At 44.9% G+C, this 72089-nt stretch overlaps 1 protein-coding gene across 1 annotated transcript; it reads left to right on the top strand.

Annotated features, from left to right (window-relative positions):
* Positions 1-14714: 14714 nt before the first annotated feature.
* On the top strand, positions 14715-71779 carry LOC311240898 (envoplakin-like). Its single transcript, XM_084329507.1, has 22 exons — positions 14715-14824; positions 21375-21474; positions 21611-21765; positions 23238-23361; positions 26110-26241; positions 37490-37531; positions 40578-40739; positions 42838-42945; positions 44075-44170; positions 47676-47786; positions 49945-50091; positions 50422-50576; positions 51236-51333; positions 51958-52130; positions 54598-54776; positions 56137-56275; positions 58451-58644; positions 61082-61232; positions 63250-63333; positions 63475-63624; positions 66579-66671; positions 67989-71779. The coding sequence occupies exons 1-22, from the start codon at positions 14757-14759 to the stop codon at positions 71427-71429; spliced, it is 6102 nt and encodes a 2033-aa protein (XP_084185633.1). The 5' UTR covers positions 14715-14756; the 3' UTR covers positions 71430-71779.
* The last annotated feature ends 310 nt before the right edge of the window (positions 71780-72089 follow it).

Genomic DNA, 72089 nt, shown 5'->3' with positions numbered 1-72089 from the left:
ATACAAAGAGGCAAATGTCTTTGGCTTTGTTCTTTCGAATGGGTGATTTCAGGTTCAGGTGCTGGTCACTATCTGGAGGTTCACACAAACGTTTGTCCACAAACATGTTCAGTTGTGCCTGTCCAAGGTGTTCTGTGCCAAGTATGGATTCTTGAATCTCCGGTGTGACTACGTCCTTGTTGATGTATGTAAGAAAACTTACAAAAGCACATTTAATTCAGGTTTGTACCTTGTGTAGTCACACTTAACTCATTAAGCACCACCATTTATTTTTTGAAAATTTGCCTAAAACAGCATGCTTACATTAAAATGCTTATATATCCAGATTTATAAGAGCTACTTGCATAAACTTGGTACCTGAAGAAAGCCAAGACTTGGGGGATTCTAATGTTGGTGTCCAACACTGTACAGTTATTACCAAATTGCTGTAGTATTCCTGCAAACACTGAAGAAATGTCATTTTTTGTATCCTCACCTATACAAAGATTACAGTTAGACAGTCAAAAACACCCTGTTACTCATGGTTGCACCCCAGCTATATTCATACTTTCTTCCTCCATAGGTGCAGATGTTCTGTGCAAACGTTCATGTCAGTAGAATAAAAACTGTGGGTTTAGCACCTGTTTTTGTGGAGAGAGGGCCTGGTGCTGGCGGCCATGTTGGATTTCTCAATTTTGAGGCCTTATTTGACATTTTTGAGCTTGGTATACAGCAGATTTGGATTCAGCACCCTTAATACCCCTAGAAATGTTGTGTACCAAAAATAAACACAAAATGCCTTCAGCACTTTATACAAGCACATTTTCTGAAATTCTGCCTAGTCTAATAGATGTAGTAAGCATATATGTGAATATAATAGATACATGTAGTATGTGAATAGAATAGAAGTACATAACCAAGCAATGAACTCAACTTCTTTTTCTCCCATTTTTTCTATTTTTCTCCCATCCCAATTTCGTATCGTCCAATTCTACCCTCCCCTGTCTCGAACGTTGTTAGGCCATGCCTCCCACAAGCCGGCTGCAATGTGGACTAAGCCTTACATCACGTGTCCCCTCCGGTACTCGAGGAAGCAGCAGTCGCATCTTTTCACCTGCACAGCGCGATCTCTCAGTGTCGGGGGTCTGCGTTTGGAGGGCACGCCGCCCCCGTCGCTTCCTGATTCTGCTGCGCAGGCGCACCAACCGACCTGTAGGAGTCGCTGTCCACAACGTCCGATCCCCACCCATCAGCTTCCCACCCCCTAATACTGCCAATTGTATTAGTATGAACGACCAGCCAAGCTGATCAGCCAATGCGTCTCCTGCATTGGTGGTGAGAGCCTTGCCCACTGCACCACCTAGCTGCCTATGAACTCAACTTCTAAACCACAGGCATGGTTTAGACGTTGTAGGTTGGACAGAAGACGGTATGAAGCTGATCCATGACCTCAATGGTGCACATAACCAATGTGGGGGTAGAACAGTCACTGCAATCTTGGCCAACAGCCCGAGACATCCACCACCTTGGTCAACACTACGAGACAACCACTCGGAGAGATGGGGACAGGGGTTAGAGAGTTCCCATGTTTGTAGTGGGCGGAGTTGGAGCAATAAATACATGTAGTGAGTATGCATACATGGTGACAGTAGAATCAAAGTATAAGAACATTATGAAATTAAGTAATAGATAGAACTAACAACTACTGCAAACGTATGTATACAGGATGAGATACAAGATGATGACTCAGGGCCATATGCCCCGGGGGGCAGGAGAAACCACTCAGAATAGGTCAGGGCAGAGCAGGTAAGGTTCAACGCTGCAGGCCAGACAGAAGACGGTATGAAGCTGTTCCATGGGACCGGTTGGTGCTCATGTCCAGTATGAGGTAGAAGGTCACTGGAATGTCTATATTGATAAATTCACTCAGAGACAGAGACAGGGGTTAAAAAATCTCAGCAGACAGATATCCTAACTAAACTAGACAGATTAATCTAAGGGTCAGTCCCGACCAGGTGAGTACCAGGGTAGGTTGAAGGAGAGAGAGAAAAGATGGGTCTTAAGCAAGGATTTAAAAGCTTCGGCAGAGCAGGTGTCCCTGATGACGGCAGGTAATTTATTCCACAGGTAGGGAGGGCGGTAGACAAAGGCTCTGTGGCCAACGGATTTCTTTTTAACCCTAGGAATCGATAGAAGCCCCGCATTTTGTGAGGGCAGAGCACGAGCTGGCGAGTATTGTGAGATGAGATCGGATAGATAGAGCGGTGCGAGCCCATTTCAAATTTTGTAAGTGAGGGGCGGCTAAATGGCGCAGTGGGCAAGGCGCTCGCCACTAATGCAGGAGATTCTGGGTTCGAGCCCAGCTCTCGGCATTGCTACCAGCTTGGCTGGTCGTTCATACTAACACAATTGGCAGTGTTAGGGGTGGGAAGCTGGTGGGGTGGGGATCGGACGTTGTGGACAGCGACTCCTACAGGTCGGTTGGTGCGCCTGCGCAGTAGAATCAGGAAGCAATGGGGGCGGCGTGTCCCTCCCACGCAGACCCTTGCCGCTGAGAGATTGCGCTGTGCAGGTGAAAAGATGCGAAGGCTGCCTCCTCGAGTACCGGAGGGGACACGTGATGCAAGGCTTCGTCCACATTGCAGCCGACTTGTGGGAGGCATGGCCAAACAGCGTTCGAGACAGGGGAGGGTAGAATTGGACAATATGAAATTGGGATGGGAGAAAAATAGAAAAATGGGAGAAAAAGTAGATAACATTTTTTTTTGTAAGTGAGGAGTAGCACTTTAAAGTCAGATCTGGCTTGAATAGGTGCGGCTAAGTGGCGCAGTGGGCAAGGCGCTTGCCAGTAACACAGGAGATGCTGGGTTCGAGCCCAGCTCTCTGCGTTGCGTCCGGCTTGGCTGGTCGTTCATACTAATACAATTGGCAGTATTAGAGGGTGGGAAAGCCGGTGGGTGGGGATCGGACATTGTGGACAGCGACTCCTACAGGTCGGTTGGTGCGCCTGTACAGCAGAATCAGGAAGTAGCGCGGGCAGCGTGAGCCTCCCACGTGTTACTCCTCGGCACTGAGAGATTGCGCTGTGCAGGTGAAAAGATGCGACGGCTGCCTCATCGTGTACCGGAGGGGACACGTGATGCAAGGCTTCGTCCACATTGCACAGACTAGTGAGAGGCATGGTCTAACAACGTTCGAGACAGGGGAGGGTAGAATTGTATAATACGAAATTGGGATGGGAGAAAAATAGAAAATGGGGAGAAAAAATTAGATAAAAAAAAGATCTGGCTTGAATAGGAAGCCAGTGTAAGGAGGACAAAACTGGTGCGATGTGATCAAATGTTCTAGTGTTAGTCAGTATCCGTGCAGCCGCATTTGCACGAGTTGAAGATTCTTGATGCTTGAATTAGGTAGGCCTGAAAAAAGTGCATTACAGTAGTCTAGACGTGATGAGACAAATGCATGAATTAGCGTTTCAGCATCAGCCAGAGTTAAAATGGGGCGAATATTTGCGATATTACGAAGATGGAAGAAGGCAATTTTGGTGAAATTTTGTGCTTTTTTTTAACTTTCTTTTTTTAGCGTTTATCGCTTTTCTGGTCAAGCATGACCGACAGAAACAGGTTGACATGGGATGTAGAGCAGGGGAAGACATTCTGAGAAATGACGGCGGGTCCGGGAATCGAACTCGTGTCCCCCAGATCCGTGACGATACCTGTATGTCCCTATGCCATAAATGTCATGTATGTTGTGTATGTCATAAATGTCAATATGAATTGAAAATGGGGGACCCTGATGTAAACAAGACAAACGACTTTCTCTGGTCTGCATCCCCTTAACAATTGTGTGTATTGAGCCGTACTGTATTGTACCCATTCTGCAATCTGTTAAATAAAGTTTTCATTCATTCATTCATTCATTCATTCATTCATTCATTCATTCATTCATTCATTCATTCATTCATTCATTCATTCATTCATACTTCAGGATAGAGTACAAGGTCTCCCTCCTCACCCATCAGTGCATCCACAGCAACGCCCCCTCCTATCTAAAAGAACTCATTGCTCCCCCGACCTCCACCCGCTCCCTCCACTCTGGATACTCAAACACACTCAAACCCATACACAGGACACACCTTCGCACCATGGGCGACCGGGCCTTCTGCTCCGCTGCTCCTCGGCTGTGGAATGCCAGTACTGTATGTCATGTATGTCAGAAATGTCATGATATATATCTGTATGTTGCGTATGTCATTAATGTCATGATGAATTGAAAATGGGGGACCCTGATGTAAACAAGACGAAAGTCTTTCTCTGGTCTGCATCCCCTTAACAATTGTGTGTATTGAGCCGTACTGTACTGTACCCATTCTGCAATCTGTTAATAAAGTTTTCAATCAATCAATCAAAACTCCCCGGCCATCTAAGAGCACCACAGTCCGTTGAGGCTTTTTAAAGGGGACTAAAAACATTTCTTTTTAACAAGGCATTTGCCCAAATAGACCGACCGATGCCTTGTGTGTTTTAAAAAAATTATTTAATTTGTTTTTATTTTGATCTGAATGTTTCTTCCATTTTCATTGGTTGTTTTATTCATTTTAATTGTTTTATTTTATGTACTACCTGTACTACCTGAACTGTCACTTATATCGCTTCCATGCTCTGTTTGATCTCAGTTAGCTTGCTCCTCCTCTCTCTCTCTCTCTCTCTCTCTCTCTCTCTCTCTCTCTCTCTCTCTCTCTCTCTCTCTCTCTCTCTCATACAAGTATGTGGGTGTTGTTCTAAGGAGTAGCCGACCTGGGCGGGTGCCAGACACACCTACAGCAAGCATGAGACGGGGCGACATGCCGAACACATTTCCACGCGCCGGAGCGCAGATGATTCACATTGTTGAGACGTTATTGCCAGAACAACTCTGGCCCCTCACCTCCAGGATTTAAACTCCCAGCAACCCAGGTTTACCCAGTTATATAGCTGTTGCATTCTTCCCCCTTACACACACACACACACACACACACACACACACACACACACACACACACACACACACACACACACACACGCACACACACACACACACACACACACGCACACACACACACACACACACACACACACACACACACACACACACACACACACACCACACGCACGCACGCACACACAAATATGTGTCTACCATGCTTGTGTACTATCAGCACCCACTTTAACCACTTAACACACTTTTTTTTTTGTATCCACTTTTTCTCCCATTTTCTATATTTTCTCCCATCCCAATTTCGTATCATCCAATTCAACCCTCCCCTGTCACGAACGCTGTTTCTTGCCTCCCACAAGCCGGCTGCAATGTGGACTAAGTCATACATAGCACAAGTCCCCTCCGGTACTTGAGGTAACAGCAGTCGCATCTTTTCACCTGCGCAGCTCGATCTCTCAGTGGCGAGGAGTAACGCGTGGGAGGCTCACGCTGCCCCCGACACTTCCTGATTCTACTGCGCAGGCGCACCAACCGACCTGTAGGAGTCGCTGTCCACAACGCCCGATCCCCACCCATCAGTTTCCCACCCCCTAATACGGCCAATGTGTATTAGTACGGACGACCAGCTAAACTGAAAGCAATGTGGAGCGCTGGGCTCGAACAGGCGAGCCCAGCGTCTCCGCATTCGTGGCGAGCGCCTTGCCCACTACGCCACGTAGCCGCCACACTTAACACACTTTATATTTATTGGTAAAGAATTTGCACTACAACCCATACCTCATTACACCTTACTGTAAATTGTACCTAAATTGAACCTCATCCCATTTCTGCATTGTACTGTATATTGTATTGTAACTCAATTACTTTTCTATTCTGCATTGAATATTGTATATATTATGTACATTGAACACTTTTGTCTACGTACTTGACTTCTATTTTATACTTATTATACTTATTTTATACTTATCTATTTTTATCTAGCACAATCTCTGGAGCAAAACAGAAAGAAGCATTTTATATAAAAGTACTCTGTATTTTTGTATGACAACTAATAAAGAAACTTGAAACTTGAACCTACTATCAGCTGAGGACCCAGCCCTTCTCTTGGCACTATGTGACACATTCCTCGTCGTAGACCTTGACTCTTCACATCCCATAGAGGTAGTTTCACAGGGTGTGTGTGTGTGTGTGTGTGTGTGTGTGTGTGTGTGTGTGTGTGTGTGTCTGAGTGTCTGATAACCGCTCACACACCGACCCACCTGGAAGAACTCACTGGACTCTGTCAACACACACACACACACACACACACACACACACACACACACACACACACACACACACACACACACACACACACTTAGACATTTAGAAACGCCGCTAAGTTCAAGTTTCAAGTTTTGTTTTATTTGTCACATGTAAGGTACAGGTACATTACAGTGGCTGTAGTGGCTCGGGAGGTAGAGCAGTCGTCTTGCAATCCGGAGGTTCCAAGTTCGATTCCCGCTCCTCCCGGGCAGATGTGTCCTTGAGAAAGACACTTAACCCCTCATTTGTCCCGATGAGCAGGTTGGCACCTTGCATGGTCGCCTCCGCTGTCGATGTGTGAACGGGTAAAATGTGAGGAACAAAATTGTAAAGAGCTTTGGATAAAAGCGCTATATAAATGCAGCCATTCGTTTACTCTTTATATTTTACAGTGAAATGCTTGGTTCTGTATGAGTCCCCTGAGAATGTGTTTCATACAGTAAAAAAGTTATAATAATAATAATAATAAAGACCAAACACTGTACAATTGATACAATATATAACTAAAATGAGTTAGGCATGTAGTGCAAATCTTTTAGTAATAATAAATAGATACAATATGGTGTAGTGTTGATTGATTGATTGATTGATTGACAATTTTATTAACAGATTGCAGAATGGGTACAATACAGTACAGCTCAATACACACAATTGTTAAGGGGATGCAGACCAGAGAAAGACCTTCGTCTTGTGGTGTTCTTGTTTTGTTCTTGACTTATTGTGATGTTTCTTCTTGACTTGTTTAAAGAAGAAGTGTACGGCCCATGGGGACATTAACGTGTGTTGTCGGGCCTTACAAATAAATTTGATTTGATTTGATTTGATTTACATCAGGGTCCCCTGTACATTGGAGGTTGTGGGGTGGGGGGGGGGGGGGGGGTAACTGTACATTGGATTATCGACTAAACCTTACTTGGTCCCAAGAAGAGGGTCTTGTGTATTATTGGGTTTAATAGGACATTTATTGTACATTGGAGGGGGTTGCGTTAGGACATTTACAGGGGCCAGTTTCGAAGTTAAAAAGTGTTTAAAGTGTCTAAAGTGAATGTTAAAGGTGAGTGTTTAAAGTGAGTGTGTGAATGCAGAATGGATGGGTTAGTGTTGCGTAGAGTCATTGAGCATCCTGATGGCCTGGGGATAGAAGCTCCTCTTGAGTCTCTCTGTACCAGCCATGAGACTCCGGTAGCGCTTGCCTGACCACAGCAGTGCAAAGAGGCAGTTGTTTGGGTGGCTAAAGTGATGCTTTGGCTTGCAGTATTATCCAAACCTTTGAATGTGTCGAACGTTATCGTATAGAATACAAGACGGCCATGTTATTGTCTGCGCATAGGTTGCTTTGAGTGGGACGCTGTGACTTATCCTATGACCATTAAAGGTGCTGTAAGTGGTATTGTTTTTCTTAAAGTAAGTGGTCTACATGCTAAAATAATAACTCTACATTCCGACAGCCATCACTGGTATCGAGTGTTTGGTCAGCAACATGGGTTGCCAATCTGTTACTGTGACTAATAACAGTGATATCCATGGTACACAGAAACCACAATTAAAGGAGCTGTAAGTGGTTTTAGTTTTAGTTGAAATAAGTGTTAAATAGCTCTACATTCCGACAGCCATCACTGATGTACAGTAGAGTGTTTGGTCAGTAACACGAGTCTGCCAGTCCCTCCGCTCTGCAGTAAACAGAAAGTGCTACAAGTTCTGGTATCCCGTTCCCACTTTATCCAATCAGGAGAGAGAACTCCACAGTGCAAAAATGGTCTGACAAACAATAAGAAATCTAGCTTTAAAGGGACAGTTTATTGCTTTTGAGTTTTTCAAATGTATTTATTTTTGAGCGCCACAAACAGAGTGTCATTCGGCTCAAGAGACAAGCAGATATCTCTACAGCAGATATCTCCAAAACAAGGCGAATCACACCGGAACGATCAGGATGGACTCCGTACAATATTATATTCTATATGTATATTGACTGAACACTTTTTTTTAAAACATACTTTTGACTTTTTCGATTTTATACTTCTTATGTATTTTTTTTTTATCTATAGCACACTTCCAGGAGCTCATAGAGAAAAAAGCATTTCATGATAAAGTATTCTGTATTTTACTATGACAATTAATAAACAAACTTGAAACAATATGTTTTTGTTTTTATTTTGGGGTGAACTGCCCCTTTAAGCCAGTGGTGGATAGACAACGTAAAACAGAACACACTCGAACCAACATTTGTTTTGTAATTCCACTGACTGCCTAATAGCACTGGGTTAGGATTAACATTATGGTTAGGAATCGGATTAGGAAAACATTCCAACACATAATTTTACTTGTTGACTTTCAGGTTGGGTGAACACTTTATTCCATCGGGTGTCATCTGCACAGCGGAGCGCGAGGGTGAGAATGGAATATCAGGAAGAATGTTTCATGCCCCAAAAAGCCGTGCTACACAGAAACCACAATGGACCTGTCTCAAAACCCTGCCCCTTTTCTTGATCCTCCAATCACAACTGTCGCTTACCTCGGACAAACCAAGTTTGTCCGAGGTAAGCGACAGTTGTGATTGGAGGATCAAGAAAAGAGGGCAGGGTTTGAGACAGGTCTATTAAAGGTGCTGTAAGTGGTATTTTTCTTTGTTAAAATAAGTGTTAAATAGCTCTACATTCCGACAGCCACCAAGTTTTGTTTTATTTGTCACATTTAAGGTACATGTACATTACAGTGAAATGCTTGGTTCCGTACGAGCCTCCTGAGATTGTGCTTCATACAAAAATAAAAATAAAGACCAAACACTATGCAAAATATACAATATACAAAACTAAAGTACAAAATGCAAACATGAGGTAGAGATGTAATGCAAATCTTTTAGTAATAAATAAATAAAATATGGTGTAGTGTCTAGGTGTGAAGTAAAGTACATTTCCTGGTATCCCGTTCCCACTTTATCCAATCAGGAGAGAGAACCCTAGATATTTTTATTAATTTCAAGAAATCCTGCAACGACAAATTAGTTTACTGCACTGGCAGATTATTTTACTTGTTTCAAGCACATATTATTTCAGGTATCCTGTTCCTTGTGGTCAACTTGTCTAACATATTTAGGTCTTTATGTGATAAGACTTGTCATAATTATAATAAGTGCCTACTAAGCCTACTAAACCGAGGACATTTACTTATTATGTTCGAATGAACGAGGAAACAAACTATTAATAACGACCGCCACCACTGAATGCTGCTAAGTGACCCTGCAGCATTCCACCACCTGGCGTCTTTACAGAGTGTCTGACATGAATTCAACTTGTGTGTTCCATTGATTGATTGATTGAAAACTTTATTAACAGATTAAGGAATGGGTACAATACAGTACGGCTCAATACAAAACAACTGCTAAGAGGATGCAGACCAGAAAAAGACTTTAGTCTTGTTTACATCGGGGTCCCCCATTTTCAATTCATCAGAACATTTATGACATACAAGACATACAGATATACAGAACTGTGTAGTAAAAAGAGTTCATAAAAAATATATACATCCGAAGGGAAAGAAACTGTACAGTGGTGGGGGGGGGTTGGACATTTACAGGGGCCAGTTTCTAATTGCAGCCACCCGTAGGTGCTCTTTGAGAGCGGTTTTGAAGGAGGGTAGGGATTCACATTCCTTCACGGTTTTGGGTAGGGCGTTCCACATTATTGTGGCATAATTGCAAAACGTGTTTAGTCCCTTGTTTGAGCCGAATCTGGGTTGAATCTGTCAGGGGTGTAAAAAGTACCCAGAAATTATACTTAACACTTTGAGTGCCAGCAGGGGGGCCAGAAATAGCGCTTGAGTGCCAGCGCTGTAGTCAATGGGAGGGCCATCACATTTTCGAACGCATAAACTATATCTTAAATTATGGCTATGTGTCTAATACGCCCATCGCTTATCAATGACTTGTTTCCAGTCAACATTGTTGAAACGGATTGTTTTTTAATCGGTTAATTTCCGTTTTATACCATTTTGAAAACGCTCGTTTTTTTAAACGTCCAGAAAAAAAAGATTCTCAGGAATCGCGCTTTACTGGAATACACAAAACACGTTGTCAATTTTCTCCCTATTTATGAATCGTTTTCAAATAAACGCTAGATTAACGATAGTATATGTGTACTTATGCACGCTAGAGAAGCGTTGAGATATAGGTGAAAAGAGCTCTGATTATCCCAAGACTGGTCAAATAGATTCCTTACCTCAGATCAGATTACCGCAGGATTAATAACGTTAGCGTTAGTTCGGCCAGATTAACAAATATACTAATTAAAATGGTTGGACCTGTGAGATTTGTACTTTATTTTTTTTTAAATGTGGCCCAATATCAGATTCCAGTGTGAACTGGTTCCACGCTCCTGAACTGACCAGCATGCACTTAATGAACAATAATGAAGGTGGATGTACAGTAAACATGGAGGACACTGAAGTCACGGTTTATGGTTTAATTTATAAGTTGATGTGCAGTCGAGGCTAATTGGTGAGCAGATGATAATGGTGGCGAGGAGGTGAAAGAGACATTTCTTCTTTCAATATGCTTTCAAACAATATTATACGTCCCCTCAAGTCTTGCTTGCACACAAGTATCACCTCAAATACTTGTAAGGTAAACACCTCCATGTCTGTATCCACTGACCACCTCCATCACAGCTGTCTTCCATGTCTGTATCCACTGACCACCTCCATCACTGCTGTCTTCATGTCTGTATCCACTGACCACCTCCATCACAGCTGTCTTCATGTCTGTATCCACTGACCACCTCCATCACAGTTGTCTTCATGTCTGTATCCACTGACCACCTCCATCACAGCTGTCTTCATGTCTGTATCCACTGACCACCTCCATCACAGCTGTCTTCATGTCTGTATCCACTAACCACCTCCATCACAGCTGTCTTCCATGTCTGTATCCACTGACCACCTCCATCACAGCTGTCTTCCATGTCTGTATCCACTGACCACCTCCATCACAGCTGTCTTCCATGTCTGTATCCACTGACCACCTCCATCACAGCTGTCCTCCATGTCTGTATCCACTGACCACCTCCATCACAGCTGTCTTCATGTCTGTATCCACTGACCACCTCCATCACAGTTGTCCTCTATGTCTGTATCCACTGACCACCTCCATCACAGCTGTCTTCATGTCTGTATCCACTGACCACCTCCATCACAGCTGTCTTCATGTCTGTATCCACTGACCACCTCCATCACAGCTGTCTTCATGTCTGTATCCACTGACCACCTCCATCACAGCTGTCTTCCATGTCTGTATCCACTGACCACCTCCATCACTGCTGTCTTCATGTCTGTATCCACTGACCACCTCCATCACAGCTGTCCTCCATGTCTGTATCCACTGACCACCTCCATCACAGCTGTCTTCATGTCTGTATCCACTGACCACCTCCATCACAGCTGTCTTCCATGTCTGTATCCACTGACCACCTCCATCACAGCTGTCTTCCATGTCTGTATCCACTGACCACCTCCATCACAGCTGTCTTCCATGCAGGGGTGTAAAGTACTTGAGTAATTGTACTTCGTTACAATACTTAAGTACTGGTTTGGGGGATTTGTACTTTACTTGAGTATTATTAGGTTTGTATACTTTGTACTTTTACTCCATTACATTTCAGAGAAAAAAAACATACTTTTTAGTTTACTCCTTACATTTAAAATGCAGACCTACAAAGTACAAAGTACAAATCTCACAGGTCCAACCATTTTAATTTGTATATTTTAATTGTTTATCTGGCCGAACTAACGTAAACGTTATTAATCCTGCGACCGCAGGTAAACAGCCAATCAAATCTCCATCAATGGAAAATGAACCCGCCCATACCCCTGCTGATTGGTCCTTGTGCAACACTAGAAAGCAGGGATCTTTGATTAAACACCTGCTATCAGAAGAAGAGACAATCAGATCCGTTAATTATGCTGTGGTTAATATTGTGATATTAATATTCAGGGTACTCCAGTATTCTTTCTTTAATATTGTGATATTATTCAGGGTACTCCAGTATTCTGTCTTTAATATTGTGATATTATTCAGGGTACTCCAGTATTCTGTCTTTAATATTGTGATATTATTCAGGGTACTCCAGTATTCTGCCTTTAATATTGTGATATTATTCAGGATAATCCAGTATGCTGTGGTTAATATTGTGATATTATTCAGGATACACCATTCTGTTTTTAATATTGTGATATTATTCATGCTGTGATGTGAATGCCGTCCATGTTAGTTTACCTTCAATGGAGAAGTGCATTAAATAATTTTAATGCAAAAAAAGTGTCCTCTGTTCTTTCATTTCAGCATTGTCTATCGCAGAACACATTCCATTGTGGGCAGAGTGTATGCTTGGTTTCATTCCAGCCTTGCCTAAACACCAGCTGATGATTTCACTAATTGGCTCACCTCTTCAACTAACTCACCTGGTGCAATGTATAGTTAAAATGAAAACTTGGCCCACGATGGAATGAGTTTGATGTATCCCTATAAAACAAATTTTACTTTTACTTTTTAGTACTTAAGTACATTTAAAAGTAGGACTTTTTGACTTTTACTGAAGTGTGTTTTTAGCCAGATACTTTGACTTTGACTTGAGTCAGATTTTGAGACGGTACCCATACTTTCACTTAAGTATAATTTCTGGGTACTTTTTACACCCCTGCTTCCATGTCTGTATCCACTGACCACCTCCATCACAGCTGTCTTCATGTCTGTATCCACTGACCACCTCCATCACAGCTGTCCTCCATGTCTGTATCCACTGACCACCTCCATCACAGCTGTCCTCCATGTCTGTATCCACTGACCACCTCCACCATGTCTGTATCCACTGACCACCTCCATCACAGCTGTCTTCCATGTCTGTATTCACAGAGTGACTCCCGCCACAGAATTGTGATGAACGTCAATCTAGAGTGACAAATCTGAATTCTAGAGTGATGAATCTGTCGCATGAATTCTGATATGACTGTTCAAACTGAGGTCGCATTGCAAATAATCAGACCTGTATCTGATTCAGGACCACATGTGAAAGTGTCCCCAAATCAGTATTGAAAAGATCAGAGTCCATGTGATGTGTGCTGCTCACACTGTCATGAGATCAGATCCCATGTGATTGGTGCTGCTCACACTGTCATGAGATCAGATCCCATGTGATGTGTGCTGCTCACACTGTCATGAGATCAGATCCCATGTGATTGGTGCTGCTCACACTGTCATGAGATCAGATCCCATGTGATGTGTGCTGCTCACACTGTCATGAGATCAGATCCCATGTGATTGGTGCTGCTCACACTGTCATGAGATCAGATCCCATGTGATGTGTGCTGCTCACACTGTCATGAGATCAGATCCCATGTGATTGGTGCTGCTCACACTGTCATGAGATCAGATCCCATGTGATGTGTGCTGCTCACACTGTCATGAGATCAGATCCCATGTGATTGGTGCTGCTCACACTGTCATGAGATCAGATCCCATGTGATTGGTGCTGCTCACACTGTCATGAGATCAGATCCCATGTGATGTGTGCTGCTCACACTGTCATGAGATCAGATCCCATGTGATGTGTGCTGCTCACACTGTCATGAGATCAGACTCCATGTGATTGGTGCTGCTCACACTGTCATGAGATCAGATCCCATGTGATGTGTGCTGCTCACACTGTCATGAGATCAGACTCCATGTGATTGGTGCTGCTCACACTGTCATGAGATCAGATCCCATGTGATTGGTGCTGCTCACACTGTCATGAGATCAGATCCCATGTGATTGGTGCTGCTCACACTGTCATGAGATCAGATCCCATGTGATTGGTGCTGCTCACACTGTCATGAGATCAGATCCCATGTGATTGGTGCTGCTCACACTGTCATGAGATCAGATCCCATGTGATTGGTGCTGCTCACACTGTCATGAGATCAGACTCCATGTGATGTGTGCTGCTCACACTGTCATGAGATCAGATCCCATGTGATGTGTGCTGCTCACACTGTCATGAGATCAGATCCCATGTGATTGGTGCTGCTCACACTGTTTGGGACACTTTCGCCCGCAGTCTGAATGTAGCTTGACTTGAGATCCATTAAAAACTCAACTTCAACCTTCCAAAATAATTACACAAATATTAACAATCTGCATTTACAGGCTGGGTGAGAGAGAGCAGGTCTGGTGAAAGTACTGAGACAGATGAGGCGTGTAGAAGATCTCCCGGCATGTTGAAGACAGTGAGAATGAGCCAGTGAGTGGCAGGCTGCTATGGTGGCGGGCGGGAGGGCAGGAGGGCAGGAGGGCAGGCAGGAGGGGGGAACAGGTCCGTCCGGTCCGCGTGCTCCTCAGTGATGACACACCTGTACGCCTGGGAGGAGGAGGAGCTGCGGCAGGTGTACCGGTCTTTAACTGAGGCGAGACTCAGTTAGAGAGAGAGAGAGAGAGAGAGAGAGGAGGATCACACTGGGACGTAAACTACATGCACACCGTCTCTCCCAGCATGTTTAAGAAGAAGGAATACAGCCCTGGATCAACAAAGATCACCAAGTGAGTTTGACCGACCACCACTGTCTCTTGGTATATTCCTCTCTTTTTATTTATTTTCTATTTCAAAAAGAAATAGAGGGCTGACCTGACATGTGGTTTCACTGCGGTGCACACAGTGTCATCTGTGTGTCCTGGCTGCCCTCTTCATGCCAGTGTGGGACAGGGTGGGTTTGATCGCCCCGAGAGGTTTGATTGATTGAAAACTTTATTAACAGATTGCAGAATGGGTACAGTACAGTACAGCTCAATACACACAATTGTTAAGGGGATGCAGACCAGAGAAAGACTTTCGTCTTGTTTACATCAGGGTCCCACATTTTCAATTCATCATAACATAATATGACATACATGATAGACAGTACTGTTACATCTATACATTTATGACATACCAGATTTGCAAATACAGTACTGTTTGTGATACAAAAAGTGTCCAGAAAAGAGTGTATACATTTGACGTAGAAACTGTACATTGGAGGAGGTTGGGTAGGTGGGGGGGGGGGTTGGGTGTGTGAATGTGTGAATGTGATGAACAAAATGATCAAGCGCTTTGGATAAAAGTGTTATAATAAACGCACCATTTACCATTCACATTTTATGTGCGTTAACCTGCTGTAGTGTGGCAGTGAAAGGGTTAACCTGCTGTTGTGTGGCAGTGAAAGGGTTAACCGTTTGGTAGTGCGGCAGTGAAAGGGTTAACCTGCTGTCGTGTGGCAGTGAAAGGGTTAACCGTTTGGTAGTGCGGCAGTGAAAGGGTTAACCGTTTGGTAGTGTGGCAGTGAAAGGGTTAACCTGATGTTGTGTGGCAGTGAAAGGGTTAACCGTTTGGTAGTGCGGCAGTGAACGGGTTAAATAGCGTAATCACTCACGCTCAGTGGAAACGGTGCACGTGCGAAACTCTCTGATGAATGAACACTCCCTGGTATAATAATAATAATAATAATAATAATAATAACTTTATTTGTATAGCACTTTTCATACAGAAATTGCAGTTCAAAGTATAGCCTGTGTAACGCCTCATAATCTTATCTCCCACATGGTTCGATGATAACGTCAGAACGTACCAGATGAGTTTCACAATCCGCTTGACAGTTTTACGAGGCGAATGGAATGAATTTATTAGCACAACCTCCTCTGTAATCACTGTAATCACAACAGTTGTGTTTGTATATTTGTCAATGGGGTGTGTGACGTCTAAGTCACATCGATCCAGTTTAGCCATCGCTGGCGGCATTCCATTCAGGGACCAATTAGAGCAACAATGTGCTTTATTAGACGGTTGTGTGTGTATAGTAACACTCAGGCATGCCAAAGGTAGGGTCCACACGGGTCAAAGGTCACCATCTCTCTCTCTCTCTCTCTCTCTCTCTCTGGGTCTTCCAAATGGTTCCTGAGAGTGGTCAGATATTCCCTTTTTTTTTGTAACTTACATTTTTATTAACAATTAAAATCATACAACATTGAAACAAAAAACTCAAACTAAAACACAGTTGTGAGCTTTTCTTCCATTTCTACATGTTCTGGCAGACATTCCCTTTTTTTTAACTTTATTTTTTAGCGTTTATCGCTTTTCTGGTCAAGCATGACCGACAGAAACAGGTTGAAATGGGATGTAGAGCAGGGGAAGACATTCTGAGAAATGACGGCGGGTCCGGGAATCGAACTCGTGTCCCCCAGATCCGTGACGAGCACGGTTTTCCCCGACGCAGAAATAGCGCCGAGATATGCGGTGAGCTACGGGAGCTCCCCCAGACATTCCCTTTTATGGTCTGTTCTCATTCAATGTCGGTTGTCAAGACCGAGGCGAGGCATCATACAGATCAGCTCGGAAGAAGAAGACGCCTTCAGCCGGATGAAAGACACAAACGCGCATTCAGTATTTTACAACACCGTGAAGATTCCAAACATACAGGACAGTTCCCAGCTCCATCCAGGAGGCTTATCAGCGACATTCCCCGGGATTCTGATCTCAAGTTGATGAAAGAGTCAGTAGATCAGTACTAGCCTGGAGCGGCGTTTTCTACCCTTTCATGTCACGTCGTTAACTTATAAATGAGATGGGGTGACTTCTCGTTTCCATAGATCGGCACTCTGATACTGACACTGTGACACAGCCGGCCCCCCTGGGAATCTAACTGTAATAATAATAATAATAATAATAAATTGGATTTGAAGAGAGAAGCGCCTTTCTCAGACTCAATGACACAGGAGAGAGATATAAAAGAATTGTAGATAAAAATACATAGTAACAACAGGAAAAATCAAATAAGATAAAAAAAAAAGGAAGCAAGGTGCTGTCCAATTGGATGAAGTGGTAACAAGAAATGGGATGGTTTATGGAGTGTATGGCCAATCCATCTCCAACGCCGTTGGATAATCTCTTTCTCTGCTGGCTGTGCCTATGTTGTAACCCGTATACACACACACACACACACACACACATACACACACACACACACACACACACACACACACACACACACACACACACACACACACACACACACACACACACACACACACACACACACACACACACACACACACACACACACACACACACACACAGTTTCAGTTGATTGTTTGATTACTTCAGCTAAGGCACACCTGACACTCAATGTTTTAGCGGCACACACAGTGGTTAGTTTTTAACACACACACACCGGAACACACACGCATGCATTGTCTTTAGGATCGCCGATGCGATACTCCTCTGCGCTTAACCCATCCCGTCGTCCTTCCCCCCCAAGGGCAGCCGGGAGCAGACGAGGGCTGTGGCGTGAGCCACGCCCGGGGACCATCCAAGTGCTCCTGCCCGTCTTCGTCACGGACGCGACAGCGTTAGCGATCTGTTGTTGTGCATGTTTTTCCATTGGGTTTCTCTTATCGGGGGGGGGGGGGGGGGGGACCCTTGCGAGCACGGGGAGAACATGCAAACTCCACACAGAAAGGCCTGGGAGATACCCCACCTGGGTACCTGGCATCGCGGATCGAACACTGGACCTTCTTGCTGTGAGGCGTGTGCATGTGTGTGTGTGTGCGTGTGTGTGTGTGTGTGTGTGTGTGTGTGTGTGTGTGTGTGTGTGTGTGTGTGTGTGTGTGTGTGTGTGTGTGTGTGTGTGTGTGTGTGTGTGTGTGTGTGTGTGTGTGTGTGTGTGTGTGTGTGTGTGTGTGTGTGTGTGTGTGTGTGTGTGGAATATTGTTTTCTTTGGTTGACTTTCACCAGCTGACACCCAGGAGAGAAGCTCTGCCGTGTTTAAAAAGTGAGATATTGTTGGGCGCTGTTACGGCGGTCTTGAAATTGGGCAATGTTGATCTTTTGCCTTTTAAGGTGGGGAGTTCACTCGATTAATCAATATTTGGAGTCACCGTCTCGGTCACTCCATGTCATTATTACCTCTACGCCCAGGAGGACCCGTGAATCAACACTCCAACGCAACAGGGGTGTGCCACAGGGCTGAGATTGTGACAGAGAGAGAGAGGGAGAGAGAGAGAGAGAGAGAGAGAGAGAGAGAGAGAGAGAGATAGAGGGCAGGGAGAGTAGTAGTAGGCCTGTATTCCCGTCTGTTTTGTTTATGTAATCTGTTCTCTGACACTTGTGATCCATGTCCATCAACTCTCCACTTGTGTTTCACGACTGTCGACTCTTTAGTCTCGAACACACAGTATACATTAGACTCTTTTGCCTTGTCATGCGTTCTCCACTATGCATTCTGATCACTTCCCATTATGTGACTGAGTGAGTTTATGGCTTCGCCAAACAGGTAATTGGACAGGTATTTCAAGAGTAACATAGGCTACAGTAGTGTGTGTGTGTGTGTGTGTGTGTGTGTGTGTGTGTGTGTGTGCTATACAAATAAAATTTATTATTATTATTATTATTATTATTATTATTATTATTATTATTATTATTATTATTATTATTATTATTATTATTATTATTATTATTATTATTATTATTATTATTATTATAATATGAGCGCTGTCTTTTGGACTTTGTATAAGCAGCTACGATAAGACTGAGCTTGTCTAATTGTGTCGCAACAACGAGGTACAGTATGCACTAGCCTCTCTCTCCGTCCACGAGACTGCACTCCATTGTTCTTTAATTACACACCCGTCAGTTGAGGAAGGGATTCATGGAATGTAACTTTCGGCGCAGCAGAGCTTTCTCTGTATCACAACATTCCTGACCGACAGCGGAGGTGTGAGCTGGGCGCCCCATAGAACAATTCATCACCTTGGTTTTCCTCTCGGGTGTGTCAGCTTCTAAAACAATCGCAGAGGAGGAGTGACAGCACAATAGCCAAGCGAACGGGTGCAGGACTGGAAGAGGTGATGATTATTCCCCCCCCCCCCCCCCCCCCCCCCCACTGCGCATGACTGACATACCGCTGTAGAATTATTTTAGCGACATTCCACTTGATTCTTTGTCCTTTGAGCGGGTGTCGTGTTCACAACAAGCCATCGGTGCTGAATCTAGATCAGTTGTGGTTTGTGCTTCTTACTCAAGTTGCCAGTTTTCCAAGTTCTGTCGGCACCGCAGAGATCCGACTGCTGATGATTAGGGCCGGGCAATTAATCGAGTTTCAATTTCAAACGAGGATGCTGTCTCAGTTACAGTGGGTGACAATGTTGTCACAAGGAAAGATGAAATTACATACCTGGGTTCCATCCTAGAGGCAAATCTTTCCTGTGACAAAATGGCATCCAATGTAATCAAAAAGGTCAACCAACGAACTCGATTCTTGTACCGGATCGCCTCTCTGGTAAACAAGAATACCCTGAAGACTCTGGCAGCAGCACTCATTCAAGGGTACTACAACTATGCTTGCACCAAAGCAGCTCAAAGGCACTAAAAACAAGATTACAAACATCACAAAACAAACTGGTCAGACTACTGCTTGACCTTGACTCCTAGAACCCACCTCACCCCTGCCCACTTTGCCAACCTAGGATGGCTTAGAGTAGACGACAGAGTACAGCAACTTGCAATGGGCCTGGTCTACAAGATACACTACACCACTAAGGTACCATGTACATGTCAAAATACTTCCCAAAGGTCAGTGAATACCACGACCACAACACCAGAGGGAGCTCAACAAATCATGTAAAACCCAGATTCGGCTCAAACAAGGCACTAAACACGTTTCGCAAATTATGCCACATCAATGTGGAACGCCCTACCCAAAGCTGTAAAGGAATGTGAATCACTACCCACTTTCAAAACCACTCTCAAAGAGCACCTACGGGAGACTGCAATTCGAAACTGGCCCCTGTAAATGTCTTAACCCAACCCCCTCCAATGTACAGTTCCCCCCCCCCCACCCACCCCCCCCCCCCACTCCACCCACCCAACCACCTCCAATGTACAGTTTCCCACCCCACCTACCCGCCCCCCCCCCCCCCCCCCCACCTACCCAACACGCCCACCCCACCTCCCCCTTATATATACTCTCTTTTCAGACTCCTTTTGTACACATAAACAGTACTGTATATTTGTAGATCTGGTATGTCATAAATGTCTAGATGCAACAGTACTGTCTACCTGTATGTCATGTATGTCATATATGTTATGATTAATTGAAACTGGGGGACCCTGATGTAAACAAGACGAAAGACTTTCTCTGGTTTGCATCCCCTTAACAATTGTGTGTATTGAGCTGTACTGTATTGTACCCATTCTGCAATCTGTTAATACAATTTTCAATCAATCAATCAATCAGTCTTACCACGACCATGAAAACAACACAATCGAGATAACTTGTAGAAAATGACAGAAAGGCAGCCTTTGGTCGAGAAGAAAGATAATAAATTCAGTCATTGCCATATGATGTTCTCAAATCAATTAGTAATCATAATAGTATCTGTCTGTAGTGTGTATGACATAGGTATAGAGTTAGCCCCTTTCGTGACTGTGATGCACGCCAACAGGGTTTGGACGAGTGAATCCACAGTCCCTTATTCCTCCATTGGAAAATCCCATAATTAACTCTGAAGAACTGGTCCTCTGCGAAACGCTCGTTGTACAAGTATCGCAGAGAAATTTCAAAGGTACTCACAGTTGCACGAGGGTTTCGGACAGAGAAACGCAATGGGTTGAAAGCTCGGCGTTGCTAATAAACATTTTTAATAATTTTTATAAACTGGTCAACACTGCTCAAAACGGCTTTAGCTGCCTGATGCCGGAAATAAAGCTGTGTTGAGCAGTGTTCAAACGTGGAATTAAGGAATATCAAAATAAAAGCACACATTGTTGAACTTGATCATGCATATTTATTAGATCATTTTATTACAGCACTATGTTATCAATACACATTTATAAAACGAGGCATAGCCAAAATATGTTGCCAGAACATAAAAAAAATATGTGAATTATTATAAAAAAGAAATTACAATCTTTTTTTACTTGCCAATGCGCGACCCCACTGTCACCTACCCACAACCCCAATTTGGGTCGCGACCCGTAGTTTGAGAACCAATGATTATAGGTATAGTAGCTGTGTATAATATAGGTATAGTAGCTGTAACCACGACCCGCTCTGTGTTCCAGGACTCAGGCTAGTGACCTGGCCGCGCTGGTCGCTCGCATGCAGAAGAATGCAGACCAGGTAGAGAAGAACGTACTGCGGGGAGAAGAGCTGCTGGCCTTGGTAAGTAGTCTATAAATACACACACACACACACACACACACACACACACACACACACACACACACACACACACACACACACACACACACACACGCACGCACGCACACTCAGTGAGGGCTCTCTCCCTGACCCGCAGGACGCGGAGCGTGAGAAGCAGGAGCAGGCTCTGGTCCACCAGAAGGCCTGTGCAGACAACTTCGCGGAGGCCGAGGGGCTTCTGAAGGACCTGTTCCTGGATGTGGACCGGTCCAAGAGGCTGCAGCACCCACAGTCAGGAGAGATCGAGAAGGAGTGAGTACACACACACACACACGCCGCGGGCGACATCGCAGACCACTATACCAAGAGGTGAACGTGTCTGCATGCCCTTTATGGGTGGATGAGTTTACTTGCAGTACCGCTACGTGCCACATGAGTCACTTCCCAACACTTGAAGTCCATCGTGACTGTGGATATACTCGCGGTACCTCCGTTACACATGGTCGCCTCCGACATCAGTGTGTGAGTGTGTGAGTGAACGGGTGAATGTGAGGCACAAGTTGTGAAGCACTTTGGATCAAAACTGAAATGGGAGACAGAGCGGGGGAAGACATTCGGCAAAGGACGCCGGGTCCGGCTTCAAACGCGGGTCGCCTAAATATTAAAGGCAACCAACTTGTGTCTAGCCACGCCCAACTTGCGTCTAGCCACACCCCCGCGGCGACGCGGCAGCAGCAGAGTGGAGCTCTGCCGCGGAGCTCTGTCGCGGCAGCATTATGTAGCAGTAATCCCCCCTCTTTTAACATTGACAACTAGCTCAACTGGTAGCACCGTCTTGCTGTGGATCCTGCGGTCCGTTGGTGACAAGTTCGATTCCCTTTGATTTTTTTGATTTTTTTTTTAACATGTATTCTTTCGCCGGTTAAGTTTAGGCATGTTAACTTTAAGCATTGTTTCGGAGTTGGTTAAGGTTAAGGTTAGGCATTGTTTCGGAGTTGGTTAAGGTTAGAAGGGTTAAGTTTAGGCGCTGTTAAGGAGCTGGTTATGGTTAGAGTTTGTCTTAGAGAATGGCAATATTCTTTCGGAGTTGGTTAAGGTTTAAGGTTAAGGTTAGGCATTGTTTCGGAGTTGGTTAAGGTTAAGGTTAAGGTTAGGCATTGTTTCGGAGTTGGTTAAGGTTAGAAGGGTTAAGTTTAGGCGCTGTTAAGGAGCTGGTTAAGGTTAGAGTTTGTCTTAGAGAATGGCAATAGACAACCTATTTCCGCGCTGCAGCTCTCTCGCGCTGCCGCGGTCACATGGGCGTAGTGGCCAATCAGAGAAACGCTAAACACAAGTTGGTTGCCTAAAATATTCACGCACCCGGGTCGGCCGTTTCGCGACGCAGCGCGTTACATGGTGTGCTACTAGAGCGCCCCTCCATTTCCATTTATAATAATAATAATACTTGCTGATGATGGAACATTTATTCACTCGGTTGGATAATAAAATCTTTTCATGACAAAGGTTTTTCAGTAATTGAATTTGAAAGAAAAGCCTGACTTCCTGACTCCTGAGGTCGTTGAATAGAAAGTGAATTGATTCCAACCCTCACTCAACCCTCACCATCAACACTTCCTCTCCCCTGTCTGTTCATCTGCACCCCTGGTCTGTTGTTCATGTCTTCCTCCTGCTGTCTGTCTGTCTGTCTGTCTGTCTGTCTGTCTGTCTGTCTGTCTGTCTGTCTGTCTGTCTGTCTGTCTGTCTGTCTGTCTGTCTGTCTGTCTGTCTGTCTGTCTGTCTCTCAGTGTGAGTAACCTTCATGACCGCTGGGTCAAGGACTGCGTTCTGTACCGAGACCTGTACGACCAGATGCAGGAAGTAGCGCCATCTCGCCGGATCGACTGGGCCCTGGTGCTGGACGAGAAACAGGTCAGTCTGGTGTCTATAGTAGGGAGGTCAAAGGTTACGCCGTAATGTACTTCCTGTAGTAGGGAGGTCAAAGGTTCCGCCATTATGTAATAAAATGGGAGCTCCGCCCACAATGGTATTCAGAACGCAGCCCTTTCGTTTTCGGGGCAACTTCCCTCACAAAGAGCTAAAGTCCCAGACGATACTTTCAATTGGTCAAACAGACCGCAGCTAAAATTGTAGCCAACCCTTGTGCGCACACGATGGTGTTGGTTGGTTGATGATTGGTTGGAAAAATGCCTGTCAAAATGGCGTCTGCGTTTTTCATTCAAATGGCTCCTCCCCTTAAATAGGAGCCAACAATGAGGTTTTTGTATCCAAATATTGCCCCAAGTCTCGACTACAACCGTGTGAAATCGGATTATTCTTTCCGTTTGGGACTTTTGAGTTTTTAACCAAAAGGCAATGGGTGCGCCGTCACCTATTAGGAATTCAATGCGGCTAAAGCAGTGCGAGCTATTTACAATCCTGTCGTTCTCTCTGCTATTTACAATCACCTCACATTGCTATTTACAATCCTGTCGTTCTCTCTGCTATTTACAATCACCTCACATTGCTATTTACAATCCTGTCGTTCTCTCTGCTATTTACAATCATCTCTGAGGCTCAAAAGGTCGTTTTCCAGGATCGATTTATAATGCATTATAGTAGGTCAAGTGATTACAGGAAGTTGTCATAACAAAATTATAATTTCTTTATTTTGCTACTAAAAACCAAAGTTTGGATTTATTTTATGTTGTATGTAGACAATCTCACAAAGGTGGAATATGTTATTTAAATAAATATTGGCTCTACCACCGATTAAAAAATATATATTATTGGTAACTGCAGAAAAACACCAAATAAAAAAACAACAAAAAACAAACAATGACCAATGATGATGTTGATCAGTCTTTCTCAGTCCTTTCTCAGCACAATCCATGCTGTCCCTCATGCTAGCTCCTGTCCCTCATGCTAGCTCCTGTCCCTCATGCTAGCTCCTGTCCCTCATGCTAGCTCCTGTCCCGCATGCTAGCTCCTGTCCCTCATGCTAGCTCCTGTCCCGCATGCTAGCTCCTGTCCCTCATGCTAGCTCCTGTCCCTCATGCTAGCTCCTGTCCCTCATGCTAGCTCCTGTCCCTCATGCTAGCTCCTGTCCCTCATGCTAGCTCCTGTCCCGCATGCTAGCTCCTGTCACTCATGTTAGCTCCTGTCCCTCATGCTAGCTCCTGTCCCTCATGCTAGCTCCTGTGCCTCATGCTAGCTCCTGTCACTCATGTTAGCTCCTGTCCCTCATGCTAGCTCCTGTCCCTCATGCTAGCTCCTGTCCCTCATGCTAGCTCCTGTCCCTCATGCTAGCTCCTGTCCCTCATGCTAGCTCCTGTCCTTCATGCTAGCTCCTGTCCTTCATGCTAGCTCCTGTCCCTCATGATAGCTCCTGTCCCTCATGCTAGCTCCTGTCCCTCATGCTAACTCCCGTCCCTCATGCTAGCTCCTGTCCCTCATGCTAGCTCCTGTCCCTCATGCTAGCTCCTGTCCCTCATGTTAGCTCCTGTCCCTCATGCTAGCTCCTGTCCCTCATGCTAGCTCCTGTCCTTCATGCTAGCTCCTGTCCCTCATGCTAGCTCCTGTCCCTCATGCTAGCTCCTGTCCCTCATGCTAGCTCCTGTCCCTGATTGATTGATTGATTGATTGATTGAAAACTTTATTAACAGATTGCATGGGTACAATACAGTACGGCTCAATACAAACAATTGTTAAGGGGATGCAGACCAGAAAAATACTTTTGTCTTGTTTACATCAGGGTCCCCCATTTTCAATTCATCAAGATGAAAGGTTCCAGCCACAAACCAATGCAAAGTCGATGGGGTCGAGCTCCCGTCTGCACAAGCTGATTGAAGACAACTGAAATCTACTCCACAGTGCAACACAAATAATATTTCAGTTGTCTTCAGTCAGCTTGACCTCATTGAATTTGCATTCCTTTGTGGCTAACTAGCCAGAGCTAGTATGAGGAACAGCATTGATTGTGCTGAGAAAGGACTATACCGATCAACATCATTATCTAGGAAATATGACTAAATCTGAACTATTCCTTTAAACATACTCCAGTTTCAGAGATTAGTGTAACATGTTAAAGCACTCATACTAGGTTACTCATGCTAGGTTACTCATGCTAGGTTACTCATGCTAGGTTACTCATGCTAGGTTACTCTTATTTGGTCTAACTGTAGACAGTATGATCTGCTTTAGGGGTTTCCTAACATGTCCATAATAAACAGACTCAGAACACATAGGCAACAGCAAGATAATGACAACGGGAGCATGTCTATGTTCCCCGGGTCTTATGTTCCCCGGTAGCGATAGATAGTCAGACCACCAGCCCTGATTCCAAACTCTAACCTTAACCAACTTCGAAAGAGGGCCTAAGCTTAACCAGTTCAAAACAAGGCGGACATTAATAATTAATACAATTATAGAAATTTCAATCAATTAATCAATCAATCGGGGAACATAGGACCCGGGGAACATAGGGATGATCCCATGACAACAACTACTAAACTACTGTGACGTAGATGTCTGTACTTTGGTTGGATTAAACCCAGGTCTTCCACTGATGCTCTTTAATTGCGATATTCATTTAAATACACTGTGGCCTCACTATCTCTACCAAGCTACTGTATATAGAAGGGTAACCATTGTGTCTGTTATGTTGTGTGTACTGTGTAGAGGCAACTGAAGGCAGAGAAGTACGGGCCGAACCTGTCTGATGTGGAGAAGCAGATTGCTGCCCAGAACATCCTGCACCAGGAGATAGAGGCGTACAGCACCCAGCTGGACCCGGGCAGCACCAGCTCAAAGGTCACTACGCTACACTACATTATACAACGGCATGCAAATTTCTCGATTCTGATTGGCTGAAACAGTCCATTTACACGTATGTATAGGGCACATTCCACGCTCCTGGTCCCAGGACCCGCCCACAACCGAATCACATCACTCAGCCGGATCACTCCGTCGGAGAAAACAAGATGGCGGACAATAATCTTTAACAAATGGATATGTTGATAGCGTCATAACGACTAAATATAAAGCGATTCTGTCACGGCGAATGTCTTAGTCCTTTAAACAATGTTGGATGATGTAATTGATGGGTCATGAGTCATTGTAGAACAAAAGAAAAATCGCGCGAATTGATTGATTGATTAATTTGCAATTTTTTTCCCCCTCCCCCTCATCTCTCACACAATGTCTTTGATTAATTGCAATTTTTAATTTTTTTTATTTTTACCTACTTTCAATAGAAGCATTTAAGAATGAAGTTCTATAGAAAGTAGGTCTGCATCCCCTTAACAATTGTGTGTATTGAGCCGTACTGTATTGTACCCATTCTGCATCTGGTAATACAATTTTCAATCAATCAATCATTCATTCCAATAACCACTAACTTCATAATTCATAATCATAAATCATAAAAAACGAAAGAAAAGTTGGATGTGTTAGTTGGTTGGATGCCTTAGTTGAAAGGCAGTTGGATGTGTTAGTTTGTTGGATCCGTTGGATGCACTTGAACATTTTATTACCAGATGCAGAATGGGTACAATACAGTACGGCTCAATACACACAATTGTTAAGGGGATGCAGACCTACTTTCTATAGAACTTCATTCTTAGATGCTTCTATAGAAAGTAGGTAAAACAAATTAAAAAGTTTTCTTTGCCCTATAGGAAAAAAAAGTTTTCTTCGCCCTATTTTTTTATTTATTTTTTTAGCCTAAACTTAACCAGTTGGAAACCAGGCGTACAGTAATAAAATTAGCAATCAACCAATCAATCAATTCAATAGACCATGCTCACTTAAAACAGCGCAGCACTCAGCTGCTCCTCTCAGTCTGACTTTCCCCCGCTGTTGCAGACAGGAGTGTGTGTGTGTGTGTGTGTGTGTGTGTGTGTGTGTGTGTGGGGGTGTGTGGTGGTGGGTGGAGACTAGAGCCATCGCTGAAGTCAGAGGCAAGGAAAAAGAAATTGAAAAAAAAATCGCAAATTAATCAATCCGCGATTTTTCTTTTGTTCTGTATTGACTCATGAACCAACAATTACATCATCCAACATTGCCTTGTGCACCCCTGGGGTCTTTTTCTACTTTTTTGAAATATTTTGAGTGTGTGTGTGAGCACAGCGGTGTCTGTGTTTATTATTATTTCATGAAATTGGGTAAATATCTTAATTTTACATATATGTTCATTGTGTGAAAAGCTTATAACATGAAACACTCTAGAAAAATAGTTACAGATTTAGTGACTCGTTCACCCCTAGTCCCTTTTTCTACTCCCATCCACTTCAACGTTAAAACGGCATTTTTAAGCATTTTTAAATCTGCTCTTATTCGTTCAATTCTCGATATATCTTGCCTCCCTTTGCATATTCCACGAGATAAGGACCTTGTAATTGCCGGGATGTGCTGTTACCGATGTAAAACTCATGGTGGCGTCATCGCTCCACAGATAACTTTGCCAAAATTCAGGGGGAGGTGATTAGGCTGTGGCGGGCTGCCGGTCATTGAAACTCCGGACACAGGTTTTGTGGTGGTGGGGGGGGGGAGCGAGTGGATTTTCAAGACAGAACCAGAGGCGAACCGGACCGCGCAGTCCACAGCGCGCCACACGCCGAAAAACAAGACCCCCATAGCCGGCGCGCGCCAACGAGGAAGTGTCCTGGACGGATCAGGTCTGGTTCTCGTCCCACCAGCGAGGCGAGCCCAAGATCCCTGCCGCAGCAACACATGGAAGCGCCCGCAGCATATTTAGGTCAGTTGCGCACTTAGTAACGTTTCGCCTCAACGCCGTTTCTGGCCGAACTAGTCATCGAATCTTTAATATTTTTTTTGATTCGTATTCAGAGGTAATTCGTCGAGATATTTCTAATTGGTATTTATCAAAAAACAATATGGGAAATATGGTCAAAAACAACATTTATCCGTTTTTTTCGAACCGCCCGCAGTCAGTTGAGCACTTACTAACGTTTCGCCTCAACGCCGTTTCTGGCCGAACTAGTCATCGAATCTTTAATATTTTTTTTGATTCGTATTCAGAGGTAATTCGTCGAGATATTTCTAATTGGTATTTATCAAAAGAAAATATGGGAAATATGGTAAAAAACAACATTTATCCGTTTCTTTCGATGAAAAAACACGTTCTATCAAACAAACACAGGTTTGAGTGGTTATAATTCATAAATATGAGTAATATGTTGAGAGATATATTGAGATTATACTATTACTTTTAATCATGGGTAGAATTTTTTTTTTAAATAGTAAACAGGTAAAATTATATGGCTTTAAACATGATGTATCAAAACTGACACCAATCCCCAGGGGTTTCCCCCATTGTTAGGCATGCACAAGGTAAAGGACTAACACATTCGCCGTGACAGAATCGCTTCATATTTAGTCGTTATGGCGCTATCAACATATCCATTTTGTCATCTTGCTTTCTCCCAGAGTGAGCCGGGCAGCCGGCGGAGTGATGTGATTCGGTTGTGGGCGGGTCCTGAGCCCAGGACCGTAGATTGTTCCCAATAAAGACGTGTAAATGGACTGTTTCAGCCAATCAGAATCGAGAAATTTGCATGCACGTTGTATAAACTACACTACACAATGCAACACAACACAACACAACACAACGCAACACAATACCACACCATGCAACACAACACAACACTACACAACACAACACAACGCAACACAATACCACACCATGCAACACAACACAACACTACACAACACAACACAACACTACACAACACAACACAACACAACGCAACACAATACGACACCATGCAACACAACACAACGCAACACAACGCAACACAATACGACACCATGCAACACAACACAACACTACACAACACAATGCAACACTACACAACACAATGCAACACAACACAACACAATGCAACACAATATGACACAATGCAACACAATGCAACACAATATGACACAATGCAACACAATGCAACACAATACGACACCATGCAACACAACACAACGCAACACAACACAACACTACACTACACTACACTACATTACACTACATTACACTACACTACATTACACTACACTACCACACTACAGAAGGTTAACACTTTCACTACCACACTACAGAAGGTTAACCCTTTCACTACCACACTACAGAAGGTTAACACTTTCACTACCACACTACAGAAGGTTAACCCTTTCACTACCACACTACAGAAGGTTAACACTTTCACTACCACACTACAGAAGGTTAACACTTTCACTACCACACTACAGAAGGTTAACGCTTTTCACTACCACACTACAGAAGGTTAACCCTTTCACTACCACACTACAAAGGGTTAACCCTTTCACTACCACACTACAAAGGGGTAACCTTTCATTAGTGAAAGGGTTAACGTAAGATTATGTATATAACCAAGTTATGTGAATGCTAGTGACGCTCAGCATCATAATGCATATATCTCGCTTCAGTGGATATGCACTGAATAAATTTCAAAATGTACCTTTACATACCAACATCCGTCTGACAACACCCCCATCTGCTGCCTACATAAGCAGGGGTGGGGCCACACATTCATCTCCTTCCCAACTAATTTCACCACAATGAAAGATCAAGGGCCGCAGTGGCGTCTAGATGCTGAGCGTCACTAGCATTCACAGAACTTGGTTATATACATAACCTTACGTTCTGTTTCATGCTAGCTTCCGCTCAGCATCATAATGCATAGCAGGAGCTGAGCGGGAGCTAGAAGCTCGACAAATGTACCCCACTGAGGCCCCCCACAACCATCAGAACCGGGGAGGACCAAGCCCCCCCGACCCTCCCTAATGGAGGGATACCCTCCCTATTGGAGGATGGGAGGGAGACGGATCCGACCGTGCGAAGAGGAACTCAAGCAACTCAACGCACAGGGTGAGCAGGCCGTGGCTTGACCCCACGACTACGCACACGCACAACCCGCATGCCACCAGGGAACGAACGGAAGGAACAACCCTCGTTACTGCCCCCAAAATCACAGGGTCAAGAGCAAACTCAACCCCGTGGCAAGGCCGTAGCAGCGGAGCGCGAAGGAAGACCCAGACCCACTGAAGGGACTGGATCCCCTGGAAAAAGGGGGCCCGGAGAGGTCAATGACGCCAGGCATCAAGACCCCACCAGGCGGTCACTTAGTGACACCGCCCCCCACATCACCAGCGTATTCGGATAGGGCCCCTCCAAGAGCGGGCCCTTTCCCCCCAATAGTACACCGCCTGGCACACTGACCCTGCAAAACAGGCAGTCAGCATGGCCGTAAAGCACTCAAAAAGGTTAACCAACGGAAGCAGGCAGCGCACCGGGGAAACCAGGCAGCAGGCTGTAGACCTGAGCCTGGAGCACTGCGGACGAGACAGGCGCCAAAGGGGTCAACTGAAAACAGCCCCCCCGGCAGAAGGGGCGTATGCTGGCGTTGTTGAGCACCATGACAAAGCCTCCATAAAAAAAAACCCACCCAGAGGGGTCGAGGCAGAGAAGGCTGACACGATTGGCAGATGTCATGAACGTGCAGGGGCACACTCAACCGGGTAACCCGGGAGTTGACTCTGCTCCAACACACCAGGGAATCAACCACCCTCTCAGTACACAGACGGTGGTTGTTCCCATAACCCCTCAAGAAAAAACTCCAAAACACACCTGCGGATATACACCAGCTATACCGCAGTACAAGTATTTCAGTTTCCAAAAAAGGGTTATCCCAGGCCTACGGTTTCAACGAAACATTACTTCGGACCGGGCCCGGCGGCTCGGGAAGCACACAGGGTTACCAGAGGAGGTCCAGAAGACCACCCCAACAGCCCCCTCTTCGCCATGCGTGAGAGAGGAGCGAAAAACAGGAGAACCAGTCCCTTAGGATAGTGCCAGGTACAACGTGTACCCAACAAAGGGTCTCCATAACGCCTAACCCTGTGACACCCGGGCCGACCCGGCATTTTTCCCCCCGAAAAAAGCACAAGTCCCTCAGGGTACCAGAACAGCAGATCTGCATCCCCGGCGGACAACGGGTTAACTGACCTGGACCAGCGCGACCAGAACCAGTCCCGTGCCCTAACCATGCCGACATGCCCACTCCAGAAGAGGGGGTAGGTATGCGTGTCAATCTAAAACATGAAAAGAGGGCGCCACCCAGACGGTCCCATTTGTACCGCGCTCAGTGGCCCACCCCAAGGGCGTGAGACCCCTCTACCTATGTTCTGATCTATTCCGTTAACATCCCCCAGATATGAACGAGAATTCATCGAGACAACCTAGTAAACTGGCGCTCAGAAGAGACAAACTCCATCCCAGTTGCCCTATAAAAACGCTGTTTTAATAACGAGCAACCAAGGCGCACTTAGCCCCCTGCGTGATTCTTAACGGAAACACCCCGAGCCAGCACTATGTACGCGTCGAGACCCAAACACATCAATGGATAGTCTAGCAAGACACCAGACATTGTTCCTCCAAGTCGCCTGGGAGAACGACACGGAGCCGTCGTGCTTCATGTTCCTTCCTCTTTTTATTTAAAAAAGAAAGAACACAGACTGACATGAATCCCACGTGACGCAGCTGAGGGTAATTTTTTTTTACATTTTTACATCCCGCCACCCTTGCCACAGGGAGGAGACGGAAATCCCCAGAGAGACTTCCCATGCGAGCTGTATAGATTGAAAATAATATATTGCAACATTGAGCTATGTAACACTTGGGTTAGGGCTCTCCGAGGAGGAGGCACGGAACCAATACACACTCAATAATCGAATTGAATCGAATACACACACAATAGAGCAGAACTCCTTTTTTGAAGTTCTACTCACCTTGACAATCTGAGGAGGAGGCTCTGAACTCTGAGGAGGCTCCTTCACTGGGAAGGAGAGTCCGAACTCACAGAAGGCACTTCTTTCTGAGGAGGAGCTTCGTGAGGAGGAGCTCTGACAACTCCCTGAAACAGATCCATAACATGGACCTGAACAACCCACGGAAGTCTTACCACTAGAGACACGCTCAGTGACATACTCTATGGCGGGGGAATTTCCGCGGTGCACACGCCCAATCTTCCAGGAAACTCCCCCCCCCCCCCCTCTTACCCTGTCACGTGCCGAACAGCAACGTGACAGGAACCTTGAAGGACAGGAGGTTTTAACCCCTGACCAATCAGAAAAGGGGAGGAAAGGATTACCAGTTCACCCCTTTATGACCCCTCACCCATGATACGATGTAATGACAAGTAGAGCATGACACAGTCATAGCCTGCTACATGAAGCATCGAACAGCCTCACATAGCTCATGTGATAACCTGCTACCTGAGTTTTACTAAGGAAAAACACAGAACAGAGAGGGCCCCTTTAAGAGCCCCGGTCCAGACTTACACATGTGCTTCTGTGGGCCAACCCTAACCCAGTTGTAGATCACAAAGACACACACAACCCTTCATCACAACAAAAAATGGCACAGTACACTCCTACTACAGAGGAACGCCGTTTTTCATAACGAGAGAAGACAGAAGTCCTCGATTATGTATTGGCCACAGGCCTTGCTAAGCACACATGACCAAACAACCTTTTCTTTAGGAAAAAATTGTTTCTCAAGCGGAAAGCACAACCCCAGCAATTAAGCTGAGGGTTACATCGTATCCCCACAAACACAGTGACACAATATATTGTAACCAAACATGTCTGAGAGGAGGGGGGGAAGCCCCAGGGAAACCGGGGGGTCACCCCTCCTATCTTACCCTTGATACGACCAAGGCGAACAGACACCTCTGTTAATGTGTGAACATACTGTTCATTGTCATCACAGGCTGAGAAAAAGATTCATTCCTCAATCACATGTCACTAAGCATAGCTTTACAGGTTTAATTAACCCTCTTAGTTGTGAGTTCACCCACGGTACAACGTTACATGAACACACATGTTCTCATCACAACCAAACCAGTTCATTTTTACACACGTAAAAAACCAGTTCATTTTTACACACGTAAAAAACAACGCCGATTTACTACAGAGAGAAGCTATACCAGTGACAAGACAATTCACACACAACACGCGTCGTATCCTCAATGTATTGCAGCAACACATGTTTTGGAAACATCGTTATTACAAAACATTTAGAAGGGAAGAAAAGAAGAAGTGTTTAAAGTCCGGAGGACTCCTACCTTCACCCAGAACGCAGGCCGAGAGAACCGCAACACTGGTTAACGGGACACCGAGTTGAACCCAGCATCTCCTGCGCCGGTGACGAGGGTATGTCCGCAACGCCACCCAGCCGCCGTTCTCCATGTTGACAAAGTCCTCGCTGGCACTGGTACCCGGGTGTAGGGTCGACTAACATCCTCTGTCAAAGATGACGTCGTAGTCAGAGTGTTTAAGGCATGTTAAAGTCACAGTAACGTTTCAACAGTGTAGCATTAAGCTAACAGCCGTCCGACTGATAGCAACAAGCTAACGTTCACTAGCCTGGTGAACACAATGAGCTAGCGCCGCAGCTAACAGCTGACTGGCTAACAACAGTAGGCCACAAACTAGCACGCCAGCTAAGCAGCTATCACCTGAACTGTACACAACGACATAACAAGCCACACTTCAGACAGGCCGCTGTCCAAGTCCCTCCCCATCCTAAGAGGAAAGAGAAAAATAAATGTCAAACACAGGGGCGGCTACGTGGCGTAGTGGGCAAGGCGCTCGCCACGAATACTGGAGACGCTGGGCTTGCCTGTTCGAGCCCAGCGCTCCACATTGCTTTCAGTTTAGCTGGTCGTCCGTACTAATACACATTGGCCGTATTAGGGGGTGGGAAACTGATGGGTGGGGATCGGGCGTTGTGGACAGCGACTCCTACAGGTCGGTTGGTGCGCCTGCGCAGTAGAATCAGGAAGTGTCGGGGGCAGCGTGAGCCTCCCACGCGTTACTCCTCGCCACTGAGAGATCGCGCTGTGCAGGTGAAAAGATGCGACTGCTGTTACCTCAAGTACCGGAGGGGACTTGTGCTATGTATGACTTAGTCCACATTGCAGCCGGCTTGTGGGAGGCAAGAAACAGCGTTTGTGACAGGGGAGGGTTGAATTGGATGATACGAAATTGGGATGGGAGAAAAAATAGAAAAATTAGAGAAAAAGTGGATAAAAAAAAAGAAATGTCAAACACAGTTTTCAACTGTGATTTCCAGACATACAGCGGAGCCAGCCCAATTCCCATCCGGGCTGCAGCCGACTTTGAGCATGGAACTCCCGATAAAGAAGATCCTATGCCCACATTTCCTCGTTAGGGTGTACTTCCACATTTATGTGAAAGATGGGGCCTGCACGGGACAGAGAAGCATCCGCTCGTCCAGAGAATCCTGGGTTGATTGATTGATTGATTGATTGAAAACTTTATTAACAGATTGCAGAATGGGTACAATACAGTACAGCTCAATACACACAATTGTTAAGGGGATGCAGACCAGAGAAAGACTTTCGTCTTGTTTCCACCAGGGTCCCCCATTTTCAATTCATCAGGACATATATGACATACATGACATACAGATAGTCAGTACTGCTACATCTATACATTTATGACATACCAGATTTGCAAATACAGTACTGTTTGTGATACAGAAGGAGTCAAGAAAAGGGAGTATATACATTTGACGTAGAAACTGTACATTGGAGGAGGTTGGGTGGGGGGGGTTGGGTACACTGGGATATTGACAACCATACTGGGTAATTTACATTGGAGGTGGTTGGGGGGGGGGGGGGGGGGCACACTGTATAAACAAGCAAAACTGTACATTGAGGGGGGGGAGACTCTGTACAAACAAACAAAATTGTACATTGGACTATTGACAAAACCATACTAGGTAAATGACATTGGAGGGGGTTGGGTTAGGATATTTACAGGGGCCAGTGTTGAATTGCAGTCTCCCGTAGGTGTCTCTTGAGAGAGGTTTTGAAAGTGGGTAGTGATCCACATTCCTTTACAGCTTTGGGTAGGGCGTTCCACATTGATGTGGCATAATTGCGAAACGTGTTTAGTCCCTTATTTGAGCCGAATCTGGGTTTAACATGATTTGTGGAGCTCCCTCTGGTGTTGTGATCGTGGTATTCACTGACCTTTGGGAAGTATTTTGCCATGTACATGGGTACCTTGGTCGTGTAGTGTATCTTGTAGACCAGGCCCATTGCAAGTTGCTGTACTCTGTCATCTACTCTAAGCCATCCTAGGTTGTCAAAGTGGGCAGGGGTGAGGTGGGTTCTAGGAGTAAGGTCAAGCAGTAGTCTGACCAGTTTGTTTTGAGATGTTTGTAATTTTGTTTTTAGCGCCTTTGAGGTGCTTTGGTACCATGAGGTGCAAGCATAGTCGTAGTACCCCTGAATGAGTGCTCCTGCCAGAGTCTTCAGGGTATTCTTGTTTACCAGAGAGGAGATCCGGTACAAGAATCGAGTTCGTTGGTTGACTTTTTTTATTACATTGGATGCCATTTTGTCACAGGAGAGATTAGCCTCTAGGATGGAACCCAGGTAGGTAATTTCATCTTTCCTTGTGACAATATTGTCACCCACTGTAACTGAGAAGCCGTCGGTCTTGCTGAGTTTGTTATTTGAACCGAAGAGAATGGACTCTGTTTTGCCCATGTGTAATGATAGTTTGTTATCAGCGAGCCATATGCAGATTCTGCCTAGTTCCGAGCTGAGGGTTTTTTCAACCTGTAACTTGTTCTTGTCAGAGACCAGCAGGGCTGAGTCGTCCGCAAACAGGAACAAGTTGCAGTCACAAGCTGACGACATGTCATTTGCATAAATTAGGAACAGTAGCGGTCCTAGTATGCTTCCTTGTGGAACACCACAGCTCACTGTGAGAGGGGGGGATAGGGTACCGTTTACCTGCACCATCTGTTCCCTCCCCTCAAGGTAGGATTGCATCCAGCTCACTGATAGACTATCAAAACCAATTGCTTTTAGCTTGTCAATCAGAATGGAGTGATTGACCGTGTCAAAGGCCTTTTGTAGGTCCAGCATGACCATGCCGCAGTATTTGCCTGCGTCCACCTCTTGTTTGATGTGGTCATTCAAATAGAGAAGGCATGTGTCAGTGGAGTGGGATGTTCTGAAGCCAGATTGGAATTCGTAGATTAGATTTTTTTCCGCTAGGTACTTTTCGACCTGTTCGTAGACTATTTTTTCCATGACTTTCGAGATGGAGGTGAGAATAGAAACAGGGCGGTAGTTGCCTGGGTCTAATTTGCTGCCCTTTTTGTGCAGAGGGGTCACCCTCGCAATTTTGAAGTCCTTGGGGACGGTTCACCAGGTCCTGGTCGCGGCCCACTAGGCTGACCGTCATGGGCGTCAGACCAAGATCCTCCGTCCGCCGCTTAAGAAGCCGAGCAGAGGACCCCAGTCCGGGGTCGGTGTTCGTAAAATTGTCAGCTAACCCCCATAGCATAAGCAGACAACCAGTGCTCTCAAGCAAAACAGTACTTACCCCACCCTGGAAGCAACCGCTTTCTCACAACAGCTGGTGCTTCCCACAGTCCAGCTGTATGGCCGGAGGGTCAAACCCATCCAGCCGCAGCAAGGAGGACTGCAGTTGGGGAGCATGTCAGCGGCGCGAGCCCCTAATACGAAAAAGCCGGTGGAGGTCAGAATGACCATCATCTTCCAGACACTCCAGTGACGAAGACAATATCGCCGTATTTTCTCGAAAATAGTGAGAGAGAAAATAAAGATATAATGTCAACGTATCTCCTTGTTCTTCTGTTTTCCTTTCTCCAGCTAATACTTTCTTCCTCGCCAAGTGATTGGTATACAGGCACTATATTGTGGATAAAATTTGAGAAGGAGATGAGTGTGTGGCCCCACCCCTGCTTATGTAGGCAGCAGATGGGGGTGTGGTCAGACGGATGTTGGTATGTAAAGGTACATTTTGAAATGTATTCAGTGCATATCCACTGAAGCGAGATATATGCATTATGATGCTGAGCGGAAGCTAGCATGAAACAGAACCCTCTATAGTGTGGTAGTGAAAGGGTTTATATGGCTAAATAAATGAACTAAACACAGTCCTGCTTCTTCATCTGCAGGAGGAGTACGGTCTCATCAAGGACAAATACGCCAGACTGTTGGTGAGTAGGTGTGTCTGTAGGAACATGGTGGCAGGGGGGGCGTCAGAGTCGATTGTTGTTGACCGTATTCACATGGCTGGCCATTATGCTCTCATGTCACCCTGGGTGGAAAAGGAATCCCAACCTGAGCGTGACATAAGGACAAAATGTCCACCGTGTGAATATGATCAATAGACCCTTGTGTCATGTCTCCTCTCCAGATTATGACGGCTCTGTGTTGACTGTCCTACGCCTGGCATGTGTATCTGTGTGTGTGTATTTGCTCATACATGTGCATGTGTATCTGTGTGTGTATTTGCTCATACATGTGCGTGTGTATCTGTGTGTGTATTTGCTCATACATGTGCGTGTGTATCTGTGTGTGTATTTGCTCATACATGTGCGTGTGTATCTGTGTGTGTATCTGTGTGTGTATTTGCTCATACATGTGCGTGTGTATCTGTGTGTGTATTTGCTCATACATGTGTGTGTGTATCTGTGTGTGTATTTGCTCATACATGTACGTGTGTATCTGTGTGTGTATTTGCTCATACATGTGTGTGTGTATCTGTGTCTGTATTTGCTCATACATGTGCGTGTGTATCTGTGTGTGTATCTGTGTGTGTATTTGCTGATACACGTGTGTGTGTATCTGTGTGTGTATCTGTGTGTGTATCTGCTCATACATGTGTTTGTGTCTCTGTGTGTGTATCTGTGTGTGTATCTGCTCATACATGTGTGTGTGTATCTGTGTGTGTATCTGCTCATACATGTGTGTGTATCTGTGTGTGTATCTGTGTGTGTATTTGCTCATACATGTGTCATACATGTGTCTGTGCATCTGTGTGTGTGTATCTGTGTGTGTATCTGTGTGTGTATCTGTGTGTGCATCTGTGTGTGTATCTGCTCCTACCTGTGTGTCTCTGTGTGTCTCTGTGTGTGTATCTGCTCCTACATGTGTGTCTCTGTGTGTCTCTGTGTGTGTATCTGCTCCTACATGTGTGTCTCTGTGTGTCTCTGTGTGTGTATCTGCTCCTACATGTGTGTCTCTGTGTGTCTCTGTGTGTGTATCTGCTCCTACATGTGTGTCTCTGTGTGTCTCTGTGTGTGTATCTGCTCCTACATGTGTGTCTCTGTGTGTGTATCTGCTCCTACATGTGTGTCTCTGTGTGTGTATCTGCTCCTACATGTGTGTCTCTGTGTGTGTATCGGCTCCTACATGTGTGTCTCTGTGTGTGTATCGGCTCCTACATGTGTGTCTCTGTGTGTGTATCTGCTCCTACATGTGTGTCTCTGTGTGTCTCTGTGTGTGTATCTGCTCCTACATGTGTGTCTCTGTGTGTCTCTGTGTGTGTATCTGCTCCTACATGTGTGTCTCTGTGTGTGTATCGGCTCCTACATGTGTGTCTCTGTGTGTCTCTGTGTGTGTATCTGCTCCTACATGTGTGTCTCTGTGTGTGTATCGGCTCCTACATGTGTGTCTCTGTGTGTCTCTGTGTGTGTATCTGCTCCTACATGTGTGTCTCTGTGTGTGTATCTGCTCCTACATGTGTGTCTCTGTGTGTGTATCGGCTCCTACATGTGTGTCTCTGTGTGTGTATCTGCTCCTACATGTGTGTCTCTGTGTGTGTATCTGCTCCTACATGTGTGTCTCTGTGTGTGTATCTGCTCCTACATGTGTGTCTCTGTGTGTGTATCTGCTCCTACATGTGTGTCTCTGTGTGTGTATCGGCTCCTACATGTGTGTCTCTGTGTGTGTATCGGCTCCTACATGTGTGTCTCTGTGTGTGTATCTGCTCCTACATGTGTGTCTCTGTGTGTGTATCTGCTCCTACATGTGTGTCTCTGTGTGTGTATCTGCTCCTACATGTGTGTCTCTGTGTGTGTATCGGCTCCTACATGTGTGTCTCTGTGTGTCTCTGTGTGTATCGGCTCCTACATGTGTGTCTCTGTGTGTCTCTGTGTGTATCGGCTCCTACATGTGTGTCTCTGTGTGTCTCTGTGTGTATCGGCTCCTACATGTGTGTCTCTGTGTGTGTATCGGCTCCTACATGTGTGTCTCTGTGTGTGTATCTGCTCCTACATGTGTGTCTCTGTGTGTATCGGCTCCTACATGTGTGTCTCTGTGTGTGTATCTGCTCCTACATGTGTGTCTCTGTGTGTGTATCTGCTCCTACATGTGTGTCTCTGTGTGTGTATCTGCTCCTACATGTGTGTCTCTGTGTGTGTATCTGCTCCTACATGTGTGTCTCTGTGTGTGTATCGGCTCCTACATGTGTGTCTCTGTGTGTCTCTGTGTGTGTATCTGCTCCTACATGTGTGTCTCTGTGTGTGTATCGGCTCCTACATGTGTGTCTCTGTGTGTCTCTGTGTGTATCGGCTCCTACATGTGTGTCTCTGTGTGTCTCTGTGTGTGTATCGGCTCCTACATGTGTGTCTCTGTGTGTCTCTGTGTGTGTATCGGCTCCTACATGTGTGTCTCTGTGTGTGTATCTGCTCCTACATGTGTGTCTCTGTGTGTGTATCTGCTCCTACATGTGTGTCTCTGTGTGTGTATCGGCTCCTACATGTGTGTCTCTGTGTGTGTATCTGCTCCTACATGTGTGTCTCTGTGTGTGTATCTGCTCCTACATGTGTGTCTCTGTGTGTCTCTGTGTGTGTATCTGCTCCTACATGTGTGTCTCTGTGTGTCTCTGTGTGTGTATCGGCTCCTACATGTGTGTCTCTGTGTGTGTATCGGCTCCTACATGTGTGTCTCTGTGTGTGTATCGGCTCCTACATGTGTGTCTCTGTGTGTGTATCGGCTCCTACATGTGTGTCTCTGTGTGTGTATCTGCTCCTACATGTGTGTCTCTGTGTGTGTATCTGCTCCTACATGTGTGTCTCTGTGTGTGTATCTGCTCCTACATGTGTGTCTCTGTGTGTCTCTGTGTGTGTATCTGCTCCTACATGTGTGTCTCTGTGTGTGTATCTGCTCCTACATGTGTGTCTCTGTGTGTGTATCGGCTCCTACATGTGTGTCTCTGTGTGTGTATCGGCTCCTACATGTGTGTCTCTGCTCCTGCAGGACGGCTCTGAGAGGAGGGGGGAGCACCTGGCCTCCCTGTATGAATACATGCAGAGCTGCAACAAGGAGCTGGTCTACATGTCGGAACACCAGGACCGGGTCCTGAGGAGGGACTGGAGCGACCGCATGTCCGACCCCCCGTCCGTCCGCATGGAGTACGAGGCAAGTGTTCCTCAAGTTCAAGTTTCAAGTTTCAAGTTTCTTTAATAGTTGTCATACAGAAGTACAGAATACTTTTATACAAAATGCTTCTTACTGTTACGCTCCAGAGACTGTGCAAGACAAGATAAGTATGAATAAAATAACATAGTATAGCATGTAAATTAGAAGTAAAAAAAATGAGGTCACAGTGTTCAGTATAGACATATGTACAATGTTCGATGCAGAATAGACGTAACTGAGTTACCATATAATATACAATACTGTGCAGTGTACTAATACAATACTATATAGTGCAAGGCAGAAATGGGATGAGGTGCAATTTAGGTACAATTTACAGTGGGTGTACGAGTTGTAGTGCAAATCCTTTATCAATAAATATAAAGTGTGTTTGTGTGGTTTAAGTGAGTGTGTGCGTGTGGGTGTGTGTGCTGTGTGCATTTGATGGTTGTTGCATAGTGTTTATTGTTCGTTTAGCAGCCTGATGGCCTGGGGATAGAAGCTTCTTCTGAGTCTTTCTGTGCTCGCCTTAAGACTCCGGTATCGCTTGCCTGACCGCAGCAGTTCAAAGAGGCAGTTGTTCGGGTGGCTCGAGTCCTTAATAATTCTCTTAGCCTTCCCCCTGCACCGCTTGTTGTAAATGTTCTGGAGGGTGGGAAGCCCCCCTCCAATTGTGCGTTCGGCTGAACGTGTCACTCTTTGTAGTCTGCTACGGTCTTGTGCAGTGCTATTCCCAAACCAGGAGGTGATGTTGCCAGTCAGGATGCTCTCTATTGTACATGAGTAGAAGTTCCTAAGGATCTTCTGACTGACTTGGAACTTCCTTAGGCGCCTGAGGAAGTAGAGGCGTTGTCGTGCCTTCTTCACAACACTGTCAATGTGTGTGGTCCATGTCAAGTCCTCGGATATGTGGGCTCCGAGGTACTTGAAACTGTTCACTCTCTCAACCGGTGCCCCGTCGATGCTGAGGGGGCTGTAGTCCTTGACCCCCGACCTCCTGAAGTCCACAATCATCTCTTTTGTTTTGCTGACATTCAGGGAGAGGCAGTTCTCTTGACACCACTGTGACAGATTCTCTACCTCTTCCAGGTAGGCCCTCTCGTCGTTGGCAGAGATCAGGCCCACCACTACTGTGTCATCAGCAAATTTGATGATTGTGTTGTTGTTCCGCTGTGCCACGCAGTCATGTGTGTACAGGGAGTAGAGGAGGGGGCTCAGAACACAGCCCTGGGGGGCCCCTATGTTGAGCGTGATGGATGAGGAGGTGCAGTTGCCTGCTCTTACCACCTGGGGTCTGCCCGTCAGGAAGTCCAGGACCCACTGGCAGAGGTCATAGTTCAAGCCCAGGTCCCTGAGCTTGGCTATGAGTTTGGAGGGGACTATGGTATTGAATGCTGAGCTGTAGTCGATGAACAGCATTCTCACATAGTTCCCCTGCCTCTTGTCCAGGTGTGATGCTGCTGTGTGCAGCACATGGGCTATGGCGTCCTCCGTGGACCTGTTGGGGGGATATGCAAATTGCAGGGGGTCCTCACAGGGTTCTAATGGATACAAACAGGGTTCCTAATGGATAGAAACAGGGTTCCTAATGGATAGAAACAGGGTTCCTAATGGATAGAAATAGGGTTCCTAATGGATAGAAACAGGGTTCCTAATGGATAGAAACAGGGTTCCTAATGGATAGAAAGGGCTTTTTTTCTAGTGTCATACAGTATCATTTCCGTCGGGGGCACCGAAGCGTGTTTAAGCTTCGCAGTCTCAGGTCCACATCCAAGAGAACACTGGACACTGATCTCTCCACACACACACACAAGCACACATGCACACACACACACACGAACACACACTTTAAAAAACATAACTGTATGTTTTTGTATAGTATAGTTAGTATAGTATAGTTATATAATAGCATAACTGTATATTGTATAGTATATTGTATTGAAATTGAATTGAATTGAATCAATTCGTAAGCTTAGCATTGTATTGTATTTTTATCTTAGTACTTTTTATCATGTCTATTTTATTATCTATTCTATTATTATTTGTATTTTTGCACAATCGTGACCCTCGTTCGCCCTCGTTCTTCGTCCCCCCCGTGCAGAAGTTCAAGAACAACGGACTGCTGTCACACGAGGGCGAGACCACCAAGCTTCAGGAGGACGGAGACCGTCTCGTTCAGATGAGACACCCTGCTACCGCCACCATACAGGTACACACCTCACTACTGACCAGGCAAGACACCCTGCTACCACCACCACACAGGTACACACCTCACTACTGACCAGGCAAGACACCCTGCTACCACCACCATACAGGTACACACCTCACTGCTGACCAGGCAAGACACCCTGCTACCACCACCACACAGGTACACACCTCACTACTGACCAGGCAAGACACCCTGCTACCACCACCACCACACAGGTACACACCTCACTACTGACCAGGCAAGAGACCCTGCTACCACCACCATACAGGTACACACCTCACTGCTGACCAGGCAAGAGACACACACATCTATTGTACCGTAGCTACATTAGACGCTAAACTAAGCTAAACTAAATTAAGCTAAACTAAACTAAACTAAGCTAAACTGAGCTAAGCTGAGCTAAACTAAGCTAAACTGAATTGAACTGAACTTAAAATTGATTTAATATAATTTAATGTCATTGGATATGTAAGTATGTAGAGTATATATGTATGTATTATGTATCCTCTTCGTCTAGTAGTCCTTTGCCGCCGAACGTTCTTGTCAGAACAGTCATGTCTATCAGCAACCTTTTATTCCTTTTGTCTTTTTTTGTTTGTCAGTTTCTTTGTTATAAATAGATTTGGGGGGAAATTAAAACGAATATAACACGTCGTACATGTAAATGTGAAAATATGGTAAACGAACAGTTTGTCATACTAACTCAATTGGCAGAGTTAGTGGGTGGAAGTCGATGGGTGGTAATCTGGACGTTGTGGACAGCGACTCCTACAGGTCGGTTGGAGACGCCTGCACAGCAGAGACAGGAAATTGCGGGGGTAGTGTGAGCCTCCCACACGTTACACCTCGCCAAAATGAGAGTCCGCGCTGGCAGGTGAAAAGATGTGACAGGCTGCCTCCTCGTGTACCGGAGGGGACACGTGATGCAAGGCTTCTATCCTCCTCCCTACAACCGGCCAGTGGGGGGCATATGCGAGCAACGTTCAAGACAGGGGAGGGAAGAATTGGCAGGGTGGAATTGGGATGGGAGAAAAATTGAAAAAGAGGAGAAAAAGTGGATACAAAATATTTAATCAAAATAAGTCATTATTTCCCTTGACATTGTGACCTTGTACTTGGTGACCCGCAGGCCCACAGAGAAGCGGTGCAGGCGGAGTGGCAGAGCTTCCTCAACCTGTGCATCGCCCAGGAGACACACCTGGACAACATCGAGGACTACAGGAAGGTCAGCACGTCCTCCAACCTGCACTTGAACCCGTTCACTACTTTTGTGTGTTCCATGTGATCTGGGCGTGGTGGAGGATGAATATCATTTTGTTTTTTATTACCCTCTGTACACCGCTTTGAGGAGGGCTTTATTTGAGAAAATTCAAATTGTAAATCCGGATTTGTTTTGGCATTCTGAGACTGAGAGTTGTATATGTTGAGTTGTTTTTTTGTGGAGGACATCTTCAGTTTTGCAGGATTTCTGGAGAACGCATGGCACTTGAGACAACACACACTATATCCTATATAATTGTACATGAATTCCTCTTGTTTCTTTGTTTACATACATTGCTTACAGCTTGTGTTATATTACGTTTTATTGTATTTTCTTTTTCTTGTGGCCATCTTGGTCTATATGTCATTTGTCAAGTAATTTGTCAAGTATACTATTTTATACTTATTTGTCTTGTAAGCCCATATGGGCTGGGCATAAACCTGTATGTAAGACACGAAAATAAAAAACATCAAATCAAATCAAATCAAAAACCACACTACAGAAGGTTAACCTTTCTGTACTCACTCAATTCATCCAAAGGGACCTAAACATCTACTGTGCATACATCTAATTAGCACCACACTCAGTAGTACTACTTTATATATTTTATACCCAGTTTAATCACCTGTACATTGTATATTACTGTTGCACTTTACTGTTACATTTGCACTCTGGTTGGATGCCCAACTTCTTTTCGTTGTACTGTATTTGGGCTGTATAATCTAATAAGAATTATTTTATACATTATAATTTGTGATAGACAACTACTGTTTGTACCCTAACCCTAACGCCAAAGTATGTAGCCTAGACTGGAGTCTGTGATATAGGGAACCTGATAAATCAATCATAACTTTATATTGTGTTTATTGTGTAAACTATCTAATCTAATCTAATCATATATAATCTAATCTAATCTAATAGTGTTAGATTATCGTGTTTCAGCCTTCTCGTTGATTGTTATCAGGCCCCACCTGCTGTTCCGTGAAGTCTCTGCGTTGTGTTTATTTATTTATTGTTGAGGCAATCGTTCGGTGTAATTCTGTCCTCCCACGCGCTTACTGGCTGAAACACTGTTTCACTGTCCCCGTTAATGCATCCGGACAAAAATGTACTGGAGTCGTCGTCTCATATCAGAAAGGAGGATGTTTATTTGCATAAACCAAGGTTCTCGTACAGAATGAAACGAATTGAAAGTCTTTAGAGGTATAAGAAAGCTAAAGTTCCATCTCTCTCTTCATAGGTGTTATCTCTCCTATAGCTTCCCGCTTGCGGCCTATCTCCTCGTGGCTTCCCTCTCCCCCTCTCTGCTTGATGTCGGTCCGTCTCGCTCGCTTTCCAAACTCTTCTGCCCTGCTCGCTTTCTAGTTTCTACCACTGTCTACTGACAGGTTCGTTATCTCGCTTTCATTACCTAGGCGGTAACGGCTCTCTCTCCTACTCTCGCTCTCGCGTTACTAGCACTCTGCCCCCATCACGCCCAAGTCATGGGCAGACTGTGCCATCTCCAGAACGCCGATCCTGAGCTCTGTGCCTTGCTCGCCTTATCTATTGTTATGATATGATTGATGATTGTAATTGTTATTGTTATGGTTTCGATATCTCTCACAGGCCCTGCTTCTACAGAGACTGGAGTGAAATGTCTGTCATATATTTGAACACACACCCGCCATAGCCACCTTGCCTTAATTAAAAGGTGTTTTAGCACTATATTTATATAGTACCTAATCCTAATCTGTCCTAATCAATGAAAAACACCCAAATCAATAGCATGTAGCCGCCGTGGAAGTCCTGCGTTTATAACGCAGCGCTGTTGCTCCAAGCAGAGGGGAACTGTTTGCCTTGTATTTTCTGCAGTTATAAAACTGTGACATCGAGGCTCTTAGCTCTGTCCCTTTACAGAAAGCCTCTGCAGTGATAATGTAAGACTGACGCGTGATGGGAGACCTCTACGATAGTTACAGATGTCACGATGAATCATTCTGATTCTGATTAGAAAATGTTTGATTAGGGGGCGGTCAGGTGGCGTAGCGGAGATTGCATTTGTCACCAACCGCCGGAGACGCTGGATTCGCCTGTTCGAATCCAGCTCACAGCTCCGGCGTTGTCACCAACTTGGCTGGCCGTTCACACTAATACAATTGGCTGTATTAGAGGGTGGGAAAGCTGGCGGGGTGGGTCCGGGTCGTTGTAAACAGCGACTCCTGGGGGGTAAGTGCGCAGCGACCAGGAAGGGGATTGGGAATTGGCATAACGACTAACATTGGGATGGGAGAAAATCGGAGGAAAAAGGAGGGGGAAAAAGCTAAAAAAAAAAAAAAAAAAAGTTTGATTAGATTAGATAGAAAATGTATTGTGATTATACAGCACAAGTACAGTACAACGAAAAGAAGTTTGGCATCCAACCTGGGCTCAAATATCCGCTCCTCTGTCAGAAACCTTTGAGTAATCTTCGACAGTACTTTTAAATTCGACAAACCGGTTAGCTCCTGGCTAAGACCAAAGCATACCTCTCTCAGAAGGATCTGGAGAGGGTAATCCATGCCTTCATTTCAACACGGCTAGATTACTGTAATGCGCTGTATGTTGGCATTGACCAGTCACTGCTCCGTCGCCTACAATTGGCCCAAAATGCGGCTGCCCGTCTTCTCACTGGTACCAAAAAACGTGACCACATTACACCAGTCCTGGCTTCACTCCACTGGCTCCCCGTCCGTTTCCGCATTGATTTTAAATGACTGCTGACTGTTTTTAAAGCACTACATGGGCTGGCTCCATTGTACCTGGCTGAGCTCCTGCGCCACCACACCCCAGAGACCCAAGGTCTGCTGACCAGCTGCTGCTGGAGGTGCCCAGGACCAGGCTCAAAACCAGGGGAGAGCTGCCCCTCGGCTCTGGAACAGCCCCCCCCCCCACATAAGATCTGCCCAGAGCCTAGAGGCTTTTAAATCGCTGCTTAAAACGCACCTCTTTTCCCCCTGGCCTTTGACCAGAGTTAGCCTGCCACCTGTACACTACGTTTGCTGTTACTCTGGACTTTTTTATCTATTTTCTTGTCTCTTTTATATTGCACCTTGCTCTTGTTTTCTTAGTGTCTTCTTCTTCTCCTTCTTTCGGCTCTTCCCGTCAGGGGTCGCCACAGCGGATCATCCGTTTCCATCTGTTCCTGTCACATCTACGTCGTCCTCCGTCACTCCCACTGCCCGCATGTCCTCCTTCACTGTGTCCATAAACCTCCTCTTGGGCCTTCCCCTCCTCCTCTCTCCTTCTTGTTTTCTTAGTGTACTATATCTTTTTCTGTAATTCCAGTGTATTTTATTTGTTACTGCATTGTATGTTTTTTTTCTTATCATGTCCTACCTGTGAAGCACTTTGGTTTGGCTTTTAGTCATTTTGTAAATGTGCTATATAAATAAATCTGACTCGACTTGATTTGACAACCAGAGTACTGTTCGTGTTTCTTCCAATACAGTTCCAGTTGGACGCAGAGACTTTATCGGAGTCCCTGAAGAGACTCAACTCCAATCTGGACCCCAAGTCTCTGGCCAACAAGAGCAACCCTGAGATCCTGATCGATCTGGAGGTAAGCCCAGGTTCTCACGCTCTATTCACCAACAGATTTACATCAAATCCTCCTCCGGATTCCTGAACGAGTGAAACGGTCTGCGTAAATGGGGGGGGGGGGGGCGACGTTCGCAGCTGTGCTCTGCTGAATGAAATACGTCATTCATTCTTAAACTGAAATGCGCGTTCTCGTTCATTTCATTTGCATACAGACACGCCCCGCCAGCTCCTTATAAGGCGAATGAGGCGTGTGCAAAACAACAGAGGTTTGGCCCTCCACAAATGCTGATCCATTCTACACGGAAGCGATTGCGACTGATCTCAAAATGAGTTTAGATTCAAATGTATTGTTATTATACAGCACAAGTACAATACACCATCCAACCAGAGTGGATAAATAAATGCTCCATTGTGTAGCATCCAGTGAGGCAGCCTCAGCGCGCGAGCACACACACGCGCACACACACACGCACACGCACACGCGCACGCACACACACGCACACGCGCGCACACACACACACACACACACACACACACACACACGCACACGCGCACACGCGCACACGCGCACACACACACACACACACACACACACACACACACACACACACACACAGGGCCGGACTGGGGAAATAATTCATACCGGGAGATATAGCGCGAAATATAGCCCCAATCAGGCCACTTTTTAAGCGGGGGGTCTGGGGGGGGGGGGGTCCCCCACCAGGATATTTTTTGTTACAAAGACTTACTTTCCTGCATTCTGGTGAATTTTAGTGCATGTGAATCACAAACTAATGAGCCAACAATTGCTTAGTACAATGTACTGTTATGGACCTCAAATAAAACTGTTGTGGCACTAGCAATGCTACTCTCTCCACCTTCAAAAAGAAAAAAGCAAGAGCACAACATATTTTTCTATTTACTATTATAATACAGTTAACCACTCTCTCCTGTAAGGGCCTTTCTTTTTCTTTGTTTTATCCCTCTCTCCTCCACCCTTTCTCTTTCTTCCACTGTCCATCTTGACATCAACGTTAATTGACTTTCGCTCTACTGTATCTCTCCCGAGTCCCTCACTACCTGGCTCACTGCCTGGCTGTTATTCTGCATCCGAGTGCCATCTGCCATTCCATTCGCCGCCTCCGCTGTCAATCAGTTGTATCGCCTGGTCCCGCCTCCACCAATCACAAGCGGCAGCATGGCTCCATTGTGTGTGTGTGATCCGCGTGAGGGAGAGAGTCAGATAGTTCTCCAACTCTGTCGCAGACAGTGAAATCCTGGTTGTTCCCCACCCACCTAGGTTATCTAACTATCGCGCCGCGCCGCCGCCACAACTAGAAACAATGGCCTGGCAAAAAAAAAAAAATTTTTTTTTTTTTTTTTTTTTTTATATACTTTTTTTTTTTTATCTGTGCAGGCCAGGCCACCGGGAGAACTCCCGGTGCTCCCGATGGCCAGTCCGGGCCTCACACACACACACACCTTCCACTGCGCGATTGGCTTTTGCCAAGCGTATAGAATAAAATAGAATAGAATAGAATAGAATAGAAATAGAATAGAAATACTTTAATCATCCCGAGGGAAATTTGGCACTACAAATCGCTCACAGTAAACATTTAGGTAGACAAACAAATTACGAATAAGAATAACAAAAGATTGCCTATGAATAAAGAATAAAATAAGCCTAAGAATAAAATAATAATAATAAGATACAAATTTAATACGGTCCGGGATTCACATTCCTATGTCATATATGTACATTCTAATATAAATATACAGTAGAAAATACAGAGATCTACAGTACTGTAAGTGTAATATTGACAATGTTGTTTTAAAAGTAAAAGTAAAAGTCCAGGAAGATGGTAACTGTCACTCTGTGCTCAGTGATGCATTGTAAAGTCATCAAGTACAGTATCTTCACTAAGCCGCCTGTTCATTAACAATGCAGCAGCTGATACTGTACACACACACACACACACACACACACGCGCGCGCGCACGCACGCACGCACGCACGCACGCACGCACGCACACACACACACACACACACATGTGCGCTCCATAGCGCGACACCGATTTGTGACTCCGACTTGCGACTCCGACTGCAAACTGGAAATGTTTCTCAAATCACGTTTGTGTGACTGGGACGTCTTCATCACAATAACGTCTCCTCTCCAGGGAGACGACCCGGCGATGGAGAGGAACGAGCAGCGCCTGTCGGCCCTGAGGGACCTGAGCAGCTCCATCTGCCCCCTGAAGCTGCGCCGCACGGACCCCCCCCAGCCCACCACCGCTGTGGCCCTGTGTGACTGGACCGACGACGACGTAGGAGACCACACACACACACACACACACACACACACACACACACACACACACAGACACAGACACACACACACACACACACACACACACACACACACACACACACACACACATACACGCACACACACACACACACACACACACACACACACACACACACACACACACACACACACACACACACACACACACACACACACACACACACACACACACACACACACACACACACACACACACACACACACACACACACACACACACACACACACACAGACACGCCGTGGATGTAGAGAGCCGATGAGGAGAGCAGCTTGTGTCTCTCTCCAGGACTCGGTGGCTCGTGGAGAAAAGCTGAGCCTGAAGTCCAACTCCGACAACAGGGACTGGAAGCTGCAGACCAGCCGCGGGAAGGTCAAGACCCTGCCGGGGGCCTGCTTCCTGATCCCCCCGCCGGACACAGAGGCCCTGGACACGGTGGACAGGTACACACAGGGAGCCTCCGCCACGGGGGGGGGGGGGGGGGTGGGGGGGGGGCTGGGGAGATGCTGGGTGATGATTGAAAACGTGATTGATTGATGATTGAAGCTATATACAGTATCAACTGTTAGAGCAGCATACCATATCACAACTGGGGCTACAACTGTAAACTTTTAGTTTTCATATTTGGAAGCCTGGGTCATGTTCACAAGTTGGGTGTTAGAGGCCTTCAGATGGCCGGTCTTCCGAAGGGAAGAGCCAAACAGTTAGCAAGATATTGCTCAGTGTCAGCTATTATTGGCAGCCACGCAATTTTGGAGAAGACGGCGACGCTGCTATCTGTATCCATGAGCTGTGTGCTACTTGTCTGGTTCATCATCCTATGTGTGTGTGTGTGTGTAACTTTGGTTGCCATTGCCAATTTGGGCACGAATGCAACAGAATAACCCACAGTGTCCAATTGCACTGATAATGTTTGTATCCTTTAGACATTGTAGTTATGTGGACATAAATACAGATTCTAAATGTGTGTGTGTGTGTGTGTGCGTGTGTGTGTGTGTGTGTGCGTGTGTGTGTGCGTGTGTGTGTGTGTGTGTGTGTGTGTGTGTGTGTGTGTGTGTGTGTGTGTGTGTGTGTGTGTGTGTGTGTGTGTGTGTGTGTGTAGTCTGGACAGAGAGCTGTCAGACCTGAAGAGGAGGAGGGCAGCCCTGAAGGCCTCAGCCCGGGCGCCCAGTGAGGAGGCGATCCGTCCAAAGAGAGCAGGTGAAAGAAAGATCAACACTTTACTTTACGTAACCAGACACCACTCCATTTCCTCTCACAGTAAAGTATTAAAAAAAGAGGATTGTTTTGATGTCCTACTCAGCACAACCCATGCTGTTCCTCATTTATGGTTCTGATCAATATACTTTCTATAGTGATTGTTACATTTATGGTTCTGATCAATATACTTCCTAATATAAGTACTTAAGTACATTTCAAAGTAGAAACTTTTTAACTTTTACTCAAGTGTGTTTTTAGCCAGATACTCTGACTTTTACTTGAGTAAGGTTTTGAGACGGTACCCATACTTTCACTTAAGTATCATTTCTGGGTACTTTTTACACCCCTGTATATATGGTTCTGATCAATATACTTCCTATAGGGATTGTTACAGTTATGGTTCTGATCTATATATACTTCCTATAGGGATTGTTACAGTTATGGTTCTGATCAATATACTTCCTATAGGGATTGTTACAGTTATGGTTCTGATCAATATGAAGCAAAATAGGAGCCATTCTGGAAAGACGTCCCTGCTCTGTGACATTGGACCGTTCGTTAACATACTTCCTGTTCCTAGGTACTTGACCTTTAACCTCTAACTTGCCCCTGCTCTCCCACCAGTCGCCGTAGCCAGTGCTCCAGAAGACCCCGAGGCCGCGGTGCTGAACAAGGAGCTGGACAAGATCCTCGGAGACCTGGAGCAGAGCGAACGAGAGCTCCGGACCAGAGTGACGGCCCCCCTGGACCGCCGGGACCCCACCAGAGACCTGGAGGACCGGCTGAGAGAGCAGGAGGTAAAACTACACCACCATGTGGTCACTGTATAAACTACACCACCATGTGAATACAGTCACTATATAAACTACACCATGTGAATACAGTCACTGTATAAACTACACCACCATGTGAATACAGTCACTATATAAACTACACCATGTGGATACAGTCACTATATAAACTACACCATGTGAATACAGTCACTATATAAACTACACCACCATGTGGATACAGTCACTGTATAAACTACACCATGTGGATACAGTCACTGTATAAACTACACCATGTGAATACAGTCACTGTATAAACTACACCATGTGAATACAGTCACTATATAAACTACACCATGTGGATACAGTCACTATATAAACTACACCACCATGTGGATACAGTCACTGTATAAACTACACCACCATGTGAATACAGTCACTGTATAAACTACACCATGTGGATACAGTCACTGTATAAACTACACCACCATGTGGATACAGTCACTATATAAACTACACCATGTGAATACAGTCACTATATAAACTACACCACCATGTGGATACAGTCACTGTATAAACTACACCATGTGGATACAGTCACTATATAAACTACACCATGTGAATACAGTCACTATATAAACTACACCACCATGTGGATACAGTCACTATATAAACTACACCATGTGAATACAGTCACTATATAAACTACACCACCATGTGAATACAGTCACTATATAAACTACACCACCATGTGGATACAGTCACTATATAAACTACACCATGTGGATACAGTCACTATATAAACTACACCATGTGGATACAGTCACTATATAAACTACACCATGTGAATACAGTCACTATATAAACTACACCACCATGTGGATACAGTCACTATTTAAACTACACCATGTGAATACAGTCACTGTATAAACTACACCATGTGGATACAGTCACTGTATAAACTACACCATGTGGATACAGTCACTGTATAAACTACACCATGTGAATACAGTCACTATATAAACTACACCATGTGGATACAGTCACTGTATAAACTACACCATGTGAATACAGTCACTGTATAAACTACACCATGTGGATACAGTCACTATATAAACTACACCACCATGTGGATACAGTCACTGTATAAACTACACCACCATGTGGATACAGTCACTGTATAAACTACACCATGTGGATACAGTCACTATATAAACTACACCATGTGGATACAGTCACTGTATAAACTACACCATGTGGATACAGTCACTGTATAAACTACACCATGTGAATACAGTCACTATATAAACTACACCACCATGTGGATACAGTCACTATATAAACTACACCACCATGTGGATACAGTCACTGTATAAACTACACCATGTGAATACAGTCACTATATAAACTACACCACCATGTGGATACAGTCACTATATAAACTACACCACCATGTGGATACAGTCACTATATAAACTACACCATGTGAATACAGTCACTGTATAAACTACACCACCATGTGGATACAGTCACTGTATAAACTACACCATGTGAATACAGTCACTGTATAAACTACACCATGTGGATACAGTCACTGTATAAACTACACCATGTGGATACAGTCACTATATAAACTACACCATGTGGATACAGTCACTGTATAAACTACACCATGTGAATACAGTCACTATATAAACTACACCACCATGTGGATACAGTCACTGTATAAACTACACCACCATGTGAATACAGTCACTGTATAAACTACACCATGTGAATACAGACAGTCACTGTATAAACTACACCACCATGTGAATACAGTCACTGTATAAACTACACCATGTGAATACAGTCACTGTATAAACTACACCACCATGTGGATACAGTCACTGTATAAACTACACCATGTGAATACAGTCACTGTATAAACTACACCATGTGAATACAGTCACTGTATAAACTACACCATGTGAATACAGTCACTGTATAAACTACACCACCATGTGGATACAGTCACTGTATAAACTACACCATGTGGATACAGTCACTGTATAAACTACACCATGTGAATACAGTCACTGTATAAACTACACCATGTATCCATCAGTGGACCAATTGCATGCTTTTGCAGAGGACAAGAAGCCTTCAGTCGACTCCTTTAGACATTAAGCACCACCACAGTCCAATTGGAATGATACAAAATAAATAAAAAATAAATTATAATTGTTTTTTATATTATATATATATATTTTTTCCGACCAATAGTCGACTAACGGCCAATTTTGGCCAATCATAGTCGACCATCCAAATCCTTAGTCGGGGACAGCCCTATATAAGAAAAAAAGAAAAAAAAGGCTAAAATGGCAGCTTAGGGGGCCCCCTGGTGGCTTCGGGGGCCCTATGCAACCACATAGCCCGAATGTGGCAAGAATGAGTAGAATGAATGTAAAGTGTGGTTGAGTGTGGTGTCCCCCGTGTTTCTCTCTCCCCCCAGAAAGCCACTCTGAAGCTGGTGGCCCTGGAGTCTGAGAAGGCCGCGGTCCAGAGGGACATGCAGCCCATCCTGGCCAGGAAGCCTGTGGGCCCCGTGACCTCCACGCTGCCGGGCAAGCTGAGCACCGCCAACGGCAAGTTCGACGACCTCAACTCCCTCGCTGACCTGTTCAAGAAGAAGTAAGAAGAACCCACGCAAACGGACTGTTGTTGTGGAATATTTTAAATGAGCCAAACAGTGAAACTGTAGAAATTCAGATGAGTCAAATTGTATAAAAAAAATTGAACATACCGGTCGTTTATTTCTGTTTCTGTGGGCCACAGAAAGAGTATCCTCAGTTTACAATCAGAGACAAGTTAATATGAGCTTCTGACCAGAAAGTGAGAAAGAGCTCTGGTCAGATTTACAATTAAGTACAAAGTTGACATGACGTCAAAAGATGACGAATGAATAACAGATATGACAAGAAAGGTAGACAAAGATGAACAAAGATGAGAAAATTAAAACAAAGATGGGTTTAGGGGTTTCGTCGTATCTGACACAAGACTGGAGTCAAGATTAACAAGAAAATAACCAGATGTGATTTACTTGGACGTGTCATATCTAAGTCAAGCTGTCCTGGGCCTCGGCCGTTGTTTTAAGAACACTATAGTGTCTGAGCTGTATACTAGTTAACTATATTAACTAGTTAACTATATTAACTAGTGTCTGAGCTGTATACTAGTTAACTATATTAACTAGTCAAGGCTGACTAGTTAACTATATTAACTAGTCAAGGCTGTACAGAGAATGTATTTAAACAGAGCTATGAACATGATCATATTTTCGACCACAGGACCTATCTATCTCAAACCTCATATCTGGATCATATCTACGCAAATCAATTGTTCTCACCCACAAATGACAGATTTAACTTTTGGGAGGTTTTGTCATATTTGAACACTAAAACAATGTCCTGGCTTTCATAATAATATATATGAATATACATCTAGCTGATGACACTTTACAATGGGTTTAAAGGTGCTATAGATACATTTGTATGTAGAATAATCTTAAAATGTATCAACAGAGCTTTTTAGAAAGTTGTGCAGAATAAAAGTTATTTATAATTAATGTGTCTAAGCTGTATACTAGTTAAGTATGTTTGTGTAAGTCCAAACTTGATGTTGTTGTTTACATGTTGCATGCATGAATCTCCCCCCTACGTCCCAGTTCCCCACGTGGAATGCACCTGATTGGATAAATGATTATAAATGATAAATGTTATCTATAGTACCTTTAAGTGTATTAACCGGTGTAGGATGATTTTATAAAAAAGAATTGGAGAGTGGATATTCAACAGAACATAAGTATAGGCCCGAGGATGCACGGCAGAGGATGTTGGACAGAGGATGGCGTAAATCCTCAAACATAAACAAAAAAAGAAAGGAATATGAATCAAATGTATATTTATGGATTCAAAATGTGCGACAAGCTGAATCATTCTCGCACAACGTTCCCCCGTCATCAATTCCCTATTGCCCCGCCTCTCTCCATCAGGGCTGGGACCGCCATGTTCCTGGAGAGGCAGATCAAAAAGGTGGAGGGTGTCGTCTCTGGGTTCGAGGACCAGCTGGCTGCAGAGCACGCCCTCCCCGACACGCCCACCGCCCTGCAGACCCGCAACCAGCAGCTACAGGTGGGGGGGTACTTAGTTGCCGTAGTCACTGTATTTATATTTCAAGTTCAAGTTTTGTTTTATTTGTCACATTATAAAGGTGCATGTACATTACAGTGAAATGCTTGGTTCTGTATGAGCCCCCTGAGATTGTGTGCTTCATACAGTAAAAAAGTTAAAAAGAATAAAGACCAAACACTATACAAAATATACAATATAGAAAACTAAAGTACAAAATGCAAACAAAATGCAAAAATGTGCTAAATAAAAGGTAGAGATGTTGTGATAATATTTTAATAATAAATAGATAAAATATGGTGTAGTGTTAAAAAGTGTTTAAAGTGTCTAAAGTGAATGTTAAAGGTGAATGTTTAAAGTGTGTGCAATTCATGTAGAATGGATGGGTTAGTATTTATCCACATATGTCTGTATATACTGTACCTGCATATAATCCTTTTTACATACCTGTAGATACTATATCTATATCTGTACATATCCCCTACTAGTTATGCCACTGGCCAGTATGACCTACTACCATAGTGTCTTTATACCTATATCACTGTACATAATAATACTATAACCCTGTACATACATCTGATTAGCACTATTACTCAGTAGTACAAATCTATATATTTTATATCCAGTTTAATCACCTGTTGTCACAACTGAGCGAGTGGAACTTGGTATAACCCAAAAGATGGTACTTTATTATAAGAAATGTCCAGGGTCGTTCAAGCAGCGGTCGGTCATAAACCACAGGGATATTCATACAGTCCAAGGGGTATGAGAATGAGCGGGGTGGTCACACAAGCCGGGGGTCGTATACGTGATGGGATACTCGAGCGGTCCGGGGCGTGCATGGGCAAGGAGCGGGGTTGTCAGCCAGGCGATGGGTCATACACGGAAACTGATCCTCAAGCGATCCGGGGCGTAGGCACGGAGAATAGTCAGGCAGGTGGAGGTCATGCACAGGATCGGAGTAGAGACAGGACGTGGAGCCAGATGATGGACTGCAGGAAAAGGAGAGACAGACAGGTTTAGGCACAAGACAAGGATACTTAATACTAATAACTATAACAAGCAAAGAACTTTGGCGGCTAAGTGGCGCAGTGGGCAAGGCGCTCGCCACTAACGCAGGAGATGCTGGGTTTGAGCCCAGCTCTCGGCGTTGCTTCCGGCTTGGCTGGTCGTTCATACTAATACAATTGGCAGTATTAGAGGGTGGGGAAGCCGGTGGGTGGGGATCGGACGTTGTGGACAGCAACTCCTACAGGTCGGTTGGTGCGCCTGCGCAGTAGAATCAGGAAGTATCGGGGGCGGCGTGACCCTCCCACACGTTACTCCTCGCCACTGAGAGATCGCGCTGTGCAGGTGAAAAGATGCGACGGCTGCCTCCTCGTGTACCGGAGGGGACACATGATGCAAGGCTTCGTCCACATTGCAGCCGACCAGTGGGAGGCATGGCCTAACAATGTTCGAGACAGGGGAGGGTAGAATTGGATAATACGAAATTGGGATGGGAGAAAAATAGAGAACTGTGACTGACTGGGTAATACTAAGCCACGATCTGGCAGCATGATGACATCTGAGCCAGGTCTAAGTAGGTGCAGCAATCAGCACACAGATGTCAATCAGCTGCTCCCAGAGCTCACACACACCTGACTCCGCGTCTGCAATTAGAGAGAGAGAGAGAGAGAGAGAGAGAGAGAGAGAGAGAGAGAGAGAGAGAGAGAGAGAGAGAGAGAGAGAGAGAGAGAGAGAGAGAGAGAGAGAGAGAGAGGAGGACAGGCAGGAATAGGGCCTGACACCTGTACATTACTGTTGCACTTTACTGTTACATTTGCACTCTGGTTGGATGCCAAACTTCTTTTCCTTGTACTGTACTTGGGCTGTATAATGACAATACATTTTAATCTAATCTAATCTAATCTAATACTGCTTCAGTTGGAATCAACCAACCAACTAGATTCAGGTCAACTACACGTCTGTCCTAAACTGATGCGATCACAACTGGGAACACTTTACTTTAGTACAATAAATGTCCAGGTATTTGTTTACGAAATGTAGAAGTATTTAAATTTTGACAACAGTAGCGCGGCGGCGACACTCAACAACTTTGTTGTCGTCCTTTTCCTCCATCTTTCCTTTTTGTTTAAAAACCGCCCGTTCCTCCTGTGCCCCCCTCCCCTCGGCCAGGCGCTGCGGGACGAGGTGGTCTCCAAGCAGGGGGCGCTGCAGGTTCTGGGCCGGGACCTGGAGCTGACGGAGCAGCAGTGCAGCTCCCTGCAGAAGGGCTTCAACAAGTACTGCCCCGACATCCAGCGGCAGGACGCGGAGGTCAAGGCGCTGAAGAACCGCTACGCCAGCGTCAAGGACGAGCTGCAGAAGAGGTGAGGACACACCCACCCACCAGGGGTGTAAAAAGTACCCAGAAAGTGAAAGTATGGGTACCGTCTCAAAATCGTACTCGAGTAAAAGTCAGAGTATCTGGCTAAAAACACACTTGAGTAAAAGTCAAAAAGGTTTCTACTTTTAAATGTACTTAGGTACTAAAAGTAAAAAAAAAAATTATTCCGGGGCAATGAAATGTTCCGTTTCGTCCTCTTCATCAAATCAAATCAAATCAAATTTATTTGTAAGGCCCGACAACACACGTTAATGTCCCCATGGGCCGGACACATCTTCTTTAAACAAGTCAAGAAGAAACATAACAATAAGTCAAGAACAAAACAAGAACACCATAAGGTCCAACAATTTTAAAATAAATACAAAATAAATGAATGCAATGCGAACACTCCCAGACATACCCCACGCGAAGGTAAGGAAAAACTCACTAAAACCTAACAATAGGGAAAAATGCACCACAGGCAGTCGTACTATCGTTTGTGGCCATCTTCTGTAGCTTGTCACTCTGACTATCTATTCTTCTGAAAGCAGGTGTTTAATCAAAGATCCCCGCTTTCTGGTCTTGCACAAGGACCAATCAGCATGGGTATGGGCGGGTTCATTTTTCATTGATGGGGATTTGATTGGCTGTTTTTAAATAAAGTGTGGCCACAGGATTAATAATGTTAATGTTAGTTCGGCCAGAGAAACAAATATACTAATTAAAATGGTTGGACCTGCGAGATTTGTACTTTGTACTTTGTAGGTCTGCATTTTAAATGTAAGGAGTAAAAAGTATGTTTTTTTCTCCTCTGAAATGTAATTGAGTAAAAGTACAAGTATACAAACCTAATAATACTTGAGTAAAGTACAAATTCCCCAAAACAGTACTTAAGTATTATAACGAAGTCACAGTTTATGTTTTAATCTATAACTTGATGTGCAGTGGAGGCCAACTCATTCATGAGCAGATGATAATGGGGGCGAGGAGGAGGTGAAAGAGAGACATTTCTTCTTTCAATATGCTTTCAAACAGAGCGGTTATGATACAACCCCTCAAGTTTTACATTAGTATCACCCCAAATACTTGTGAGTAGGGATGTTCGATATTGGCTTTTTTACCGATATACCGATATTGTCCAACTCTTAATTTCCGATACCGATATATGCAGGGTTTCCCCCCCAAAAAAACAGAATAATTTCAGGTAATTAACATTATATCTCTTGTCGTGGAATTAACACAACATTATGCATACTTTTTTTTAATTAGTTATTTGTTTCTCTGGCCGAACTAACGTTAACGTTATTAATCCTGCGGCTGCTCTTTATTTAAAAACAGCCAATCAAATCTCCATCAATGGAAAATGAACACGCCCACATTGGCTGTCGAATCTACGTTCCATTACTTGTAAATCACGTTGGGAGGACAATTGCCCTGTTTACTGTCTGGATAAGATGAAACACCCAGCTCATTGATTCACAATGATACATTTTGTTTTAATTTCTGATCCAGACTATGCAGACTGCTCTACTAGCTTATATAGACTGTGGTACTGCCTGTGATCTCATCCACTCGTATCTGGACGTCTATTCTTTGCCCGTCTGTCTAATTTTCTGACACAGCTGTCGGAGGCTGTACCGTGCTCATTTTTAACCCATAAGGACCCACGGTGACACAGGTGTCACATGTACTTTACATGTTCTAGACATTTCCATATAAAGCTTTATCCTTGATTTTACCTCATGAAGTCCCAAAGGGACACCGGTGGAACATCCTGGGTGGGTCATGTGACAGATCGAGTAGCCTCCAGCTGCAACCGCGGAGTGAGCCCCTCACTAGATGCTGTGGCAGGCGCGCGCTGATTGGCGGAGAGTACGGAAGTTAGCGCTAGCGTCACTCCACATTGGGCCTAACCCCTCCCCCTTGACCAAACTCTGTGTGTGTGTGTGTGTGTGTGTGTGTGTGTGTGTGTGTGTGTGCGTGTGTGTGTGTGCGTGTGTGTGTGTGTGTATCTCAAGTGTGCTGGGCCAATTATTTAAAAACCCATGCTGATTGGTCCTTGTGCAAGACTAGAACACAGGGATCTTTGATTAATTAAACACCTGCTATTAGAAGAATAGTCAGTCAGAAAAAAAGTTTTTACTTTAACTTTTTAGTACTTAAGTACATTTACAAGTAGAAACTTTTTGACTTTTACTCAAGTGTGTTTTTAGCTAGATACTCTGACTTTTACTTGAGTAACATTTTTAGACGGTACCCATACTTTCACTTAAGTATAATTTCTGGGTACTTTTTACACACTTCAGTGTCCTCCATGTACGCCACTTTCATCGTCTATATCCAAGTTTTTTATGTTTTTGTAATTATTCTGGATTCAATGGTTTATTTATCTGAATTGCATAAATGCTATGATATTAACAGGTGTTAATCTATTCATCCAGATCTTCCCTCGTTCAAGAAGCAACCAATAAAAACCAAGAGTTCCAGAGTGCTGTTCAATCATTGGATTTCTTCTTGATTAATTTGCCCGATAATAAGCTCAAACCCTCTGATGGTTTGGCTCAGATAAACTCCAAACAGAGCTCCCAGAAGGTCAGTACAAACATTTCTCTGCTTATTAATATTCACCTCAACAAGTGTCCCGGTGTGGACATATTGCTGCAGTCAGGTGAAAACCTTGTATCTCTAAACGAAGGGCAGTGACCACCTTAATTAAAACCTCTTAAGCCCAAGCGGTCCGGTGCTGGACCGCAAATGACATCACGCCATAAATCCATCTCTACAGTCTGTATGAATTAATGTTGCGTTTTAAAATGTTTTATGTAGCCAAGAGGAAAGACCCTAACCCTGTCAAAATAGCAGTCAACGTGTATATTTTCAGCAATACGTTTGTTTACCAAATAGGTTAAAGTGTTATTAGTGAAATATAAGTTTTGGAAATCTATTCAGAAACATGGACCATAGACATTCATGTTATGAGTGGGCGTGCTGCCTGTGGCAAGATGGCTGCCATGTGGCAACGTCGGTCTCCATTGGCCAGCAGTGTGGGTGAGTCATCTATATGTCTATGGACAAGGCTACGTCACGACGCCATTTGTATCCCGGCGGTACAACGGAGGAAGCCTTTTTTTTTTTTACATTCCTATGACGACACTGACCCATCCTCTTTGTATATTTCTAGAATCTTGGCTTACTGTATGTCACGCTCAGGTTGGGTTCCTTTCCACCGAGGTGACTACTCTCTCTATAACACCAGAGCTGCTCACCATATCTCGCTAGATGCTCCCCTTGCTAACACTTCCTTTGGTCAATCCTCCTTCCAATTTGCTGCTCCCAGCAGTTGGAACGAGATGAAAAAGACTTTGAAAATGGACAATTTGATCACCCTCACAACTTTTAACACATTGACGACCACGGCTTGCAGTGTAATATGTGGCTGGAGGACAATGCTTTGTAAACAAACCGATGTACTTTCTAACAGCTATATATATACTTTATAGTATTGCTATCTGTCCATTCTCATTGTCACTTGAGTGCATAAACCGTGCCTTCATAATGGCTTAAAGAAAATAAAAATCCATCGGTTGGTTGTCATTTTATAGCATCGTGAATATAAGCTTTATCGCAGTTTTCGTCTCGTATTTTTTCTGGGAAGCTAGATATGAGGCTAAAGGCTAGTCACGTTATATCAAACGCCATTTCTGTTGTATATATACGAATGAAATAAAACAAACTGCTTAGCATCCGGACTATTACAGAGCATCTATGGATGAAATGGGGGCGGCGGGGGGCGCCGATTAGTATTATTGATTAGCAATACAGTGTGCGTTCAAGTAGCCACATTCACTGATCGATCGCTTGCGTGTTACAACAATGTCCAATCTGGCTGTAATTTGGGTGAATAGTATCCTACCATCAGCCCATGTGATCGCCGGCAGCATTTCCCCATTATTCATCGGCATCTGGTAGATCGATATGTCCATTGGCTGATCATAAATCCCATTATTCCAGACTGAAATCTGCGTTCCGTAACGTGATCAAAGATGGAGGATGTTCGGCTGGGATCCAGGCTCATATGAAACGCCCTAGACAGTAAAAAAAAGAATTTTCCCATTCGGCCTCAATGATATTGCAGTGGAGCGATGGCGCCCCTAAGAGGATCTGGCCGGTATTGCATGTCGCCAATTTAAATCTGGCGGGTAAATATGCAGAGTCGATCGGGAATCTTGATCCGTTCATTAATATGGAATAAAACAATAACAACTTGCCACGAGTTAACTCATGGCTCTGGTCCACAACGGGTGGAATCGAAACACGAGTTAACTCGTGGACGGTCTTTAATGTGTTAAGGACTCTATCACAGAGTTGTTTACACACACCTGCGACTGTCACCAACACGTGAGACACTGGGTTCTTCAGTGGGATACTTGCTCTGTTGCCGACAACATAGATGACCATGTAAACGTTGAATTCAAGTAAAACATGAAAATGGGAGATACAAGATTTTCACACGATAGCAGCGATATATATATATATATATATATTAAATGTTTTAAACTAGTACTAAACTGATTTGACTGATGTATTCTGCATTCTGTTCCCTACATAGAAAGTGGTGGAGGATATCAAGAAGAAATCGGATGAATTGGCCCAAACCAGGGGTCTGTCCCACGAGCTACAGAACGTCCTGAATGTGAGTTCTGAAACCCGTGAACGTGTCGATTTTCCCCTAAACCGGCTAGAACTGAAGCGGCTTATACTCAACCTGTAAACTCTTTGTCAGTAAATCTTGCTTAATTCTCATTTGACATTACTGTGTGCAATACACTTTCAGGACTACGAGATGAAGTCGGAAAAGTATCGTGGCACTCTGAAGGATGACGATGATGATGATGAGGATGATGATGATGATGATGATGATCTTTATGGAGCTGATCCCAAAAGGCGTAAAACCCTCACTATGGTTGCTGCTGTACAGAAAAAGGTATGGTGCAACAATCTGTTGATATCTATGATAACAAGTCTGTACTTTGCTTCATTTTACAATTAAGGGGTGGTGATCTGATTTTTGTGCTTTTCATATGCTCACCTCTATTATGACACAACAAGTTCTCATTTTCAGGTATGCCCTGTTTATAAAGCAACAGAAAAACACATAAAGAATAGTATAAATAATAATAACAATGAAGGACAGGGAGACGACTAGAGGCCGTAGGTCTTCGTGAACAGGTGGGTTTTCAGAGGAGTCCAAGGATATGGCGGAGAGGATCTCAGAGAGAGAGAGTTCCAGAGGGTGGGGGGCGCCACGCTGATTGTACAACCATAATACATGAATTAGTCAAATCCACAATAAGAATGATAACACTTATTACACGTGTAACGGAGGTACCGCATGTCTATCCACAGTCACGAGGGACTTGTATAGTGAAGTGGCTGTGGACGTTAAGCGGTACTGCAAGTAAAACTCACTCCCCAGAGGCATCCAGACCCAGTACTTAGTAGGGGTGGGAATCACCAGTTTCATCACGATACGATACGATATCGATTCTTTGGACAACGATACGATATTTTTCGATATCACAAAGTCTGCCACGATACGATACGATTCGATTCAGGTGCCTGCGATCGATACGAGACGATATTATATGCCCATTTAACACAATCAGTAACATTTAAATCAACAAAAAAAAAGGCAATGGAAATATCATTTGACATTTTTATTTTTGATCTCTTCCAGACATTTAAATGAAAAACAATCTATTGTTTTTAATACAAATAGACCTCCTGTTCACTGTTTTTGGTTCGTTTTTCTTATTTTTTCCGATATTAATATCCTATCACAGCGCTGTATTTTGGCTGGAAAAGGCATATTGGGAGTCAGAAGGTGCAGTACCGGCCAGATCCTGTTAGTGGGGCTATCTCGAGAATGCAGTAACCCCTCCTCCGTCCCAGTCCCTAGTGGACCTCTGCTGCTCTTTATCAGCTTAGCTTAGTTAGCTCACGCTAACGCAACGTTAATTTAGGTATTTAACGCGACATGGGCATAAAGGAATGGCGAGGATGGAAAGCATGTTAGATGCATTTGACCCCTTGTGGGGAAAAAACAACAGGCACTTATTTCGGGCAAAATAGGTGGACTTTGAAGCCACTCTGTCTAACGTCTACACACGCTGAGCTGCGCTGAGCTACTGTTCACCTCTTGGTACAGTGGTCTGTGATGCCGCCCGCGGCGCGGGAGACCGGGGTTCAACTCCCACTCAGGGCGATCCCTTAACAGGGGTCGAATCGAAACACAATGCAGAGCGAGATCACAGCGGCTACACACGCACACACTGCTGCTAAGATATACCTTATTGTATACATTTGTATAGATAGAATATACGTTGTGTATTATGTTTAGTCTATAGTTTTAGTTTATAGCTTACTTACACAGTTAGTATAGCATCGTTTGTATAGATATAATATACATTGTGTATTATGTTTAGTTTTATAGTTTAGTTTATAGTTTTAGTTTATTTTGTTTATAGTTGTAGTCTATAATTATAGTTATAGCTTATAGTTATAGTTTGTATAGATAGAATATACATTGTGTACTATGTTTACAAATCTACTACACAAGTGTTACGAGTGCGCTTACTCTGCATGGTGATTGGAACCCAGATAGCAGAGTGAATACGAAAGAAGGCTTGAAATGAGCAGATAAGAGACGGCGTGGTGACGATAACAATGTTTTACTCACAAGACAGGATACACGACTGACAAACACAGGTAACATTTAGACAATGCTGGTCCAGACACTTAATATACAAACACTAATTAGAGACAAAAGGTAATTACAAACAGGACACAGGTGTGGTAGACAAACCTAACAGAACACAGAGCACAGAACACAGAGCACACAGGGGAAAACAATAACAATAGAACAAACTGAGACCAACAGACTAAAACACATTTACAAAACACAGACAGGGAAACACAAATCTAACAAAATGGAAACAACAACGACAACATAGACAACGAACATAACAAACATAAATGGCAGATGACAATGTTAATTAGGTGCGTGAGCTGATGCCAGATCTGCCACATCTGGCTCAGCCCACCGGTTGCCAATGTTGTATTGTGAAGTGTATTGAAGGGGGGTTGTGAATGTCTGAGTCCTGGACCAACCGAACCGGGCGGAGGGTTGCCGGCTGGTCCCACAGGACCGGGGGAAGTGTTACACACAAGCATCTCACTTTTCTCTGAATGTATGTACATTTAAAAAGCTGTGACTGAGAATCTGAATCTGATGAGGTTTAATGCAGCAACAATAGGAACGTCCAATTCCTTCATTAAGAAAACAAGTATGAACCACTGATTACATCCAGGCCATCAGGGAAAACCCCTCCCACCCACTATACACAGACTTGGCTGACAGGAGGAGCATGTTCAGTGCTAGACTAACACTCCCTAAATGTAGCACTGAACGGCACAGGAAGTCCTTCATTCCGACAGCCATCAGACTTTACAATGCATCACTGAGCCTCACTGCATCACTGAGCACAGAGTGACAGTTACCATCTTCCTGGACGTTTACTTTTAAAACAACACTGTTCAATATTACACTTACTGTAGACTTCTGTATATTTTTACTGTATATTTTTTACTGTATATTTTATTCAATTCTATTCTTATTCTTTATGCAATTTGTTTTGTTATTCTTATTCGTGACTTTGTTCTGTCTAAATGTCTAAATGTTTACAGTGAGCGATTTGTAGTGTAAAATTTCCCTTGGGATGATTAAAGTATTTCTATTCTATTCTATTCTATTCTATTCTATTCTATTCTATTCTATTCTATTCTATTCTATTCTATTCTATTCTATCTGCAAGGTTGGAATGAGCCAATGTTACAGTATCTGTACAGTGTTCATGTCCTCTTTTGCTTCCATTGCAGGAGAGAGCTCTTCTGAACCTTTACTCAGAGGTGTCCGCGGAGAACGAAGAGCTGCTCCACCAGATGGCGCTGGCTAAGAGCCTCCTGTCCCAGGTGAGACGTGGTGTCACAGCGATAACGCAGCGGATGCATTCAAGTTGATTTCTAAGCTTATTTTTAGTTTTTGAGGCAAAAAACCACGTCTCCCATGTGATGTGGGAGAACGACCCAGTGCTGAGCAATGGGAAATATAACGTTTAAAATATTCGGATTAAAAAAAAATTGTATGGAGGAACAACGACGGTGACATTGAATTGCGTTTACTTGGATTGAATCTTTATTTCGAACGTGTGAAAAATGTAAATACATTAAAAAAAAAAAATAATAATGAATAAAAAGCAAACAAATAGTTAAAACAAATAAACAACATTAAATTAACTTAACATGTACGAAAAGAAGTAGGAAGAAGTATATACACATATTCAAACCTACCCCTTAACATGATCACAAGCAGAAGTTCATGGAGTCAGGCTGTGGACAGCGGGCACCTCCACTCACTGGCCTCTCAACTCTGTACGCATATCTATATCTATATATCTATATCACAGTTCATCCCTAATGGAGTCCTTCAGATGAAGAACCCTCTTAGTATCGAGCGACATGTAAATACACTGTTAAACAGAGGGAATCTATCACGTGTACACAGGGGTCAGGTATCACATGTACAGTATATTCCAAATGTTATGGAATGCCTATACAACTGCACAAGTACACTGGCTGCTTCAAAACATGTACGAAACAGACTTACGTGGTTCTCTGTCTGACCGGTGATGTGTATTTTAGAAAAGGTACACGGCCGCCAGAATATTGTTCATGTTTCATCACTAGCCCTTTCACTACCACACTACAGAAGGTTAACCCTTTCACTACCACACTACAGAAGGTTAACCCTTTCACTACCACACTACAGACGGTTAACTATACAGACGGTCGGGCGCTCCAGTAGCACACCACATAGCGCGCTGAGTCGCAAAGCGTCGTCCCGGGTTCCTTTCCCAGACCCGGTGACCATATGCCGTATGTCCTCCCCTCTTCTCCTCCCGTTTCTCCCTCTCTCCTCTGTCGGTCCTGCGTGGCCAAGAAAAGCTAAAAAAAACTAAAAAACTATACAGACGGTGAAAGGGTTAACCATTTGTCATGTGGCAGTGAAAGGGCTAACCTTCTGTAGTGTGGTAGTGAAAGGGTTAACCTTCTGTAGTGTGGTTGTGAAAGGGTTAACCATTTGTCTGTGGCAGTGAAAGGGTTAACCTTCTGTATTGTCGCCGTGAAAGGGTTTTAACCATTTGGTAGTGTGGCAGTGAAAGGGCTAAGTGCACATTATCCTCTAAATGCCCTCCCTTTGCTTCCTTCCATCCCCTGGTGTCTGAACAGAAGGAAGAGATGGTGAACCAGGTGGTGGTGGAACAGCAGCATCAGCTGCAGAGTCAGCAGAAGGACCTGGCGGAGACCGACGGTCTGAAGAGGGAGCTGACCGAGGAAGTGGCCCGGCGCTCCTACGCCGAGAACGACCTGGACCTGTACAGGAAGAGGTTCATCTCCCTGAAGAGCAGGAGAGGGGTGGAGAGGTTGGAGGAGAAGGAGGTGGTGCAGTACTACCGAGACCCCAAGGTGGAGGCCGAACTGGGTTCCCTTAAGGACAGGATCAAGGGCGAGGCCGCGAAGAGGTCGGGAACGCACTCTGAGATAGAGCATGTCAGCGAGAACATCGTCCGACTGGAAACGCAGCTGGCCAGCATCGTACCCCAGCTGGTGACCAAGGTGCTGACGGAGTACGAGAGAGACCCCCTGCTTGACAAAGAGATGGAGAGGATTAGAGAAGAGATGCGTAGGATAAGGCGGGATGTCCAAACGAGAGATTCGGAGACGGTCCACGTGAAAACCGAGATCCAGGTTCTGGCTCAGAAGAAACCGAGGATTAAGGAAAGAGTGGTGAAGAAGGAGGTGTTGAGGCTGGAGAAAGATCCGGAGATGCTGAGAGCCGTCCTCACCTTCCAGAACGAGATTGCAGAGGAGGATTTACGAAGCAATTCCATCAACAATGAAATCTTCCGCACAAGGGGCGACATAAACACCCTGGAGAGGGTCATTCCCACCATCCAGCCCAAGATTGTCACCAAGGTACTGAAGCAGATAGAACAAGATCAAGGATTGCTTGAGGAGTCGAAAAGGCTCCGCCCCTCCTTGGAGGAAGAGAAAGATGAGATCGTCATCTTGATGAAGGACCTGACCAAACTTCAGCTACGTTACGGTGAGGTTGACAAGCTCAGGAACAAGGTGGAGATCAAGGAGATCATCAATGAGATCTACAGAGTGGACCCCGACACCGAGCTGGAGCTTGTGCGGCTGAAGAAAGTGCTGCACGACACCAGCCGCAACCGCATGAACCTGGAGAAAGAAAGCAGCGTGGTGATGGTGGACGTGAACACCCAGCGCTCCCAGAAACCCAAAGTGGAGTACAAAGAGACGACCCAGGAAGTGATCAAAGAGGAGAAAAGCCCAGAGGTCGTCAGGGAATTGCTGAGGCTCCAAAACCAAGCCTCCCGCCTGAAAGTCAACCACACCACCACCTTGGAGCTGTGGGGTCGCCTGCGCAAGGAGAGAGACGTGGTGAAGGCGGAGAAATCCAAGGTAGAAACCAAAGTGGTCACCAGGGAGCTGATTAGATACGAGAACGACCCGCTGCTGGAGAAGGAAGCCGACAGACTCAGAAGGACTGTGCGGGAGGAGATTCAACAGCGGCGCACTGTGGAGGAAACCATCTTTGACCTTCAGAACAAATACATTGTCCTTGAGAGGCAGAAGCCGGAGGAGAGGATCCTGATGCAGGATGTGGTGCGACTCGAGAAGGACCCCAAGCAGATACTGTACCACGAGAAGCTGAACAGGACGTTGGACGACGAAGCCAAAGCCCGTAGGAATCTGGAATTGGAAGTCAGACCCCTCAGAACCCTTGTAGAGGAGAAACAGAAGACCCTGGCGCTGATGGATGATCGTCAGAAGAACATTCAAACGGAAATAGAGCTCAAGAATGTTAAGTCTCGCATCCTCGAACTGCAGAACTCCCCAGCGCCCATCGAGGAGAAGATCATTATCGAGGAGGTCCTCAAAGTGGAGAGGGACCCTGTTCTGGACAAACTAACCGACAGCCTACGCAGCAACATGGAGACGGAGAGCACCAACATCGGTCGCCTGGAGAGGGATATCCGCAACCTGAAGATCAGGCTGGAGATCCTGCACAAAGAGAAATCTATCGAGAGGGTCATCTACAAAGAGATTATTCGCGTGGAGAACGACCCGACCGTGGAAGCAGAGCTGGACCATCTCAGAGAGGTAGTGGGACAGGAGCGAAACCTCAGACGGGACCAGGAAGATGAGATCCAGAACTTCAAGACCAAAATGAGCCGACAGCAGACGACCCGGACCACGTCCTCTCAGGAAGAGGCCGCTTTCACCCGCAACCGAGATGCCCTCCAGAAAGAGAAGGATAATCTTCTCAAAGAGCTCAACACGTTGGAGGCCGAGAGACAGGACAGCACCTTCACCTTCCAGCAGCAGTCGAAGCTGATGAGTGAGAGGAACCAGCTGAGCAGGCAGAAGAGCCTCAACGTGGGTTCTGAAATGCAACGTCTAGAGAGAGACATCCTGAGTGAAAAAGACAAACTAAACCAGAAGAACACCTTGATCACAGAGCTGCAGAACAACCTGAAGAAAGAAGACCATTCTGACACTCACACGAGAGAGACCAACCTCTCCACTAAGATCACCATCATGGACCCGGAGACTGGCAAAGACATGTCTCCCTATGACGCCTACCTGGAAGGTCTGATTGATCGCAACCAGTACATCCACCTCCAGGAGCTGGAGTGTGACTGGGAGGAGATAACGTCCATGGGTCCGGAAGGGGAGACCTCCATCCTGCAGGATCGCAAGAGCGGGAGACAGTTCTCTCTCAACGACGCCTTGAAAGACGGACGTTTGACCAAGGACGACCTGAAGCGGTACAAGGATGGGAAAATGCCCATTTCTGAATTTGCCCTTATGGTCGCCGGGGACTCCAGACCGAAGCCTCACATCCCTCCGCTTGCGACGCCGAGGTCACCGACAAAATCCACCCCGACCTCTCCTCTGAACTCACTGCCGTCTACGCTGACCAACCCGATCCCTTTGGTCGAGGACTTGTTCCCCATCTCCGGCGTTTTGGACACCACCACCGACAGCCGCATGTCTGTGAGGAGTGCCCTGACCAGCAAGCTCCTCGACGCGGACACGGCCCTGAAGCTCCTGGAGGCGCAGGCGGCCACCGGCGGCATCGTCGACCTCAACAGGAAAGACAAGTTGTCTGTCCACAAGGCGGCCGAGCGCGGTCTCATCGAGGCGAGCCACATGCCGACACTCCTGAATGCCCAGAAGGCCTTCACCGGAGTAGAGGACCCTGTGACCAAGGAGCGTCTTGGCGCAGGGCAGGCTGCAGAGAAGGGATGGATCCCCCATGACAGCGCTAAGAGGTACATGGAGGCACAGTACCTGACCGGAGGGCTGGTGGATCCCCACAAGGCAGGGCGCGTCAACGTCCGGGACGCTCTCGCCACCAGGCTGATCGACAGCACCATGGCTCAGGAACTCCAGGACGAGGCTTCCCACACCAAGGAGCTGGTGGACCCCATCACTAAGCAGAAGATGTCGTACAGGCAGGCGATGGATCGCTGTAAGAGGGACGCCATTACAGGGCTCCTGTTGCTTCCTGCGGCCTCCGGCAATGACACGGGTGTTCCGTCTTACTCCGGCTATCAGTTTAATCACAGCCAAGTCTAGACGTAACGCTGTACAAAATGCCACGTAGGATTTGCTACAGCCTATGGTGCTAAAAGAAAAAAGGAAATGTATCTGGTGAAAAATACACGTCTTGAAATAAAATGGAAATTCTATATTTTGATCTGTTTACATAACGTTTTTGAAAATCATTGGCTATTATTTTTTTGGTTATACTTTACATGTTTAGCTGTACTTTCTCAATGCTATCTCAGGTGTTGCTCGGGAAAAAATGGGGTAATATTTGTATGCTGATGAATTTGATTTGAAAAGCTCATTCCTCTGTATTCTTGATCTAAATACCAAATAAACACTTTTCGATCTTGAACACTTATTAAACTGTACAAACCTTGCACTTCTGTTTGTGTCCTCCATCGAAATATTTTAAATATTATTCTATTCTAGAATTGTTGTGAAAGTTTACCATAAATAGCGTTGGATCAATAATCCACATGATAGTCTTCAATATTATATCCCTGATATATTCATTTATATAAAAAAAGGAATATTTAATTGCTGTTATAATAATCAGGAGACAACTTATAAAGTTCAATATAATAGTCACAAGTATGGATCCATACAAGAATACAAAAACAATAGTCAAAAGATTAGTTAGTTATCAAGATAAAGTCTATTAAGCTTAAAGAAAAGAGCGGAAACACA

This window comes from Notolepis coatsorum, assembly GCF_963971535.1.
Source record: "Notolepis coatsorum genome assembly, chromosome: 14".
NCBI lineage: Eukaryota > Metazoa > Chordata > Actinopteri > Aulopiformes > Paralepididae > Notolepis > Notolepis coatsorum.
The sequence above is the reverse complement of the archived record's forward strand: the minus strand, read 5'-3'. Positions and strand labels throughout refer to the sequence as shown.

Excerpts from the sequence above, each read along its gene's own strand:
- LOC311240898 (XM_084329507.1), top strand. The coding sequence starts at position 14,757 with ATGCACACCGTCTCTCCCAGCATGTTTAAGAAGAAGGAATACAGCCCT. Across the intron at positions 21,475-21,610 it reads GAGAAGAGCTGCTGGCCTTG|GACGCGGAGCGTGAGAAGCA; the intron begins GTAAGTAGTCTA and ends CCTGACCCGCAG. Across the intron at positions 58,645-61,081 it reads AAGGACGAGCTGCAGAAGAG|ATCTTCCCTCGTTCAAGAAG; the intron begins GTGAGGACACAC and ends CTATTCATCCAG.